The 72,089-nt window shown below is 35.4% G+C and overlaps 3 protein-coding genes and 2 pseudogenes across 7 annotated transcripts in view; 3 read left to right on the top strand and 2 right to left on the bottom strand.

The window, feature by feature from the left end:
- The window catches only part of LOC107626069 (PQ-loop repeat family protein / transmembrane family protein), a 13,475-nt gene extending 5,629 nt beyond the window's left edge, over positions 1 to 7,846 (top strand). The window contains exons 5-12 of the mRNA XM_016328851.3: positions 255 to 364; positions 1,005 to 1,182; positions 1,678 to 1,776; positions 5,441 to 5,533; positions 6,414 to 6,434; positions 6,549 to 6,607; positions 6,690 to 6,780; positions 7,444 to 7,846. Coding sequence (XP_016184337.1) covers positions 255 to 364; positions 1,005 to 1,182; positions 1,678 to 1,776; positions 5,441 to 5,533; positions 6,414 to 6,434; positions 6,549 to 6,607; positions 6,690 to 6,780; positions 7,444 to 7,533 — 741 coding nt within the window. The 3' untranslated portion in view covers positions 7,534 to 7,846. The remainder of the gene's footprint in view (positions 1 to 254; positions 365 to 1,004; positions 1,183 to 1,677; positions 1,777 to 5,440; positions 5,534 to 6,413; positions 6,435 to 6,548; positions 6,608 to 6,689; positions 6,781 to 7,443) is intronic.
- A 14,800-nt stretch (positions 7,847 to 22,646) lies between these two features.
- LOC107647064 (fatty acid elongase 3-like pseudogene) lies at positions 22,647 to 24,184 on the top strand (annotated as a pseudogene). Its single transcript, XR_015902667.1, has one exon. The product of XR_015902667.1 is annotated as a fatty acid elongase 3-like pseudogene (transcript).
- Positions 24,185 to 26,074: 1,890 nt separating this feature from the next.
- Positions 26,075 to 30,480, bottom strand: LOC107626061 (uncharacterized). The gene is made up of 3 exons (XM_016328843.3): positions 30,323 to 30,480; positions 29,922 to 30,189; positions 26,075 to 26,435 (listed from the first exon to the last, which is right to left on the bottom strand). Exons 1-3 carry the CDS (start codon positions 30,369 to 30,371, stop codon positions 26,378 to 26,380), a joined length of 375 nt encoding a protein of 124 aa, XP_016184329.1. The 5' UTR covers positions 30,372 to 30,480; the 3' UTR covers positions 26,075 to 26,377.
- A 5,803-nt stretch (positions 30,481 to 36,283) lies between these two features.
- Positions 36,284 to 38,434, top strand: LOC107626052 (lysM domain receptor-like kinase 4 pseudogene; annotated as a pseudogene). The gene has a single exon (XR_015902245.1). The product of XR_015902245.1 is annotated as a lysM domain receptor-like kinase 4 pseudogene (transcript).
- A 2,549-nt stretch (positions 38,435 to 40,983) lies between these two features.
- LOC107626023 (V-type proton ATPase subunit H) lies at positions 40,984 to 48,568 on the bottom strand. 3 transcript variants are annotated; one of them, XM_088501131.1, is made up of 12 exons: positions 48,304 to 48,522; positions 48,111 to 48,154; positions 47,810 to 47,935; positions 47,607 to 47,709; positions 47,419 to 47,489; positions 46,729 to 46,796; positions 46,504 to 46,615; positions 45,173 to 45,334; positions 44,393 to 44,518; positions 44,071 to 44,196; positions 42,718 to 42,897; positions 40,984 to 41,590 (listed from the first exon to the last, which is right to left on the bottom strand). In XM_088501131.1, the coding sequence occupies exons 2-12, from the start codon at positions 48,138 to 48,140 to the stop codon at positions 41,342 to 41,344; spliced, it is 1,353 nt and encodes a 450-aa protein (XP_088357257.1). In that variant the 5' UTR covers positions 48,141 to 48,154; positions 48,304 to 48,522; the 3' UTR covers positions 40,984 to 41,341. The 3 variants fall into 3 exon arrangements, with proteins under 3 accessions (XP_088357257.1, XP_088357256.1, XP_088357255.1); XM_088501130.1 differs by having other exon boundaries at positions 48,111 to 48,198; positions 48,304 to 48,500; XM_088501129.1 differs by having other exon boundaries at positions 48,111 to 48,568.
- Positions 48,569 to 72,089: the final 23,521 nt, after the last annotated feature.

Below are 72,089 nucleotides of genomic sequence, written 5' to 3'. Positions count from 1 at the left end.
CTCTGATTGGAATAAATGGTATAATTTAGTCTCTATAATATAATCTCAGTTTGATGGATTTATATCGCATCTATGATTTTAAATACATACATAACTTATGACTCGGACTTTGGGATGTCAGTATTCAAATATGCAATCAATAACACAAGAGAGGATTTGTTTGCATTGATGGGCGCCGCATAACATTATGCCCAATCCTGATAAGTTTGACTAAAGAGAAAATTTTCAACACTTGTATATCATGTTAATTACAGGATCACGAAGAAGACAAAAAACCATTGAAACCGAAACCAAGTCATGAATCTGGGATTCCAATACCAAATGGCACACCCAAAGCAGCACCTCGACGGGAATATTACTATACGTAAGCATATTTTTTTGTTTTTGAAGATTTTGAAAAATTTTAAGAATATTATTAATATTTAATTGAATTGAATTGAATTGAATTTAATTTTTGTTTATGTATATTCTGAGTTGTTTATGTAACATTCTTCTCAAATATTGTACCTTGAAAATCTATACTAATTAATAGAAGTGAGATTTAGAGATTACGTGGACCTAGAACATTAAATCAAATAAACTTTATTTGATACCAAGATTTGGATCCTCTAAATTTTAAATTTGTACTTTAGAGGATAAAGAATCATCTTTTACTTTTGAATGGTTTCTCTCTCGTATTTATTTTTAGTCTCATCTATAAAATAAATTGTGAGAAATCACACTTTACTTTTTTAAGTGAAATTCAAAATTTAAAGGATCCAAATTCCTGACACCATAATAGAATTCAGATTCTGTGAACTTGATTTAATCTAAAAATTAGCTCATAAAGTGAAGAATGTCTCACACTTATAAATTTTTTAGAGATCTTATCCTTGAAAAATATGTGACTTGTAATACTAATTGATTTCTAACAGTTTAGCGAATGTAAAGTTATGCTAGAAGAACTAAGAAATGAAGAGAATATGAAGAGTTTGATGGGAATGTAATCGAGTTGAGTTATGCAGGTCAGCAAGATCACTAGCTGGGAGTGGCACTCCACCCTTCCGTACATACATGAGAGCTGTTAAAAGTGGCCCTTCAGCAATGGAATTGAACTGTGATTCTTCTTCGGACGATGAGGCATCGTCGTCTCCGGCGATTCCCTCTTCCACACAACCTAGGCCCATCCCACGTTCCGCAGCTGTGAGTTTTCTCTTGTTTGCCTAATTAAATATCACAACTGCAATAAACAATATCTCAAATTTCTTATAACAAAGTAATAAGAATTTTTTTAGATTCATCAAGAGCATTAATTATATTTTTCAGTTTATCCAAAATGTTTAAATTACTAAGGAATATATTAACACAGTGTTAAAGGTCATGAAATAAACTATTTTTTATTTGACATCACATTGAATTTCACACATAATAATGCTCAAAATTATTTTATTTTACTATTTGACACGAATTGATTTTGGCCCAAATTGCACATCAGAACAATAATTGCCGTCTAAATAAACCGCATCTACACAATTAGGTATGATAATGTCACTGTCAACTTGAGCCTCAGCCACCTTTCCCGAAAGTCCTTTTCCCTACAGGGATGAAGATCATTGCTAGTTCTCTTTTCCTTTTTATTTATTTTATCTAATCTTCAAGTTATTTTCAACATCTTTGTCATGTTGTACACTGCTTTAGGGATATGGGACATTTCTCGCTGCATCTGTTAACTTGCCTCTGAAGGGTAATGCTCTGAGAGAAGGATACATAAGATTCAATGGACGAAAACTTCTGCAGGTAACACTATCTAGTGTAGGGTAATTTATTCCGCACATGACGCCTTTTATCCACTGTTTGATTTTTTTTTGCATAAAATTGATAATTGAAGACGGTCAACAAGAGCACCAATGTTAGAACCCCTCTTCATATGGGCCTAATTAATGAACCTATGTAACATTTTACTAAACTGAACTAACTTCAATATTAAATCATTAATTCCTTATTAAAACAATGATAATAGTTCCTTATTTATAATCCTAATTAACAAGTAATTTCAGTTAAGTCCTATTTTGGTTTTTGAGATTGACGAGTTGTACTAATTTAGTCATCCAGATTCCAATTACACTAAATTAGTTCCCTAGATTGAAAAAAATGCATTATGTTAGTCCTTGTCCTATTTTCTATCACCGGAGCACTGACGCCTTCAGTGACGTGGCTAATTGTTGCCACGCTGAAGATACTAACAGTTAGATGACATGGCATAAAATTTGATTAGTGCCAATTTGGTCCTTATCCCCTTTTATAACCTACATTGCTTCCGTGACTTCTTCCTCTTCTTCTTTCCATTTCTTTCTGGTTCTTCGTCTCTTACTCCCTTCTAAGTTTAGTATCATAATTGCAAGTGGGAGCCAGAGTTCTATGTCGTCCAACACAAATTTTCAGTTGAAGTAGAGCATCGAGTGTTCCATAGTGGTGTGGGTGTGGCTGCCGTCCTGTTCTTCGGTGGTCCACAACAGAGGTTAATACTAACAAGCCATTCTTTGGGTGTCCTAACTACAATGTTAATGGAAAGAGGTGGTGTGGTTTGTTTGTTTGGGCTGACATTGGAGAAGAAGACGTCGGTGGAAGGATAATTTCTACCGAGGATGGTAACCAAGTGAGGGTGAATTTGGTTTGGAGAATTGAGAAGTTAGAAGTTGAAGTTAGAACCCAAAAATTGTATATTTTATTGTTGGCTCTGTTTATAGTGTTTGTTGCTGGTTTCATGTTGGTAGTTAAAGTTTGAGGATGATTTTGTTTTACTGTGTTTAGGGTTAATATGTAGTAGAAAAAAGAAAAAGTGTCATTGTCAAATTTTCAAGTTGTTAGTCATGGTATAAACGTAAAGCAAGTTTTTTTCTGTCATCCAATAAAATTATTGAAAAAAAATTGCAAAAAAAAATCTGCAGTAACATTAATTAAAGATGGAACAAATTGTCATAATAATAATAATAATAATAATATATACTATATCAATGAGTTTTAAAAAAAGTAACAATATTCTTGCCATATCAATGACAGCTCTCCCACAAAAATAAAGACTAGTCCTAAATTCAAAATACACCCATAACAAGGACAGAGAGTACCAGCATTCTTATATTGTATCCAAATAGATGAATAGTCTACTGTCATAAATTTAAACGACAAAACAAAAATATGATTCACAAAAAGATTCACAGTATCATTCAAAATGGTCTACTATCAACTACATCTTCATTTTTTCTTCCTCGGTGGCTTGAAGCTGGGTGTTGGGACAAATTTCAAGAAGTTGGCCAGTCTAAAAGTTGTGGCTGATCTTGTTTCTTGTAGTGGATCCATAGTGACTGATCCTGATGGTGGTGGTGAAGACCTCCTTCTAGTTTGTAACTTAGATGGCCTCGCAAGTGGATCCTATTTCATGTAAATAGTACATAAATTTAGGCTGAATGTGCACAACAATGTTAAATGCGGTTTGTGAAACTAAATGCAACTACTTCTTGAGACTGTTATGCATTTGAGTAGTTTGGTTGAGAGAGATCGATCTCAACCACTTGGACATCAACCGGTGCAGTAACATGAGGAGTTGAGGAGGTGCATTTGGAGGAGCATGAGCAGTGCATTTGGAGGAGCTTGAACAGGTGCTTCTGGAGGAGTTTGGAAGATGTAGTATTGGATTTTGGCTTTGGGTTGGCCTTTGAATTGGGTTTAGTTTTGGGGTAATTGGAGGAGTCTTGCTAATAGACTTTGTAGTAGTAGCTTGGCTAGGATTAGAGTTGGATGTGGTAGTAAAATTATTTTTTTGGGGTATTGGGTTATTAGCACCAGAATTTGTTGGTTCTGTGTTCTTGGGTGATGAGGTATTATCAGTTGGTTCATTGTTATTGGAGAATCGAGTCTCATCAGCAGGGACAGTGGGTTTATTAGCTTGGCTTGAAATCTTGTTTGGTAGGGGTTCATTGTCGGGTTCATCACCAACCACTCTGAGCTTATCATAGTCATCATCAACATAAACAACAATCTCATTTCCCTCAAGAATTTCTGGTGATGAAACTGCATGCTCAAAGTAAACATCAACCAGTCCATCATTTTTCTCAGCCATGAAACACATCTCTCTTAATTCATCATCAGAATTCAGAGCTCTTAAACCACGGTCTAAACTCCTCCTGGGAGCATGCCACTAACATTCTTCTATCTTATCATATCATAGTTCTTTATAATAATTTCTCACCCAAAATACATCTAAAGTATCTACATCAATATCACCAACACATGCTTTCTTATCAAGAAAATAAATAGCTATCCATTTTTCATCTTTCTGATACTTTCTCCCATGGTGGAACATAATATCTAATTGCACATCCATCTGATGATTCAAAAAAATTTATTTTCATCACCAGTTTCACACAATGATCACTTTAAAATAGTTTTAATCAACTACATTCATACATAATACAGAAAAATATCAAAATAAAACACAGTTATCAACCATGAAAAGATACTGATTGTTCCACCAATGGAATAGAACATGAAGAGAAACCCCTAAAAATAGTCCTACAAAACATCAAAATAAAACCCTAACACAAAATTCACTTCAAAACTTGGGGACTAACAATATACAAAACAATAAACCATGATCAACAAACATCAAAGCATTCCCTAAAATTTGAAAAAATAAAATTTTACAGAAGATCCTTGTAGTGGCAAACGAACTCTTCAGACAACCGTATAGTATTTCTCGTGTTCCAATATTCTCCAAAAATCCTATTGCAGCTACCAATTCCTATTTTGCGTCACTCATGGAAGAGAAACTTTTTTTTCACTGCGTCGCTCATGGAAAAGTTGAAGACGAAAAGTGGAGACAAAAGAGGGATGCTAACTTTTTATTTTCCATCACATACAGACGACGTCGTTCAAAAGGATGTTTAGCGCCAAATTAGAAACGACGCCATTTCATTGTGTCCAGCGTGGCAACATCACTGACGGCGTCAGTAATCCGGTGACGAAAAATAGGAAAAGGACTAACGTGGTGTATTTTTTCTAATCTGGGAGACTAATTTAGTGCAATTGAGATCTGGAGGACTAAATCAGTGTAACTCGCCAATTTTAAAAACTAAAATAGGACTTAACTCCAAAAAATTTATATAGGCTTAATTAATGGGCCTATGGTAACATTTTACTAAACTGAATTAAGTTCAATATCAATTTATTAATTCCTTGTTAATACAATAATAATAGTTCCTTATTTATAATCCTAATTAGCAAGTAATTCATATCGACCTAATTAATGAGCCTATTGTAATATTTTACTAAATTGTTATGTAAGACTGTAACGATTTTTAATTATCAACTCTATACGAAGACAGCTATACGGCATTTTCTCCTTATTAATTTTGCTTTCCTCAATTGAATTCGCACGTTATTGATAAATAAAGAATATGCACAGGAGCAACAGGTACACAGTGCACTTGGTCAATGGTTGGGATGGCTCATGGCTGCTATATATATGGGGGGTCGCCTACCACAAATATGGTTGAACGTAAGTATCCAAACATTTTATTATTTAGTGCTCTTCTACGAGTTGCCGACGGCAATGCCAGCCGGTAACTATTGATGACAGGTCCTGGTGCCCTGGGCAGTTAGTATCAAAACACTTGTTCAAGTGAATGAGTACGTGAGTTCCCTATTCGGCTAACTCAAGTTGATTAAATATTATAGAAGTTTGTCACAACGATATTTAGTATATAAGAATGCTATTTGAATATAAATAAGACACTAAAATCATACACAGATATTATGTTTGTGCACTATGGAATTAGAATTGATGTATTCATTTAAAAAATAGTACATAGATACTAAAATTTAGCCATCATATTAATTATTATATATTTGTGTATATTTACATATATATTCTAATTAAAAATGTTATTTGTATACCAAAATTAGTTACTAAAATAAGCCATCAATGTATTTGTGTATAAATATATATATGGTTTAATTTATTTTTAATGTATATTTATATCTCAATATGTATTTTATATTGGTGACGGACTTTAGTGACTAATTTTGGTGTACACATAACATAACTATATTTTAATATATATTTTATACAAATGTGAAGTGACTAGTTAATTAGTAGTGAATTTTTAGTTTAGACAACATGATTGATTCATTTAATAGAATCCTATTTGGTATTTTATTGTTAAACAGCTCATGCGAAATGATCAACCCATCACGATGTTAAAGAATTTGTCATTAAATCATCGATAACAAACTTGCCCCTCATATTTTAAGCAGGAACTATACTGCTGTTATACTGTTTATTATTTAGCTTTGCACTATTTATTTTCTGTTTGTTTATGATTTCATTACTTCATGAATTTCATATTAATACTCTGTACTTAATTATTGATGACCAGATTAAACGAGGCAGCGTAGAGGTAATATATTATAGATCAATTTTGCGCATTATTTCTTCTCTTCTAATTAAGATTTAAATCTTATAGCTAATGTATCTGTTTATTCATTTATGCTTTCTCGTTTTATGAAATCAGGGCTTAAATCCTTTCATGTTCGTATTTGCACTAATTGCTAATGCTACTTATGTTGGAAGGTAGTAATCTTTCTCCCTTACAATTCTTAAAAGAAAAATTATATCTATAGTTTAATCTAACTTAAGTATGTATTTGATGCAGTATTCTTGTACGAACTACAGAATGGGATAGCATCAAACCTAATATGCCATGGTTGCTGGATGCTGTAGTTTGCGTGGCACTGGACCTTTTTGTATCCTATATACTCGTCTTTAATTCATATATATATCCCCCAAATTAGTCTCTAAGAAATTTTTGTCAAACACTTTAGTCTTCAACTAATTTTAATCACCAAATCAATCCCTAATTTTTAATTTTAAGCAAATTAGATCTCACGACAAATTTTAGTAAAAAGTTAGACAAATTAGTTATTATTGTTATATAATAATGACATAATAGTTCTTAAAAACATTTAAATTTTTCATACCAGTCCCTTTATATAAACAAATAATATGATATGAGCATTGATTTGTCTATCGAAACAAAAGTTTGGAGATTGATTTGGTGATTAAAATTTGTCTAGAATTAAAGGATTCGACAAAAAATTTCTTAAGAACTAATTTGGGTATCACTCTGTATATTCAATTTTTAATCAAATATTAAAAGACCAAAGTGGCAGATTTACTTCCAAAAGATAATTTCAGAAATACAAGTATTCATAAAAGGTCATATATGGAGAAACTTACCAATGATAGAATATGATTTGATCAGTATCCTAAACTATGTTTTTTAAAGGACAAACTTACCTATAAAAATCTCAAAAACACATTATTTAAAGTTTTTGAGATGTGAAATACAATTAAATACATTTAGCTTACATTATGATTATATCAAAATCCTTAACAATTTATGACAGATAATACTGCAATACATCTACTATAAATACTTCAGGAGGAGAGCACCAAGTTGTGATGGAGACTACTACGAAGACGCCAGAAAAAGCTGATCCAGCTTGATCCCAAAGATTTAACTGATCATTGCCAATTTGAAAAATGGCTATACATTCCCAAAGTTGAGTTTTGGGTAGTGACATTTAGCATTTTTTTTTTGGCTTGGGGCTGAGTAGCTTTATCTGAATCTAACTAGAGATGGGTGAGGATTAAGTATGCAAGTGTCTAAATCATTCCTGCTAAAGAAAATGGCATGCCACTTTGCCACTAGCTTTTCAAGTGTATCAATTATGATTTCTCCACGATTCATCCTATCGTATGGTTGTTATATTTTTAAGTGATAATATAGCTCTTTGTTTCGCTGTCAAATTGAAATGCTTACCAAGTTAAACAAACATATTTTTCAAACAGAAATTTTTGCATTTGATTGAACAAACAAACTTCTTAAATTTGTTTTTGAGAGACCAAAGAATTTAGAAATGTTGGGTTTTGGGCTCCCTTCCTATATGAAAAAAAAGGCTCAATTTTAGTATCCAAATCCATGATTTCTCGTAGCTGAGAGTGAAGTGGCCGAGGTGAATTAGGGTTGTGTGAGAGAGGTTTTATTTGTGAGAAACACCAAACACTAGAGAGAAGAGAAGAGAGAAAGATATTTTCGCACATATACAAAGTTGTCTTTGTATATTGGTCACTGTAGATTCATTAACCGTTTGAATCTTCAATACAAGATCTGTAGTTGGAGATATTGGCCATGCATTAGTAGTTCTGTTTTTGTAGTATTTTCATTTTTTTGTTCTTGCTTTGTAAGCTTTGATGCTTTAGTTGTTTGCTTATTGTATGCATATTTTGTACAGTAAATTGTGATTATTTTGTACCCTATTTTGATCATAGTAAAGTTATTTCCCTAATTTTGATGACTCGTGGTTTTTACTTCGCACATTGAGGAGGTTTTTCATGTTAAAAATTTTGGTGTATTCTTTCTCTATTTCTGAATTTTTTTGTGCATTTTTAGCTGCTATTGGTGTGTTCTTACTGCTGCCATTTATTTGTGACTAGGTGTTGTTGCTCCTCTAATTATTGTAAGTAGAGAATTGGTTGTTTTTATTCCTATCATTTGGTATCAAAGCTCAAATTTGGGCATTTGGTTGTTATTTGCTTGAAAGATGGAGGCAAATAATTATACTAGGATGATAAGTTTGAATGACACAAATTACCATCTATGAAAGGACAAAATGAAGGATTTGTTGTTTGTAAAAAATCTATATTTATCCGTATTTTCTACACAAAAATCAGAATCTAAAACAGATGAAGAATGAGAGTTTCACCAACAAATTTGTGGTTTTATTAGGTAATAGGTGGATGATAATGCTTATAATTATATTGCTAATGAGATTCGTGATAGGACTTTGTAGAATTAAATTAAATCCTTGTATGCTTCTAAATCTAACAATGATAAATTGTATTTGTTGAATATGTTGATGAATTTGATATATAAGGAGGGAATCAAGCATGGGAGAAATGAAGTTTGAAGATGAGGTTCAAGAATTGTAGTTGCTAAATACTTTACCGAACTTTTGGGAGACATTTCGTATCCCTCTTATTAATTTTGCTGCGAATGGTAAACTGAGCATGCAACTTTTTAAAGGTGGCATTTTAAATAAAGAGATGAGAAGGAAATCACAGTCAGAAATGTTAGTTACTGAAAATAGAAGAAATTAGAGCAGAAGTCAAAAGGGTAGAGGTGAAAAGCAGGAACAAATCCAAGTCAAGATGCAAAAATATTGAGTGTCATTACTGTCTTAAAATGGGGCACGTCCAAAAATATTGCTTTCTTTGAAAAAATAAAAATAAAGGTAAGCAAGAAAAGAAGGAAGATGCTTTCTTTGTAAACACTTTCGCCTTTGGACAATGAAAGCTCACTAAAGGAAACTTGATAGTGGCTCGAGAAAAAGGTACTTGAAATTTGTATGTGATGCATGCCATGATTGCAAAAGGTAGTGTGAATGCAGTTGAAAATAAAGAAGCTTGTAACTTGTGGCACAAGAAGATTTGGTCATATTAAAAAGACTTAATTGTTTGGCTCAAAAGGATGTTCTTTCCACTTTAAGGAATACAGAATTGGAAAAATGTTCTCATTGCTTGGCTGGCAAACAAAGAAAATTATGTTTTAAGAAGCATCAACCTTTAAGAAAATCAGAATTCTTGAAATTAGTGCACTCTGATATTTGTATTCTTTTGAAGGTACAGTCTTTTAGTGGATCTATTTATTTTATTATGTTTATTGGTGATCACTCAAGAAAACTTTGGACTTATGTTTTGAAGATAAAGAACCAAGTTTTGAAAAAATTCAAACAATTTCAAACTTTGGTTGAAAGATAGACAGATAAAAAGTTTAAAATGTATTCACACTAATAATGGTGGTGAGTATCGTGTACCATTTGATGAGTATTGCAAGTAGTAAGACATTAGGCATGAAAAGACACCTCCTAAAACACCTCAGTTAAACGGTTTGGCAGAAAGAATGAATAGAACTCTGATTGAAAGAGTTAGGTGTATGCTTATTGAAACTAAGCTACCTAAATGATGTAGTTGAAAAAAGATGTCTCGTATGATCATTTAAGAGTCTTTGGATGCAAAATATTTGTTCATATTCCAAAGGATGAGAAGTCCAAATTGGATGTGAAGATAAGACAGTGCATTTTTATTGGGTATGGTCAGGATGAGTTTGATTACAAGTTTTATGATCAGTTGAAAAGAAGCTTGTAAGAAGCCATAATATAGAGTATATTGAAGACTAGACCATTGAAGACATTAATAAGGTAGAGAAGAGTCAATCACAAGAGAGTAGTGACTTACCTAATATAGATCTAGTTCAGCCGCTTCCTTCACTAGAACTATCAGAGAATAAGATCAGGATCATATATAGCAAAATGAGCCTTTGATTTCCGATGATCAAGAGATGGGAGATCCGAGTGATGCTCCAGTTGATGATGATGTTGAAAATCAACTTGAGCTACCTAAAGATTCACTAGGTTTCCATCCTAGGAGGTCTACTAGAGAGTGACGACCTTCAATAAGGTATCCTCTTAATGACTATGTGACATTTATTGATGAGTATGTGACCTTGACTGATGGGAGAGAACTTGAATGTTATGAGAAAGTTATGGAAGGTGACCATAATAAGAAATGGTTTGATGCAATGCAAGATGAAATGAAATCTTTGCATGATAATCAAACATTTGAACTTGTGAAGTTGTTAAAAGAGAAGAAAGCTTTGCAGAATAGGTGGGTTTATAGGTTGAAGCATGAAGAAAGTTCTCAATCTCCAAGGTACAAGGTTAGATTGGTGGTTAAGGGGTATAGGCAGAAAAAGAGAGTTGATTATAATGAAATCTTTTCACCGATTGTGGAAAGATGTTCTATTAGAACTATTTTGAGTTTAATTGCAAGTCTTGATTTAGAGATAGAGTAAATGAATGTGAAAACTATTGTTCTTCACAGTAATCTTAAGGATGAAATTTATATGGAACAATCTGAAGGTTCATGGTAAAAAACAAAAAGTATCATGTTTGCAACCTGAATAAGAGCTTGTATGACTTGAAGCAAGCTTCGAGACAATGATACAAGAAGTTTGAGCCTATTATGGTAGAACAAGGCTACAAGAGAATACTTCTAATGATTGTGTATTTGTTAAATTGTTTGCTAGTAATGATTTTATTATCCTTTTGATATATGTTGATGATATGCTTATTATTGGTAAGAATACTTTTAGGATTGACATGTTGAAGAAAAAACTTGCGATGTCATTTGCAATAAAGAATCTTGGACCATCAAATGAGATTCTTGGTATAAGAATCGAGTGTGATAGAAAAAGAAAGGTTTAATTACTCTGTCAGTCCTTATAGTTTTACCGAATTTTAAATTAGGTCCCTATACTTTTTTCTTGTCAATTGGATCCCTATAATAGATCAGATTTTGTAACTAAGTCCCTACCGTGACAAAAAGTTAGAATTAATGGAATATTCTGTTTAACTATACAGAATATTCAGTTTTATATTCGTTTTGTTTAACGGAATATTCTATTAATTCTAATGTTTTTGTCACGGCAGGGACTTAATTACAAAATCTAATACGATATAGGGACTCAATCAAATAAAAAAAAGTATAGGGACATAAATTGAAAATTCAGTGAAAATATAGGGACCGACAAAGTAATTAAACCTAACTTTGGCTCTCACAGGAGAAGTACATTAAGACAATGTTGCACAGATTCCAAATGGAGAAAGCAAAGGTCGTTACTCGTTAGTACTCCTCTTACTACAACTTCAAATTGAGTTGAAATCAAAGTCCATCAAGTGAAGAAGAGAAGAAAGACATGGAAAAAGTTCCACATGCAATAGTCGTGGGTTGTTTAATGTATTCTATGGTGTGCACAATGTAACGACCCAACTTTCAATACGTCATGATCGTACCAAAAGTAAGACGTTGCTAACCTAATTCCTTTATTATCTATTTAATATTGAATCTTTACGCGTTAATCTGTCGACAGTTTTACTAAAAAGTTAAAACTTTTCCATTAAAAACAAATAACACATAATCACATACTTAATATTAATAATACATTATAGTAATACATACAAAACCAATTACATAACCTACCCTTGTGAATAAAACTCCAACTAATAAGACGAGGGAAAAATAAATCCTAACAACCACTCGACTCTTGAACAAACTCTCTATATGCTTCCATAACTTCACAATAAGCCTTCACACCTGTAAGTGAAAGAGTTAGAAAGAGGGAGTAAGAACTGGGCAGTCCTTAGTAGGATCGGAGTAGTTAGTGAAATTCATTTTATTATATATTCAGCCAGCAACAACAATCAACAAAATACATTCAACTTAATAAATAAAGAATAAAGAAGTCAAACAATCATAAAGTACATACAAAGCACCTACACATATATACAGAAAATACATCACAGAGAAATATGCACAAACAAGTATAATACATGTCTAGTCCTACATAGGCCATGAGCTCATGTGTCGATTGCCTACCCACTCCCGATATTACCCAGGCACAAGTCCCAGATATAGCTTTCCAGATGCATACAGTGTGCATATAAGTCTTACCATGCCGCATACAATGTGATTTTTAAATGTATTGTAATATGCTTACATTTGAAAAATAATTCACAATCTGTGGGCGTCTCCACTATACATTTGGCACTAAGGCCCAAACAACAATCATATTTCATTTGCTCTCATGTAACAGACAGTCTTTTAGGTAGTGTTTGGTGAAGAGATAGGGACAGAAAGACTGAGACTGAAAGACAGAGACTAAGAGACAGAGATTAAAATAAATTTCAGTATTCTATTTGGTGCGAAATGAGAGACATGAATTGAAACAAGAATGTAACTCTAATTTAATTTGCACAAAGGGTAAAATTGGAATTAATGAATTAAAATGAGAGTATTTTAGGTATAAAATGTTATTAAAGTTTCAGTCTCCATCTCTAGAAATTTTAGTCCCCTGTGTCCCTACTTTTTGAAGGTACTGAAATACTGAAATTTTGAAGACAGAGATAGAAATTTTAGTACCAGCCTCTGAACCAACAAACACGATACTGAGTCTCAGTCTCTCAGTCTCTGTCTCAGTACCTCAAAACAAACGCTACCTTAAAGTTTTTTTTTCTTTGGCCTCTCCTCTCTTGTGGTAGATATCCCTTTAGTTAATACATTCTTTTTTTTTTTTGCTCTACTCTCCTATGGCAGAGGTACGTTAGATTCTTTTAATCTTTACTCTCTACTCTCCTATGGCAGAGATCCCTTTAATCATTTGCTTTTCTTTATCCATTCTTTTACTTTCTTACTTTCAATATCTCAAATTATTTTCACACAGTTTTCTTGACTTTCCCTAAATGTCTTATAAAAGAAGAATCATAAGATTTTTAATTTAACTTTGTCTTTCTAAAACTTTTAGAAATTATAACTGTTTTACCTCTCTTTCGTTATAAAATAATATCTTTAATAAAATGAATAATAATTAAATTAGTATGAGTATAATAATAATAATAATAATAATAATAATAATAATAATAATAATAATAATAAAAGAGTATTAATATTAATATATTTATTTTGATATTAAAAATTAGTTTGTAAGACTTTATTCTTAATTTTTAGAAAAAATCATTTTAGTTCTCAAGCTTTTTAAATATTTTACTTTTTAACCCAATATTTTATAAAATTACTAATTTAGCTTCATATTTATAAAAATAATCCTAAACCTTTATAAAATATTTAGTTCACTCTAAAACTTTTACTTTTTTCTTAAAATACAACAAACTTATATAATTACTATTTTTAACCCCGATCTTTTATCAAATTACATTTTTCTATTCAAAAATAATATTTTTGGATGGTGGTAACAAACATTCTTTTTAGGACTGAAATCTTTTTTGGTGATCTTTTAAAATATTATCTTTATTAAAAAGTGTTGTCATATTGTTGAAATAATTATTTTGACTCTAATATCAACTTTTTTTAATTTGTTTAAAATTTAAATTTTAACAAAATTTTTATTAGAGAATTATTTTATTTTTTATAAACTTTATAGTATTATTTTTCTTCTTTCATTTTATTATTATTTTGATATTTTTTCTCAATTTACGAATTTAATAAATTTTTACGAGTTAAGTTTTTATTTGTAATTTTTATAATTTTTAATAATTTTTTTTTTCTTATTTTTGAAGATCTATATTTTAATCTATCGATTTTTATTGTCAATTATTTTATTTTTAATCTAAAAATTCTTATTTATTTTTAAATTCCTTGAATAAAACTTATTGCAAAATCAGGATTTTGAAAAAAATATTTTGTATTATTTAATAAATTTAGTGTTGTTTGAATTAATATTAATTATTATCGGAGGATGAGAGCAGTTATGCCATGACTAGTAGGTGAGACGCAAAGTGCATTCGTCAAGGGTCGAAAGATTCATGATGGGGCCCTTATTGCGTGTGAAACGGTTCAGTGGATCAAGTCGAGAAAGAAGGAAGCGGCAATAATAAAGCTAGACTTCCAGAAGGCTTATGACAGAGTAAAGTGGAGTTTCGTAGACCTAGTGCTGCAGAAGATGGGGTTTAGATGAAGATGGAGGGGTTGGATTATGGAATGTGTCAGTTCGTGTACCATGTCAATTTTGATAAACGGCTCGCCTTCCAAGCCATTCAAATTGGAAAGGAGATTGCGACAAGGTGATCCTTTGTCTCCGTTCTTGTTTGTGCTTGTTGTTGATGTCCTGCATAAAATGCTGGGAGAGGCTATTAGGAACGGTCGCATATCGCCGTTGTTGGTGGGGAGAGACCATATTGAGTTGTCGCACCTCCAGTTTGCTGACGATACTATCTTATTCTGCCCTCTTGAGGAAGAGACCATCAAGAATTATAAGAGGCTGCTTCGTTGCTTTGAGTTAATGTCGGGCTTAAGCATAAATTTTGATAAATCGAGTTTGATTCCCATCAACTGTGATGAGCAGTGGGTTCAATGTATGTGTAGTGTGCTAGGCTGCAAGCAAGACACTCTACCGGTTAAATATCTGGGCATCTCATTGGGTGCGAACCCGAGGTTGGTTAAGACGTGGAAGCCAATAATAGACAAAATGGAGGAAAAGCTGAGCATCTGGAAAGCGAAGGTGCTAAATAAGTCTGGTAAGTTGGTGCTTATCAAATCTGTGCTGAATAGCCTTCCGGTGTATTATTTGAGCCTATACAAGATGCCGAAAGCGGTTGCAGAAAAACTAATTGCCTTGCAAAGAAGATTTCTCTGGAGTAAGGAGGACGGGAGGAATGGTATGGCAATGGTTAAGTGGGAAGTGGTGCAGACTCCTAAGCGACTAGGCGGGCTAGGAGTTGGGGATGCTACGGTTCGCAACACAGTCCTTCTGTTTAAGTGGTGGTGGAGGTTCTCAAAAGAGGAGTGTCCGTTGTGGAAGAGGGTAGTTTGCTCTTGTAATAACTTGAATCCAAATGAGTTTCTATCCTCTCAGAAATTGCCTGATCGGGGAGGCCCGTGGAAGGATATTTGCAAGCTACAATTCAAGAATCAAGAAGTTAGACAGAAGATGATTACTGGATTGTCTATGGAGGTGGGTGATGGGAGATGTACTCGGTTCTAGGAGGATGTCTGGATTAGTGGAGGGTCCCTCAAATTTCGTTTTCCAAGGCTCTTCTCTGTTTCAAACCAAAAAGGTTCTGTGATAGGGGATTGTGGATTCTGGGATGGGTTAGACTGGATATGGAACTTCCAATAGAGGCGGGAACTATTTCAATGGGAATTGGAACTAGTGAACCAGCTTCACCATACTCTGAGACTAGTCAAACTTGTATATGGCAGAGAGGATAGAGTCGTGTGAAAATATGATAAACAAGGTGTTTTTACTACTAACTCATTTGTGCAGGTGTTGCAGGTGGAAATGGCGCCAGAGGATATATCCAGTTACAGCTTTACTAAGACTATTTGGAAAGGGCTTCTACCACCTAGAGTGGAGTTGTTTGTTTGGTTTGTCTTGACTGATAGGGTCAATACGAAGGAGAGACTAATTCGATTCGGAGTTATCAACCAAGCAGATACTTTATGTGTTTTATGTAATAGAGGTGATGAAAATGGCAACCACTTGTTTCTTGGATGCAGTTTCTCTTGGCAGGTATGATGTGCTTGGATATCATATGTTGGTGTATTATGGGCTTATCCGGGTACGATCAAAGAGCATTTTCAAAGTTGGACTGAGATATCATACAGGAAGGAGGAGTGCAAGAGATGGATGTTGAGTTTCTGTGCCATTCTATGGAACATCTGGTTGGAGCAGAACAGGAGGATCTTTTAGAATAAAGAAAAACGAGTGGAGGAGATTATGAACATGTCTTTTCAGAGTTACACTGAGTGGTTAGGTGCAGACCCTTTTTGTTGTTGATGGCAATGCCAGAGATGACATAGAGGTGTTTCGGCCATAATTGGTGTCTCAGCTAATTTTCCTTTTATTTATCTTTTGTCATTGTTGCTTGCTCCACTATTTGTGTCGAGCTCCTTTTTCAAAAAAAAAATAATAATTATTTCTTCTGTCAAATTTTTTAATTTACTTGTTAATTTAATTTTATTCAAAATGTATGCTTTTATTATTAATTTATATTTTTCAGAGAAACTTTTAACTGTCACTAAATAAATAATTTATAAAAAAAATATTTTTGTCATTTTCATATGAGTAGTGTCTTTATAGAAAGGCTGATGTAAAATAGAAGAGAATTCACTGAACCAAAATAAAATTCACTAGTGATATCTCTATTTCTTTATCACTTTTATATTGAATTTACATTTTTAAGTGATATTAAAAATAGACTTTTATTTCTTATTGAAATTATGTCGTTAGAAATCGAAATGTCAATAAACTTATCAATCATATACATACAATTGAATTGTTGTAATATAGAGTGTGGTCTTTTTCATTGCAGGGTTTTGCACTAATTGAATGTATAACAAATGAAATTAAGATGCCTAAAGGGTAGTTATAATTATAAATTTGTTTGGAGGAGTGCTACACATACAAGTCTTTTTGACTTACAAGTCTTACAAGTTACTAGGTCTTTTAATGCGTTATTCAACGTTTTCTATTTTCAAAGCGCTACACTCAAAACGGTTCTTCTTCTTCTTCCTTTTCTTCATCTTCTTCTTCTTTCTCTTCCTCTTCCTCTTCCTTTTCTTCTCTTCCTCTTCCTCTTCCTCTTCCTCTTCTTCTTCTTCTTCGTTTTTTTTTTCGATTTTCATAGTTTCTGAAATCAAGCTTTGAAATCCTTTTGAAGAAGAAGAAGCAGCAGAAGATGAGGAGAAAGAGAAAGAGTAGTTCTGAATTATGCAACGAATTTTGGGTGTATTTCTTAAATACTTTGGGTGTATTTTTCGTAATCCTTTGGGTGTATTTCTGTAATTCTTTTGAAGATAATGGAACTTTAGAAATATACCCAAACGATTACAGAAGTACACTCAAAATGATTACAGAAATACACCCAAACGGTTACAGGAATTTACCCAAACGATTATAGAAATACACCCAAAGGATTACAGAAAATACACCCAAAGGATTTAAAGAAATACACCAAAAATTTGTTAAAATACATCTTATGCATAATTCAGAACTCTTTCTCTTTCTCCTCCTCATCTTCTACTGCTTCTTCTTCTTCAAAAACGATTTCACCATGAAAAATCGAAAAAAAAAAGATAAAACAGAGAGAAAGAACGTAAATGAAGAAAAAGAGGAAGACGATGAAGAAGAACGTGCAGAAACGAAAGAAAAGCAGAAGAAGAAGAGTAAGAGGAAGAAGAACGTGCAGCAAGAAGAAGAAGAAGAAGGAGAAAGAGAAGGCAAGAAACGAAAGAAAAGAAGAAGGAGAAGACGAAGAGGAAGAAGAATGGTTCGAAGCGTGTTTTGAGCGTTAGTTTTAATTGAACTTGTAAACCTTACAAGCCTTAATCGCTTGTATGCCAAGAATTACTCATTTGTTTGTATTTTATTTTTTTTTTTAATGGTAACATTGATTCTCATAACATATGAGAATTTGAAATTCGTTCTCACTAACCACCCTCTATGGTGGTAATAAAAATTCATTGAAGATGGGTATTTTAAAATACCTACGAATAAATTAAAGTTTTAAAACTTGAAATACAACAGAAAATAAGTTTTTCCCACGTTACAGTTCTATTCTATCAACTATTTCTTTATAAAATTTTCTCATTTTAGATCCAAGTTAATCATTTTCTGTCTCAATCACGATTCTCATTTAGTTGCTGTTAATTTAGTAAGCTTACGGACACAAGCATTTAATTTGGCAATTGCACGCCGTCAACGTAACGTATCATACAATCAAGCCAGTTTCCAAAGTTGATTTGACCGCTCCTCAGTCCTCAGCATCAAAATGAATTTAAGACGAATATGCCTCCCATGATGATAACCCAACCCATATAAAAGGGAATAGAATAATAATAATAATGTTACATTATTAATAAAATTTATTATTTTTAATTAATATTTTATATATTGTATATTGAATTTTAAATATTAAACTTTAAATTTAAATAATATAAAAATAAATTATTAATTAAAAATATTAGATTAATATTAACAAAAAAATATTAACTTCTTAAAATTTTTTAATAAAATATATAGAGAAAGTGAGAAGGAGGGACCGCAAGAGGAATAGTGTAAAAAATGTGCAAATTGTTTTTTATATGGTAATAGATCTGGTATTTTGAGAAACGGGATGAAAAATAACCAAATATTTGAAAATTATGTTACGAAGAAGAAGTCAAAATTGAGATTTAAAGAGAAACCAACAATAAAATTCAAACGAAGCTTCCCAGGAGTAATTATCATGCTTGTTGTCCTTTTGAAGCAAACTATGACTTATGTTTTTTATTAGTGGTTTTGGCAAATGAAATATAAATTAAACTTAGAGATTTGAAATTAAATTGATAATAAATTTAAAGTTTTTTTTTACATAAATAAATTATTAGAAAATCGATTTTATATGATTTTTCGAAAATAAAATACACAAAAGTCTTTTTTTAATTATTTATATAAACTGTGTTAGAGTATTCAATTTACCTCAAAGATATATTGTGGTAGGGAGGGACAATTTATGAATTAATTTTAAACTGAAATTGTACATAAATCATGATAGAGTAATATACTTTACAAAAATACATAAATTGTAGAATCCTGTCACTATTTACTAACAAATCTAGTATTGTCTATTAATATATAAATAGTGGCAGGGTAGTACGTTTTTATAATTTGTGATTTTTTTATTTTAATTATTTAAATATAATATTTACAAAAAAGGTGTAATCTGTAACACTACGTTTATCTAATAACAATTATATTTCGAATATATTACCCAAAAGCATGTTAAACAAACATCCTGAGTACACTAAATATGAAACACAACAGCAAAGCATAACCCAAGTGGTAAAGGGATTCGTTCAGAAATCAGAAGGCAGAGATCGGGTGTACCCGAGATACATCCGTAATGGAAAAAAGGGCATAGTACCTAAGATGTCATCTACCACCATATAAGGGGTGTGTAAGTGAAAACTATTGCTTCATTTCTTATATTCTAGAGTCTTGGATAGTTTTAAAAGCATAGTTAGATGAGGAGATTACGTCTAATGAAAAAATATTAATAGACTGAATGCAATCTAATATGTGGCTGGAGCACTAAATTTTGAGGTCAGTTTATGTATCTATTATTTTTAATAAGAAATTAATTAATATATTTTGATTTATTTAGTTTTAGTTAATTAGATGTTTAGTATTTATTTGAATGAGATTTGTTAAAAGGGTAGACGATTAAAATTTGATTAAGTATATATGAAATAATTTTTATTTGTCATGTTAGTTTATTATAAAATAATTATAAATTTTTATTTGTTATTTTTAATTAAATAATATTTTTTTGTGTGTATTAAATTAGTTAATAATATGAAATAATGTTTATTTGTCGTGTTAATTTATTATAAAATAATTATAATTTTTATTTGTTAATCTATTATTAAATAATATATTTTTTATGGATTAAATTAGTTAATGATATGAAATTATTTTTATTTGTCATGTTAGTTTATTATAAAATAATTATATTTTTTATTTATTATTTTTAGTTAAATAATATATTTTATTGTGCATTAAATTAGTTAATGATATGAAAAGCTTCACCCAAAAACACAATAAATTTCTATAGGAAAAAACGCATAAATTATTTAGCAAAACACAAAAGAAAAACCTAAATCGATGATAGAGGTGTTTGTGTTAACAGATTTGTGTGTTTTAAGAAAATTAATAAATTATTTAGCAAAACACACAAATTGTTTTTAAGAAAACTAACAGTCAAACAAAAACGAAAAAAAAAACCCCGAATACGATCAGCGCCTCAGATCAGAGGGGAATGAATTTAAAATTTTAGAATTCTATTTTAAAGAAAATATAATATAATGAGTATCAAATATTTGAAGTTTTGGGCTAAGCATCTTCAAAGTGTTGCTCCTTCTTGTCATAAAGATATTCTTAACTTCACATAACTAGCTAGGAAACCGTTTTTTTCATGTTATCTTTTGATGGGGAGGGAACAACATATAAATTTTGTACACCATATAAAAAAATAATTATTATAGTCTTAGAAAAGGCTAATTGTATTACATTTTACTTGAAAATAAAGTGATGCATTTCTTACTAATTTTAGATGAAACGTATGTTAGCGTGAGACTAATTTCAAAAGAGTAATACTTTGCGTTAGTTTTGTCTTAAAAAAATATTGATTAGGCACTTAACTCCTCAACAATATTAAAAGGGTTATGTTAGGTAACTAATTATTTTTTTAATAACATATTACACTTTAAATTATTTATCTAAATTTTAATATTAGAATAATCATCTGCACACCTATTGAATTGAATATTTGATATATTCATTGTTCATATTATTTAATATTTTTATTGTCTACCTATATTTTTCTATATTAAAATTGTGGATATTAACAAAGTTAACAGAAATTTATTGTTACCAATATAATTTTTAAAACTTTTATACAACAAATATATAGTAGAATCAAAGTTGTTAAACTCGCGAGTCTAGGTAAATTCGTGGAGTTGACCTAGACTCGACTCACATACTCGACTCGTAGACTCGTATGAGTTTACCTGTTATAGTTTTTTTTGTAAAAAATATATATCGTATATAAGATATATGTCTACTCAAATATAGGCATTAAAACTCAATAATTTCAACATAAAAAAACATAATAAATTAACATAATACTACAATTATAACAAGTACCTTAGAACACACGTTCAAATCCTTTAGTTATTACATAGTTATCCACTAACAGTTGTAAAGTTATCCACTATCAAAGTTGGTAAATTCAGATTTGAGATTTGAGATTTCAGAGTTTCAAACATTCAGATTTAGTAACAAGTAACAATTAACTAACACTAATAAGTAATAACTACAAATTACAAGAAGTAGCAATTAAGAATAGACTAAACTAATACTAACAAGTAACAACTACAACATGCAGCAATTCAGTAACTATTTTTTTTTAAACATACCTGAATCTGAATGGCTGAATGGAGTAGGCTCAGTTGAGGAACCAGGAATTCCTATGCTGTGCAAGCAGACAAGAACGAATGACGAAAGACTACACGACTAACTGGCAAAGTACACGACGAACCGGCAGAGGACATGACGATCGAAAGAGGATGTGACGAACGATGGTAGCGTGGCGACGACAGAGACTCCACGAGTTCACGAGCTTTGATGCATAATAGAGTTAATATAGAGAGAGAGAGAGAGAGAGAGAGAGAGAGAGAGAGAGAGAGAGAGAGAGAGAGAGAGAGAGAGAGAGAGAGAGAGAGAGAGAGAGAGAGAGAGAGAGAGAGAGAGAGAGAGAGAGAGAGAGAGGGCAGTGACGAGCTATTTGGAGAACGGCAAATGGCGAACGGCGGCGAGAGACAGACGAAACGCTAAGAGGGCTTGGAAAAGAGAGTGACTGAGTGAGTGCGACGAAAAAAGTGAGAAATTTAGCTATTTAGGGTTACGTTCATACGTTGCTGCCTTTTTCCCTCTTTTTTTGGACCCAAAACGGCTCCGTTTTTGCAAAAAAATCCAAACAAAGCAAATTTGCCGACTCGCCCGTAAACTCATGAGTTTGACTGAGTTTATGCGAGTTTACTCGAGTCTACCCGAGTTTATCCAAAAACAAGTTTGTGTCCGAATTAATTCGCTTTCACTACCTAAACTCGTAAACTCGAGAGTCTGACAACAATGACTAAAATATTTTCACACTTCAAATTTGTTAGATACTTAGATAACAATTTAAATAACTATTCTGTTTGCTATTGTAATTATTTTTATATATCTATATTATATATAACGAAGATATTAGAAGAGTTGGTCTCTTTTTTTAAATATTTTTTATGATATATAATTCAAAAAATGATATTTTAAAAATTTAAATTCAAAATATTTTAATTAAAGTTATAAATTATTTACTATCTCAATTAATTTAATTTTTATTATTTTGTTACACATTTAATAAATAAATAAAAATAATGAATAGGTGCGGTACTATATATGATCTTTTTCTCTCACAAATGGAGTAATTGTTTAATCATCGCGCTGCTTGGCAGTTGGCACTGGCAGCCTCGCTATATCCCAGTGTCTCTCAGACGCAGTTTCCGAACAAATGAAAAAGCCCAAGTGACTATACCACGACCGCCACCGCACTCCATGGGCAACCGACCGCCGCCGTCGCCTCCACCGTCGATCCACGCCCTGATCACCTTCTACCTCTCGGAGCACCCTTCAATTGTCGGCTTCCGTTGGAGCCACACCCAATCGTGGGGCTCCACGTGGTCCTTCCTCTTCTCTTCCATATCCCTCTACCTCCTTGTCTCCCTCTCCCTATCCCTCCTCCTCCGCCCCCTCCGCCGTCCTCTTCCCCTCGGCCCCCTCCCCGCCCTCCACAGCCTCGCCTTGTCCCTCCTCTCCGCCACAATCTTCGCCGGCATATTCCTCTCCGCCGCGGCAGAGATCCGCGACACCCGGTGGTTCTGGCGCCGCACGAAGACTCCCTTGGAGTGGCTACTCTGTTTCCCACTGGGCACTCGCCCCTCCGGCCGGGTGTTCTTCTGGTCCTACCTCTACTATCTCTCCCGCTTCCTCCATATGCTCACCACCATTCTCGCAATCTTAAGACGTCGCAGGTTGTTGTTTTTTCAAGTCTTTAACCACTCCATCTCCGCCTTCACGTCATTTTTGTGGCTCGAATTCTCTCAGTCCTTTCAGGTCCTCGCAATCCTCTTCGCCACTCTTGTCTACTCCCTCGTCTACGGTTACAAGTTCTGGACAGCTATTGGCTTCCGCGGCGCCTGTTTTCCGTTCGTCCTCAACTGCCAGATCGCCCTCCTCGGTTGCAACGTTGCGTGCCACGTTGGGGTTTTCTTGCTCCACTTCTTCTTCAAGGGTGGGTGCAATGGGATTGGCGCGTGGGTCTTCAACTCTGTCCTCAACGGCGCTGTGTTGTTGCTGTTCCTCAACTTCTATGTGAGGGTTTATGTTTTTGGCAAGAGGGAGAGAAAGATTATTCATGGTGACTGTGATCGTGATCCTCGTGAGGCTGAGTCCAAGGCTCGCTCATCGTGCCCTGTTTTGATCTCTGGAAATTGAAAATCAGTTATTCCCTTCCGTCCCTCATAGTTTGTCCATTCAAAAATCCAATGTACTAATTTATGAAAGGGTGAAGACTCCCTTATAATTATCTCTACGTAAAGTTAATAGACGAAAAATATTAGATAATTTAATATATTTAATTAAATTATTATCGATCTAATAGCTTCACGTAAAAATAACTTGTGATGAATCCTCATCTTATCGAGTAGACAGTTATTTCAAAGCGGTGAGGAGTAGATAATGATAATTGTAAGCTGAGGATCAGAAAATGAGTGGCACTCTCTATGGTCTATGCTGCTGTTTGGGTCCAAAATTTCCAGGTTAATGGTTGGTCACTTTTTGTACAAAAGTATAGCTAAGACAAAAACAGTAGAAAGTGGAAAGTACCACTTTTTTAAGTATAGAAATAATTGAAACTACAATAATGTAGAAAATTAAAGTTTTGTCAATTACGTGTAATGAATATGATTGAGAATTTGTTGTGTTTGGTTATCACTTTATTTGAGGATGCATATCGCGTAGAATATTCATCTCACGTTAGGTTGAAACTTGAAATAATGAAGTCACTGCATAGCAGCAAGATACGAAGCACATGCCAGATATTCCATGATGCTTCGAATAAATTTCAGTTGGAGTTGGGTGCTATATATCTGTGTACTGGTTGGAAATTTTAGTGCTTTTTTGTACATAGAATTGTAAAAGAAATATGTATGTAACCAAATTCAGTTTAGGATATTGGTGTAATTTTGAGTTAAGTTTATTTTATAGGTGTGAATTATCCCAAAAAAATAAAATAAAATTACCGTGTAATCCGCAAACCGTGTAAACTAATTGATGAAAAAAAAAATTCAGTCTAGAATAAAATTACAAAGTTAAGGAGTGGAAAGATTCAGATATCTTCAATTAGGAATTATTGATTTAAGGTTACTCAAAATCTAGCTATTACAAAAACATTTACAATTTAAAATGTCAATTTTAATAAAAACAGACTCAATTTGTTAACTTAATCATTTTATCAGTAGTTATCAACTTATCATCTTTTAGGGAGATAAATTCTATTATGAAGAGATATTTGTGTGAAGAGAATGAAAAGAAGTGTGTATAATCTATTTCAACAACTTAATACAAATAAAATAGCACATTCTCCTAAAAAATATTTAATTATCTATAAATAAATTTTCATCTCTTTTTTAGATATTATTTTAAGAATTTAATTTTGACACACTGTTAACAAAAATTAATTTTACACATGTATCAAATGCAAAAATAATATTTTTTTTATTGACTACATGAATAATTGTCTAAAAAAACATATAAAATTTAACTTTATAAAATATTTTACACTATCAGTATATAAAAAAATAATTCTCTACATACAATCATTTTTCTATACAAGTTATTTATATTCACGCGCTTCGAGCCGTTATTGCACGTTCTTCTTCTTCTTGCTGCACGTTCTTCTTCCTCCTCTTATTCTTCTTCTCCTCCTCCTCTTCTTCTTCTTCTCCTCTTTTGTTATCGTCGTCACTAAAACCACCACTTCCTTCTCCTCCTCTTCCTCCTTTTTCATTGGAATTTCTTCAAGCTAATTTTTTCATTAGTAGTTTATGATTCTATAGGTGAATAATGTTTTATCGTTGATGGTTTGAATTGAATATAATGTAAAAGTTCTACATTGAAAAAAAATATTTTTTTTGTATTTGCAGTAAATTTGGGTGTAACACAAAAATATTTGGGTGTAACATGAAGATATTTGAGTGTATTTTAAGAATTTTTTGATGTATTTTTATTCTGATAAGTTCTGCATAATTCAAAACTCTTTCTCTTCCTCTTTTTCATCTTCTACTGTTTCTTCTTTTTTTTTTCATTATCATCATTATCTCCTTTTTTTTCTTATTCATCTTTTTCTTTTTATTTTACCTTATCAAGTTTCTTCTTGTTTTACTCTTACAAAAAATAAAAACAAAAAAAAATCAAACAAAGAAGAAGAAAAAATACATAATGCTGCAAAATTACTTAGAAGAGGATGAACTTACATTCATTTAACTAAAAGAAAGAAAGAAATAAGAAAAAAAGAAGAAAAAAATGCAGCATTAAAGAAAATATTTTTCTGTATTTGTAACAAATTTGGATGTAACACGAAGATATCTGAATATATTTTTAAAAATTTTGAATGTATTTTTATTCTGATAGATTTTGCATAATTCAAAACTCTTCCTCTTCCTCCTCTACTCATATAAAAATTAAACTCTTATTTGATATGTTCGCTCTTTTTAACATTTGTGCTTTCTAATAAAGTGATAAATTAAAGAGAACGGATAAAGTAGTTCAAAGCTATGGTGTGATTTTCTATAATATATATCATCTTTTACAACTGCGATGGAGAATTATCTTACACAAATGCAGTGCACATAATATTGTTTGCATTCGTTGTAGATAATGCTAATGCGTCTCAGAAGTTATACACAAATACTTTGTGAAATAATTGATAACTTCGTATGGACATACACTGATACACATGATATAGAGTCTATGAACGTTCGGGGCTTTTATTGCATATATTCCATAGATATCCAAGTTCTATAACCAAGTTGATTATGAGCCAACTTCAGTTTTCAGCCACATAATCAAAAGCAGCAGCGACAACACTCCTCTAGCAGACAACAGCAACACAGCGCTGCAACGCTGTACAGGGAAACAAAGGCCTCTCAGTAACTCAGTTAGCAGCATGGCACCATAAAAATAAACAATGCATGAAGTGGAAAAACCAAGTTAAGGAAACATATCATGGATTCTGTAATTTGAGAAAATGACAAGTCGATTTTTCAAGCTGAAATAAAACAATTACATAGATTACGACTAATGAAGAGTAAAAAGCCTAAATAGTATACAAGAAGATAGAGATAATGATCAATTTGATCCTCTCCAAGGTCTTTTTCCGTACAACCAAGGTCATTTAAAAAAAAAAAAAAAACAATATTTTAGTCCTTGGGTTTTCAACCATGAATCAAGTCCCTCGTACAAATTCTGTTTTGACACTATTAGAGGGGTGCTAATGTGGGCCGCTAAATGCCACATGGCATAGTAGCATGGCCTATCAATGCCAGAAATCATTGTGGCCTGTAATACTTAAGAGACCTCATCAATACTTCACTAACGGCAGCCCAGTGCATAAGCATGCCGCGTTAATACAAGGTCCAAGGAAAGGCCGCACCCAAAAGGTGTAATGTACGCAACCTAACATGATAACTACATCAGTGATTGTTTCCACAGCTTGAACCAATGACCTTGAGATCACACAGAGACAACTCAACCATTGTTCGAACGCTCCATTTCCAATACTTCACTAACATCAAAATAATATATGTTCGAGGGACTAACTTGATTTATTATTAAAACTCGGACAAATTGATTATCGGTGAAAATTCTAGAACCAAATTGATATTATATCCAAGAAGATATAGTCCACCATTGAGTCCAACAATCCTCCTAGATAGACAAAGATTCTATGATCCTAAACCGATCTTATCTAAGGATTGCAAATTCCAAATTCTTATATGAAGTGGAGATTTAATTATCTTAGGTAGCGTTTGTTTTGAGGTACTGGAATGGAGACCGAAAGACTAGGACTCAGTATCATGTTTGTTGGCCCAGAGATTGATACTAAAATATCAGTATCCGTCTCCAAAATTTCAATATTTCAGTACCTCTAAAAAGTGAGAACACAGAAAACTGAAATTTTTCGGGACGGAGACTAAAACTTTAACCTATAATTTCTTCCCAAAATACCCTTATCCCAAATTATTAATTCCAAGTTTACCCTCGTTCAGTTCTTCAACCACCACCTCTGCCCTATCGCCGCTGCAAGGACCACCATCTCTCACATCCCAACTCCACCCCATCTCTCATTCCTACTACTTCAGCCATCATCCCTCCTTGCATCCATCATTACCAACAACAATAATATCAACACTATCAAAATCAAAACAATAATACCAACAACAATAATATCAAATATATCTCAAAATCAGAACAGCGGGAGAAGAGAAGAAAGGAGAGGAAGGAAGGAGGAGACAGCGGCGCAGAAAGAGGAGCCGCCGACGGGTGCTGGGTGACAGTGACGGAGTGCGAGAGAGAGCGTGAGGGTGCGAGAAGACGTGGGTGCTAGGCGACGGCGACAGAGCGCGAGAACGACGTGGGTGCTGGGCGACGGCGATGGGAGTGCGAGAAAGAGCATTGGAATAAGGGGTGTGATTGTTATTGACGGAGGCAGAAGCCATTGGAATCGGCGATGAAGAGTGGAATATGTAGCGAAGCAAAGAAGAGAGCGGAATAAGGGGTGTGATTGTTGAGATTCAGTGAAGAGAGGAGAAAGACTAGGGGGTAAGTAAGGTTCTTTTTAATTTTTTTAATTAATGAGGATATTTTAGTAATTTTACTTATTTAAGTCTCTGTATTTATTTTAAACTGAATAGGATACTAGTCACAAAAAAAAAAAAAACAAATAGAATACTAAGACATAACTCAGTCCTGTACACTTTTACACCAAACACAATACAGAGACTTATTTCAGTCTCTGTCTCTTCCAAATGCTACCATAGTGTCTTCAATAGATTTCTTTTGAATAATACAAGACGCCTCATGGTAAGTGCTACAAGATTGCACAAGTCTATCCATCCTAAAATTTGGACCTGAGAGATCAAGGAATGACACATAGTATAGAGAAGGAAACCTGTTGGAAGTGTTTGGTACATTAGACAAGGGACAAAAATATACAAATAGAGAGACGCATAATGTGTTTGGTTAGCGAGACAGATAGAAAAGTTCCAATAAGATAGACTACTCAAGAATTACATATTTCTTTCCCGTAAATGAGGAGGAATTCATCAATGAAATGTTAAGTCTTGGTTCAGACCTTGAACAAAAAGTAATCATTTTAATTTAGATTAGTAGATTATCCTTTTAATATATTTTGAAAGCAGAAATGCATTGTGCATGTTACATATGATTGAATCTCTCTATGCAATGTGGATATCACACACAAAATCAAAATTTTATCAACCAAATAATCGATTGAGATAATGATTAGATGTGTAATGCTTATGGGGCGTATGGGTACCATTCATTGGTTTTCATACCAAAACTGAATATGTACCAAGTATAAGTAGTTCTTGGGAGCACATGAACGTTTTCTCTTATCATCCAGATTCCGCGATAAAATTTAAGGTTTGAAACTTCGAGCATAGCAACTGATTCTGTGATGGAACATTCTGATGGTCGCAGGTAACTAACTCCCTCAACCTAACAGCCTAATCCTGTGGAAGAAAGAGGGTAAAAGCTAGAAAGATAACATGCTTGCGGCTATGGTGTAATCCAATAAAATCAAAACCTAGTAGTTTGGAAAGTTCAATAATGCCCCTTACGAGAAAGGAGCTACAACCATGAGAATTTTCAAGACCCACGGCGACAAAGGAAGCGTACAGCTAGTGTCAGATTTTCTTTTTCCTTCCCTCACTTACTCTCCTCTATATGGAAATATAATTAGATAAAAGAAATGAATGTTGTCTAGATTTCTGCTTTCTTCCATGGACCAATATATTTAGTTATGAAAGGGTTGAGTAAATGCTCAAATGGATCCTTCAAGATTAACATGTTCAGGTAGCCACCCAGGAGAAGAGAAGCAAGCTACCTTCCATATCTATAGGAGGCAACAGTAAAAAGCTGGTAAGCGACCAGGAACGTGTTCCACATTCTATCTAGTCTTTGCTCTTACCTACGCTCCACCTCACATAGAAGAAGGGAACACCTTTACATAGAAGAATGAGTAACAAATTAACTATGATCATCACATTAGTCCCTAACCCAACTTAGTCCTTAATCCATTTTCTCTATCTTGACGCAGTTTGACCCATGCTGATGTGCAATACTAAGTTCTAGCAACAGGCTATTGAATATTTTGACTGAATGGAAATTTGGGAAACCAATTTGACTCTTGTCTGAACTTTAACCAGCCTCACTTATAACTACAAGAAGAAATACCATCTAAGCTACAGTCCACAGGCTAAGAATTTCACTTTAAATTAACTAAGAATTTTAATAATCCATTATTAATTATCCAAGCAGTAAATTGGAAAAATAAAATGAAAAAAAAAAAGAAAAGAAAAATCATACCAGCCTCTCAAGACTGAAAAACAGCCATCATCATCATGATGGTGATGTCCGACGACATGAGAGTGCGGCGGAGGTGGCGGTGGATACCCGCTATTGAAATAACCCTGGTATCCTTGATAGCGTGGTGGGTGTGGAGACTGCGGCGGCCGTGGCGGCGGGTACCCAGTATGTGGCTGCGGTGGTGGCGGCGCCGGAGGGTATAGTTCGTGTGGCGCTGTCGATGGGAACCCCGGTTGTGGTGGTGGGGGTGGATAAGGAGATCCGTAACCTAGGTAGAAAAAAAATCCACTGATTTCATAAGAAAAGTTTCCAGTGCCTTCGAAAATTACAGAAACGATTTGTATATATAGAAACAAGAATACAAGGAAACAAAGAAGAAAATGTTCATTGATCGTGAGCACCTGGTGGTTGTGGCGGTGGAGGGTATGGTTCATGGGGTCCTCTGGTCATTTTGGTCTTGTGGGTACTACTAACTTACCAAGTGGCTAAATCTTTTCAGTGAAGAAATTGTGAAGAAAGGGTTTGAGAGATTAGAGAAAAAACCAAAGACGATGTAGATGCATAGTTGGTGGGACCGGTTATTTAATTGTTTTGTTGGCCTCCCTCAATAATATGCTAACACGTGTTTGAATGAGGATTTTTAATTTTTAATGTATATCTCGGAATATTTTCTATTTAAAATTTTAAATTAATAAAATATAATAGAATTAACCAACAAAAACGCGCTTTTTAATTTGTACATCGAAGCCTAGCTGGTGTTGCACTCGGTTGTGGAAAGGAGGAAACTTTACATTGGTGTGGTGTCAGAATCGAATGGAAATCAGACCTGCGATTTTATAACTCATTTCATAAAAAAATTATACACTATTAACAACACGGAGTTCTAGGATCTGACACTAACAAAAAATTTGCCCCACAGATCTATATCTGGGGAAGACACACACACGCTTTCCATATCGAAAAAATTGAACCACAAAAACGTCCCTTAATTATTCAAATGCTAACAAAAATGTACCTGAATTTTACTATCGAACAAAAATGCTTTCAAATAATTTTAAAACGCGACAAAAATGTTCAACAATAAATATATATTTTCAAAAAATACCTTAGAGATTAAATTTTGATGCGATTTTTTGCAAGCATGATTATAAAAATGAGATATTATTATCCTTAAAATTTGGTGATTTTTCGTTAAGAATATATTTTTTTAATTTTTTTGTTAACGACCAATAATATTTTTAAAAAATCACAAAAAAAGATATACTTAGCAAAAAATTATCAAACTTTAAGAATAATAATACTAATTTTTTTAATCATATTTGCAAAAAATTGCATCAAAATTCAACCTCTAATGTATTTTTTGAGGAATACATATTTAATGTTAAATTTTTTGCAAGATTATCTAACATTAAATATGTATTTATCAAAAAATACATTAGAGATTAAATTTTGATGCAATTTTTTGCAAGCATGATTAGAAAAATGAGATATTATTATTCTTAAAATTTGATAATTTTTTGTTAAGTATATATTGTTTTTATAATTTTTTTGTTAACAACCAATAATAATATGTGAAATTGTTAAGTATCCATGTAAATAAATAATGTAAAGAACTTATTGTTAAGTTTTATTTTCTATGTATTTAAGTTTCAAATGTGATGTATATAAATAATGAAATATTAATGTTTATGAATTTTGAAATCATTAAATGTGCCAAGTTTTAAAATAAAATTTTAGTATATGACATTATTTTTATGTACAGTATTTCTTAGAAAAATAATTTCGATCAAGTTTTCAATTTAACTGTGCATACTACTCATTTTATTATTATTTGTCTTTGAAGAGAATGGCAAGAATATATAATGAAGATGTATGCCTTGCGGATAGTGCAAGTTTGCACACCATTCTCAAAAGTGATATATATTTTAACCATCTGGTGACAAAAGAAGAATGTGTTAATACTATTATTGGCTCAGGCAATGTGATAGAAGGCTCCGGAAGAGCTATAATTTTGTTTCCTGGAGGAACAAATTTATAATAAATAATGCACTATTATCTACCAAGTCTCTGAGGAACTTGTTGAGTTTCAAAAATATTCGCCGAAATGGATATCATATTGAGACAATGAATGAGGGAAATCATGAGTATTTATATATAACAACTCATGATTCAAATAAGAAAGTTATATTAGAAAAATTACCCTTCACTCTCATCTGGGTTATATTACACCAAGATTAGTGCAATTGAATCACATGCCATTGTAAACCAGAAGTTTACTAGCCCAAATGAATTCATAATTTGGCACGACCGATTGGGTCATCCGGGAACAACCATGATGAGGAGAATTATTGAAAACTCACATGGACATTCACTAAAGAATCAGAAGATTCTTAAAACTAGTGAATTTTGTTGTGCTGCATGTTCTCAAGGAAAGTTAATTTTAAGGCCATCACCAGTAAAGATTGGATTTGAGTCCCCTAAATTCCTAGAAAGGATTCAAGGTGATATATGTGGACCTATTCATCCACCATGTGAATCTTTTATATATTTTATGGTCCTAATAGACGCATCTTCGAGATGGTCACATGTGTGCTTATTATCTTCTCGCAACCTGGCGTTTGCGAGATTACTGGCTCAAATTATTCGATTAAAAGCACAATTTCCAGAAAATCCAATCAAAGCAATTCGTCTTTATAATGTTGGTGAATTTACTTCCCAAGCTTTTGATGCTTATTGTATGGCTAATGGAATAAGTGTTGAACATCCAGTAGCTTATATTCACACACGAAATGGGTTAGCAGAATCACTTATTAAACGCCTCCAATTAATTGCTAGACCCTTACTTATGAGAACAAATCTCCCAACCTTGGTTTGGGGCATGCTATTTTACATGCCGCAGCACTTATTCATTTGAGGCCAACGAGTTACCATCAGTTTTCTCCTATGCAATTAGCTTTTGGCCAGCAGCCAAATATTTTCCATTTAAGATTATTTGGGTGTGCAATATATGTTCCCATTGCACCACCTAATCGCACCAAAATGGGATCCCAAAGAAAATTGGGAATATATGTTGGATATGATTCTCCTTCTATAGTGAGGTATCTTGAAATACAAACTGGAGATGTATTTAAAGCCCGGTTTGTATATTGTCATTTTGATGAATCAAAATTTCCAACATTAGGGGGAGAGAATAAGCTTCCTGAAAAGAAACTTAATTGGAATGCATCATCCTTGATGCATTTAGATCTTCGATCAGGGCAATGTGAACTAGAAGTTTAAAAAATTATACATTTGCAAAGAATAGCAAATGAATTGCCTGATGTATTTTCTGATACAAAGAGGATAACCAAGTCGTATATACCAGCGCAAAATACTCCAATTCGAATTGATGTCTCAGTTGGACAAATTGCCACCGAAGCAAATACACGTCAGAAGCGTGGCAGGCCTGTCGGTTCCAAAGACAAAAATCCTCGAAAGAGAAAAGAGGTAAATACTATTCTTGTTGAAAAATACATAGTAAAGACACCTGCAGTTGTCCAAAATTCTGATATAATTTTAACGCCAGAAGACGTTCAGGTACCTGAAAATTGTGAAAATGACGAGATCTCGATAAATTATGTCTTTACAGGAGAGAAATGGGACCGAAATAAGACAATTGTCAATGAAATATTTGCATATAATGTAGCATTAAATATCATGCATGAAAGTAAGGATCTTGAGCCAAGATTAGTCGAAGAATGTCGACAAAGAAATGATTGGCCAAAATGGAAAGAAGCCATGAAGGCTGAGTTAGACTCACTTGCAAAACGTGAAGTCTTTGGACCTGTAGTCCGTACACCTGAAGATGTAAAACCTGTTGGATACCGATGAGTATTTGTGAGAAAATGAAATGAGAAAAATAAAGTTGTGCGCTACAAAGCTCGACTTGTAGCACAAGATTTTTCACAAAGGCCCGATATAGATTATGAAGAAATGTATTCCCCTATAGTGGATGCGATAACATTGCGTTATTTGGTCAGTTTATCTGCATATCATAAACTACATATGCATTTAATGGATGTGGTAACAACCTACTTATACGGCTCATTAGATCGGGATATCTATATGAAAGTCCCTGAATGACTAAAGATATCTAAACCATCCAATGAATATTCGCAAGGGTTATACTCAGTCAAATTGCAAAGATCTTTATATGGTCTAAAGCAATATAGAGGAATGTGGTATAATCGTCTTACTGAGTATCTGGCCAAAAATGGATTCAAGAATGATAATATCTGTCCATGTGTTTTCATAAAAAAATCTGCATCTGGATTCATTATAATTGCTGTGTACGTTGATGATTTAAATATCATTGGGACTCCGGAAGAGATTCCAACAATTATAAAAACTCTAAAAGAAGAGTTTGAGATGAAAGATCTTGGAAGGACTAAATTTTGTCTCGGCCTGCAGATCGAGCATATAAAAAATTGGATATTTATTCATCAAATAACATACACAGAGAAGATCTTGAAAAGATTTTATATGGATAAGTCACATCCCTTGAGTACCCCAATGATCGTAAGATCTTTGGATGTGGAGAAGGATCAATTCCGTCCTAAAGAAAAGAATGAAGATATCCTTGGTCCTGAAGTACCATATCTTAGTGCCATTGGAGTGCTAATGTATTTTGCTAATAATACACTACCTGATATATCATTTGCTGTAAATTTACTAGCAAGGTATAGTTCCTCTCCTACCAGAGACATTGGAGTGGAATCAAGCAAATCTTTCGATATCTTCATGGGACAGTTGATATGGAATTGTTTTATCCCTATGGATCCAAGTCACAATTAGTTGGTTATGCAGATGCTGGATACTTGTCTGATCCACATAAAGGGAGATCTCAAACAGGATATCTGTTCACATATGGGGTACAACTATATCATGGAGGTCCACGAAACAGACGATTGCTGCAACATCCTCTAATCATGCCGAAATACTAGCGATTCATGAAGCTAGTCGCGAGTGTTTTTGGCTCAAAAGTCTGATTCAATATATTCTGTCATCATGTGGACTGGTTGATTATAAGATAGCTCCAACTGTCCTGTTTGAAGATAATACAGCATGCATTGCTCAACTTAAAGTCAGATACATCAAGGGTGATAGAACAAAGCATATTTCTCCCAAATTCTTCTTCACTCATGATCTTCAAAATCAAGGGACAATTGATATCCAACAGATCTGCTCAAGTGATAATTTGACAGATTTATTCACAAAGTCACTCCCAAAATCCTCCTTTGAAAGATTGGTACATGAGATTGGGATGCGCCGGTTTCAAGACATTAAATGATGTCGACAAAAAGGGGAGACTGTACTCTTTTTTCCTTGATCAGGTTTTTTCCCATTGAGTTTTTCTTGACAAGGTTTTTAATGAGGCAGTCCCCATCACTAAAGGATATTGTACTCTTTTTCCTTCACTAAGGTTTTTTCCCACTGGGTTTTTCTTTAGTAAGGTTTTAACGAGGCATATTCATAAATGAGCATCTAAGAAGGAGTGTTGTGATAAAAACAAATTAAATGCCCATTTATGAGATTGGGGGCTAACTTTTCCTATACTGAAGGAATAATTTTTCAAGGCAAATTGAAAGTTAATGAAAGGTTGAATGATTGAATATTTGTATGTATAAATAGAGGACGAATCCTCACGTAACATACACACAACAATAAAATCTTCTTCCTCTCTTTATATTAAACTTTTCTCCTCCCTCTTTCATATGCTACTAATATATAAGAATAGTAAATATATAAGTTTCTATTATTATAATGAGATAATTATATTGGTGAATATCAAAGTTAGAGTCTTCTATTTATACTTATTTACTTTATATTTATTATATCTTCATCAGTTATTTATTTTACAACACAAGGATATTATTAAGAAAAAAAACATTGACTTTAATGATAATGATAATAACTATTATTATTATTATTATTATTATTATTATTATTATTATTATTATTATTATACAAGTGTTGTTAAAACTAAAATTATACTTTATTTAACAATAATTTTAAAAAATATTGCTAAATAATATAAAACCGTTACTTTAATTTTAACATTTTTTAAAATATCATAACTACTCTAATCATTATAACATAAATATACTAAAATGACTATATTATATATATATAAGTTGATTGAATTGCACACAAACTATCATAAGAGAGACTTGTTCAAAAGCCCGGTCTAAAATGCCCAATCCAGCCTGTTGTGCAAGAGCAAGAGAATATTTCTAACAACCAATTCTGACCAGCAATTTGAAGACACTGCGCGTTTGCAATATTAAATTCAGACCAAATCAATAAAATAAAGGACCACATTTAAACGAAAAATAATGCAACCTATAATTATTCTCTATAACACTTCTTTATTCGTCACCTTGTTCCTCCATATCCTTCCCTCTTCCTCACTCAGAATGCAATCCTTTACCATCATTATCCATGTCCTCACCTTGTCCTTATTGTATCATTTCTATGTGATTCTAGCTCAGCAACCTTACATTGGTGTGGCCACAACTGCATGTTCCCAAACTCTTAACTCAAATTCAATCCTCGGTTACACTTGCAATGGCTTGAAACCTAGTTGCCAATCTTACCTTACCTTCGAGTCTCAAATCAACTACAACTCTGTTCCTACAATTTCTTCTTTGTTGAACATTGATCCCACCCAGCTTTCCAAAGCGAATTCCGTTTCCCAGAACGCAACCTTTGAAATAAACAAGCTGGTGATTGTTCCTGTAAACTGTTCCTGTTTTGCTAATCAGTATTATCAGTATAACACTTCTTATAAGGTCCAAAGTGGCGACAACTATTTCATCATTGCTAACAACACTTTTGAAGGCCTTTCAACATGTCAAGCTATGAAGGATCAAAACAAAATCGATGAGTTAAAGCTTTCACCCGGTGATAAACTTAGAGTTCCTCTTAGATGTGCTTGTCCTACAAAGAATCAAACAGAGAAAGGTTTCAAGTACCTATTGAGTTACTTAGTTTCCTTTGGGGATGATGTTTCTCACATTAGTGAAAGATTTGGTGTTACCATTGAAACAATTCTTGAAGCTAATAGCCTTTCTTCCCAGAAACCAACCATCAATCCTTTTACCACACTTCTGGTTCCCCTTCAAGAAAAGCCATCAAGTTCACAAACGGTTATGACTCCACCGCCTCCGTCTCTGTCGCCATCGCAGCCGCCTCCGTCTTCTTCTGGTGGAAGTTCAAGCAAGACTTGGGTCTATGTGGTTGTCGGAGTTGTCGGAGGTGTAGTCTTAGTTTTAGTCCTCTTCTCCATCATTTTCAGGAAGCATTTTCACAAAATCAGAAAGAAGAAGAAGAAAGGCAATTCTGTGATTGTGTCTAAGAGCTTTGAAGCAATTGAGAAACAACAGGGGAAGAAGTTGGAGGAAGATTCAGAAACATTGTCAGAGATCATATCCGACATAGCACAATCATTCAAGGTTTACAAATTCAAGGAACTGCAGAGTGCAACAAATGATTTCAGTTCCGAATTATTGATCAAAGGGTCCGTTTATCGCGGCCTTATAAATGGAGATTTAGCTGCAATCAAGAAGATAAACAGAGATGTGTCCAAAGAGGTACAATTGCTGAACAAAGTGAATCATTCTAACGTGATTCGCCTCTCCGGCGTTAGCTTCAACGAGGGACATTGGTATCTTGTTTATGAGTATGCTGCTAATGGACCATTGAGTGATTGTATTTTTATGGAAAATGGCCAGTTCTTGAGTTGGAAACAGAGAATAAAAATTGCATTGGATGTGGCCACAGGACTTGACTATCTTCACAGTTTCACTTCTCCACCTTTTATCCACAAGGATTTAAAATGTGACAACATTCTTCTAGACGCTGATTTCAGGGCGAAGATTGCCAACTTTGGCCTCGCCCGGTCGATACAAGGCGAGGAAGACGAATTTTCGATGACAAGGCACATAGTGGGGACAAGAAATTACATGGCTCCTGAGTATTTGCAAAATGGTATAGTGTCTACAAAGCTTGATGTCTACGCATTTGGGGTTATGGTGGTGGAAATACTCACTGGAAGAGATGTTGCTGCTATCTACGCGGAATATGACAAGAAGAATTTAGAAGAAATTTTAAGCAGCATAGTTAAAGAGGAAGGAGATCATGAAAGACTAAAGGAATTTATGGATCCGTCATTGAAAGGAAATTATGCAACGGAGCATGCTGTGTTTATTATTGGAATGATTGAAAAATGTATAAAGAAAGATCCAGCTAGTCGACCTTCAATGCAAGACATTGTGTCATCTTTGTCCAAAGCCTTGGACTCATTGAACTGGGAATCCTTGGTTAATATCTCAGGATAGCAGACCTTTAGCTAAAAGGAATTGATGTTGTGACTTTTGACAAATCTGTAGCTTCTTTATTTCTTTCTTTCTCTTTCTCTTTCTTTCTTTTTTTCCTTTCTAAAATACTAAAAACATCATCTCCTACTTTATTTATAATCTTCCATGTTCTTCACGTACAAATGAAATAAAAAAAAAAAAATTAGGAAACGTTCCTTTGATTTTAAATGGCAATATCAAATCACTATTAAGAGTTTGACCAATACTCTGCAGCATGTAAACACTCTGTTCATCTATGTATCTTTTAAAAGTTGTACAATATTCAGTCTTTTATTACAATAATTTAAAAAAAATAAAATAAACACATCTAAAAATTCTAAATAGATTTAGTGTCTTTTTAAAATTAAGAGTAAAGTATCGTTTTTGTCCCCAACGTTTGAGGTAAATCCTATTTGTGTCCCTAACGTATTAAATCGTCCTATTTGTATCCCTAACGTTTGTAAAAGTGATTCAATGTTATCGTGCCGTCAATTACACATCATGAGCGCTTTAGTTTGAGTTTTAAAAATCTCTTCTTGAAAATAGAATCGATGATCTACTTCGAAAAATAGCTCATCAAATATTGAAACTAATTCCTACAACATTTACATAATTCACCTTTCTAAGGACATTATTGAATCTAAACACAAATAGTGGGTATAATATTAAAATCGAACACATCCAGGTGAGATCTAATTGAGAATGAATACATCTAAGTGAGAATAATTGAAAAATATAATCTGATTTGTTAGTATAATTGATAGTAGGATAACATTAAATCACTTTTATAAACGTTAAGGATACAAATAGGACGATTTAAACGTTAGGGACACAAATATGACTTACCCCAAATGTTGGGACAAAAACGATACTTTACTCTAAAATTAAATACACATTCAAAATACAAATTAAATAAAACTAAAATTTAAAATTTTAATTTTAATTTTAAATTTCTGTTTCAAATTTAATATATTTAATTATTAATATATTACATTACAATTTAAATACACATCCAAAAATCAAATTAGTTAGAATTCAAAATTTTGAATTTAAAATTCTAAAATAAATCTTAAACCATCTTAAATCACTAGTAAAATCTTCGCTCCGTAAAGATCCAGAGCTGCAACGCCTCCCCCTCCTCATCTGTGGCCCGCTTTCGTCTTCTCCCGCGTTGCGCACTCCTCTGCGACGATCTCCTCCTTCGCTGACGCGCTCTTTCCCGCGACGCGCTCTTCCCCACGACGCGCACTTTCCCACGACACGCACTTCCTCTGCGCACACCCCGCGCCTCCTCAATCAATGGGCTCCTCCCCGTCCCTGGTCTCCTCCCTCGCGCCACGCACAACCGCCCCCTTCTCCCACGCCTCCCCCTATCTCCTCCCCCACGTCGCACTCCTTCTGTCTCTGGTAATTCTGCTTGCAAAATTCTAAAAAAATTCGGTTGAGTTCATTCATGAAAATATGTTATCCTTCTTTTTCCGCTTAATAAAAAGTTCTATTTTTTTAAATTTATGTATAATATTGAAAATGTCTGTGTTTTTTTCTTTTTTTTTTTAAATGTATTTGTGATTATAATTTTTTTTTGCACTCATATGTTTGATTTGAGAGTTGTAATGTTAACCTAATTTGGATGTGTCAATACTTAATTTTGGATGTGTTTATGTTGTTCATTATATTCTTATGTACATATATAAGTTTTTTTACATGAGTTTTGGATGTGTTGATAAAATATTTAGAGTGCATTCTTATAATTTTGAATTTGTATTTGAGTTTAATTTGTTCTGTATTCAATATGTAATTTAGAACTACAATGACAATAATTTAGATGTGTTAATATATAATTTCGAATGTATTTATGTTGTTTATTTAATTTTAGATGTATTTTTGACATGAATTTTGAATGTTTTGAATAAAAAAAATAATTGAAGTGAGTTTAATTGATTTTGAAAACTTCACTAATTTTTAAAAAATTAGTACACGAAAAATTGTTACGATTATTATGGTTTGGTTTGCAAAATCCTTTTTTTTATTGCAAGTAGTTACAAATTTTAGGGTGACAAGTATTTAAAATAAAAGTGGTTCCTTAAAAATAGGAAATATGATTAATTAAAAAATTAAAATAATAAAATATTAAATTTAAAGGTTGAATAAAGACTGAATTTTGTTGTACAAGTAGCATTTTCCATAAACACTGAACAAGAAATGCTCAAAATTATTGTAAGAAATTTGACAATAATTTAATCAACAACTCAAAAGATAATTCGCTTATTAAACGAGCTTGCTCCTTTAACCCACAAATTAAACGGACAAATTTTAAAGGCAACTACTCCAATAAAGATGTCAAAAACATCTTTTCGTGATCATCTTAGTTTAAAAAGTATAACTTATTTATTTTGCCACACTTTAAACAAAGATAATATTTTTATAGCATATAAAAATTAAATCCTAAAATCTATTATCTAATGATCAAAATAAAATATCTTTATATGATGATAATTATAAAATCTTCATTGGAGTACCCACCAATTTTAAATGGTTAACATTTTACAATCTGCACTTATTTTAACGGATAAATCAGTTAACCTCACAAATTTGGCTCATTTTGATATTTCTACTTGAGCCCTCAAGGAAGCAAAATTGCAGGAACTTCATATACAAACCAAGGCGAGAAAAAGATGTGCTCACTTAAATCAAATAGGTTGGTTTTCCTAAAAAATTACATATCCATATTATTAACTCCTAGTTTTAGATACTCAACATACCTACACGCACAACCTTGAGTATTTAGTTACAAAACTTGATTTATTATTCAAATAGCAGAATATCAAGGAAACTTATTTCTCACTTCAAATTTCTTGCACTGCTTGAAATCGAAATCTTAATGGCCATAGACAATAAATTACTCACTAAAACAAACAATGATCCTGTGCACAAGACAGCCGATCCCAACTTGTGACAACTTCTAAGAGGATGGAATGTGCCATATATACTAGGCCACCATGGATAAGCAACAGAAGCACAGAACTAGGCTTGCAAAAAGCTTGCATACTTTGCCCCTAAGAAAAGCCGTTGGATGCAGAGCAGTGCATTTTTAGTAACCTCGGTATTCTCATGATTCATTAGTTTCATTACTCGTTCCTTGGCTTTAAGGTCCGCCACAATGATCCGACCAGAAGGATGGTGCTGGATGAACTGTGAAATGTCAAAGCAAGCAACAGCCAGAGTTCTTGGATCACTGGACGTATCAAGAATTGTAACTAGGACCCTTAGAATCTGAAACGAATGAAAACTGTTAGTGAAATCATATAGAAGGCACTTCATATGGCAAAATTAATATAGCGAAATCATCTGACCTTGCTTTACATTTCTTTCTCTCCATAGAAATTGAGCGGAAAGAAACATTCAAGATTTTACAAACGAACCTAATCATGGAATCCATGGTGCAATACAGACAACCTACTTCAACAACTAAGTGGGTTTTCTACCTTCAAAGGAACAGATCTTTTGAAACCTTTGATCATAATTAGTACCTTCTCACACGATTTTACTTCATTTAAATGAATAACCACAGTCGACAGTTTCTTATTCCTGTCCACAAATGCTCTTCAAAAGCATTTTTCAATAGATTTGGCCAACATCACCCTCTTATTACTCACCACAAAACAGATTGTAAAGAAAGCTACAAAATTTATTTTATCTTTCAATAGTGGGGCGAAGACAGAGACTAAGATCCTGTAATCATTAATGATTCCATAATATATTGCATCCTAAATTCCTAATTATGTATTGTATACTATACCTTGAACAAAATTGTCATAGATGACACCACTATAGGTTGAACAATCAGATTTTCCTAATGAAATTACATTATCTCTTATGCATAAGAAAATACATCTTAGCACGATTATTAAGACACCCTGCCACCTCCTGGAGTGGCCAGGCCAAATCAACCAATGTAATGATCACAAATGGAAGGAAACCGTCACAAAACTAAACACATTCAATGGAATACTTCAACTAGTTCCGCATCATCTAGCCTAAGACACACAGAAAATCAGAAACACAAGCTTGCTATCTGGCCAGTAAGTATCTTCAACCAGCACTAATTTTAAATATGAAAGGAGGACAAAAATTTTGTAGCAAACAATGCAAACCATTTATGTTTCTGTTAGGGACTTGGTTAATATGGGGTGCCAAAGGTCCCATGTCAAGTGGAATGAGATACTTGAGTTGTATTTAGGGAGAGTGGCTTTTCCCCTCTTAACACCTTGCTTTAAAGGTGTGGTTTCACTCTTTCATTAGGCACTTAACAGTTTCTCAGTCAACAATTTCGGGCATGCTCAAAATAATAAAATTTGAGGCACACAAAACAGAGAGATAATGCGCATATATATATATACCTGGAAGTCATTTTCTTCAAAGTGATTAATATTTTCTCGCCAAAACAATGGATCTTTGTGCATCGGGGACCAATCCAGATGACCAAGCAGGACTTCTTGCTTGTACTTATCAAAAGAACTAAGTTTCTTAATGTTATCTTTTAGCCCTTCTTCAAGAGAATTCAATGCCTCCAGCAAGTCCTGTGGCAATCAACATAAGTGTTGGGTAGGCACCATGAGTTAGATCAAAAACAGGTAAGTGGTGAAAAAGGTTGCAATTAGTTTGTAATATAATATAAACTTCAAGAATGTGGAATGTCAATATTGGGACAGCTACAAAGTATAGAGATATATAATATTCAACCATTAATAAAGTCAATTCACACAAAAATAAGCTAACTGTAGTTTGCAAATAAACTAAATGAACTTTGGTGAGCCTCCCCCAATATGTAGTTGAGTTAGTAACATAATGCAAGGATGTTCATGAATGGTAGTGAAAGAAAATGATGTGAAGGAAAACAAGGTAGTCATGAGCCAGCCTTCAAGACAATGATCCTAACTGCATCATAATTAAGCGATCCTCAACGATTTCCAAAATAATGGTTCCTCAGAATTTCATTTTTTTCAATTATAATGAATAGCAAAAAGTTGTATGCTGTTCCGTAACCTGAGAAGGTTGGGAGCAAAGAAGGTTCAATTGAGGTAGGTTCTAGGGGCAAGAGAATTCCACCTTGACCCTTTATTTATAGTAGAAAGAATAGGAGAGGGAAAGGGGAAAATGGGGGGAATCATCTGCTGTATAGTTAATGAGGCCATGTGGCAGAGTTATTGGGGAGGTGTGATCTTAGACTGATTCTGTTAGGAGAAAGGAAAGAGTCTATTATATAGAGAATGAAAGGAGAGAAAGTGGACCTTTTTTTGTTTTTTTTGGGGGGGGGGGGGGGGGGGTAGGTGGGTGGTTCTGCGCAAGAATTGGAGATAGAATTTGAGGTTCTGCATTTTTCAGTAATTCCATAATTGGAGATAGTACCACTTGTCACATATGCCTTCCAAAATGTTGATACATAATGGAGAAAGAGTGCATGTAATGAAGGTACCACTTAATCTGTAAAATGCTAAATATGAGCTGAATGGAAACACATCCAACTAAGGGCAAGATTTATTTTCTTTGTGGTTGTTGATAAGTAGAGAAGCTTTACAATGATGACAAGTACAAATAGATAGGAGGACTACATGTTCTCTTTACAAGATCATGAAAGTAAGGTAACCTGTATACTTACTGTGATTGACCACTACATGGAACCACTTAAAATTTTTATTGCACAAATAGAATTCATCAGCAAAAGAAATTTTAGGTCCTTCTAATTCTCTCACCTCATCACTCCAAGCTTGAGCTTTTAAACTCTGAACAACTTGTGGCAGCTGAAAGTCAACCATCTGAGCACCCAAACTCCCTTTTGACAGCAAGTTTCTAAGAGTCAAGACCACTACTCTAACAACCTAAAAAATTGGCAAGATAAGTGTGCTAAGATTAGACCTTTATGCCACATAAAGTTATAATACCAATACTTGTTATCATAGCATGGATGAAAATATGTATGATGGAAAGATAACACAAATTCAGGGAATAAAGAAAAACTGAACTACATTATTTGAAGTGAAAAAATTCAAACAGTTAAACTCAACAACTCAATACCTTTTCTTTTGTAGAAGTCTTAACAACGTCAATAAGTCGTGGAAGGGCCCTCGAAGTAGCCAAATATTCAATTGCCGGCTCATAATAGGATAGCAGCCATATGCAGAGACATGCTTCATACAGAATCTGTTACAGAAGAATTTCTCAATTAACTCCTTTGATTCCTGAATATTAGGCAAGTACTCTCACAATTTTAATTAATAATATTTCTATTTATAACCTAATCTGGATGTCAAGAAATCAGGAAAATCCAGAAATACCACCATACCATTGTCATTGAAAGAAAAGAATTTTATCAGTATTTGCCTATTAGGGTACATACACCTAAGCAAGCATGTTTAATATAGCCAGCCATCCATAACCAGATGCAACATATAGACCATTTATTTTTGGGCAAGCATAAAGGGACTATAACTACACTAGTGGATAATCCACCCTTCTTTTTATTAAATGTGTGTAAAAATAACAAATATAATATTAGTCAAAATGGTAAGTACCGTATACTCTAATGTCTTGGGCTCAAGTCTTAGAAATAGCAAAACATATTTTTTATGAATTATGTATGATGAAAGGTACTTTAGGAATAAAAATTTGTTCACCAAACCTCTCATATTCCCACTATATATAGAGATATAGGATGATGGGTACTTTAGGATTTAGGAATAAAAAAGTTGTGTACCAAACCTCTCCCATATTCCCATCATATATAGTAACAGATATCCCACGCTTACAAAAGCAATCAAGTTATTCAGGTTCTCAGAGACGACTCCACAAACTTACCTGAATAGATTGTTGGGTGGATGCTGGTGAAATCAATGGCACAAGCAACTTCACTCCATCTGCTTGAACAAAGGAAGACCTAACCAGATGTTCCTTAAGCAGAGTTGCTAAGCAATTGACAGCAGTTGGGACTCCACGATTGGGATGAGATGGCTTCTTGAGCTACAGAGATATTAATTATAATCAGATATTTGCTAGAATCCATATAAAGATCCTAGTCACTTCACCATCTTTGCAATTTCAGTAGGAATCCACCTACACAGAACTTAGTCTCTTTACCATCCTAGCATCACAATTTGGCATTTTATTCTGAAGTTCCTTTTCAGAATCTATAATTTTTAGAACATGTTTATCTCTAGACTTTATTCTCTCAAATTGATTATTAATGCCAACATTCATTTAACAAAGATTATCCATTAATGAACTGCTCTGAGGCAAGAGTATGCAACTTTTGGGAAAGTACTGGTAACAGTAATGTATTGGGCACGCCGCACGCATGAGTCCTTACTTGACAAACAAATATTTTCAATAGAAAGATAAAAAATAAAAAATTGGGTATGACATAAGCGCCACTGGGTACAGCAGGGTACTCTCACTTAACTAAAACTGTCACTTGGTTTTGTCTTTCTCTCCCTCGTGCTGTAAGTTTCTACTGAAACCCCAACCCATCTCTTTCATTTTCATTATGTTTGCCTCACAATTCACAAATCATTCTTCCTCTTCTCATCTCTATTGCAACAAGCCACTGCCACTACGTCAATCATTGGCCAGCACTCCACTGCTGGCAAGCAATACCAGCAGCAGCAACTGAAACCCAACTAGCTAAGAACACGACAAGATTGTGGAATCACACCAGTGGCAAGGTGGCAATCAAGAGTACAATGGCAACAACCATACCTCTACCTCCAACCCTGCTTTTGCCTTCTTCGTTCTGCCTTAGTGCCCACAAAGTTACAATTGTCTAAGAACTGATACAATAAGACTGATTTTGTTTTCCTGCATTGTTTTCACAATGTGGTTGCTATATTGCTATGTAATTTTTTCAGCAGAAATTTTGCTGAGAAGTATTTTCATATGACTCAGTCAATGCTGAATGAAAGTGTTGAGAAATATTGCTATGCATAATACATACTTGTTTAGAACGAAATTTTATTCAGATGTAATGCTGATAATAGACTTGTTTAATGATGAATTCGATATGTTTTCTATTTATTATGTGAAGTACCAGTATCTATCTATACTGGATATGGGTATAGTACCAGTATCCATGCAATATAGAAATTTATTCCAGGGACAAGAAAAAGAAAGGAGAACATTTCAGTATCAGATACCTGTTCACAAAGCCATTTTACCAATGCTCTCAAAACATCATCAATAGTGGTGAAGGGTTTCTTTGATGTATCTCCATTTGAAACAACACCATTCTGATTTTTAGGCCTGGCACTGCAGGCAGAAAAGGATTAATAGTTGAAAATATAAATATTACTTGTAAAAACAACCTACTGTTAGAATTAAGTCTAATAATTAAATGTGGGCATGCCTCAAGGTGGTATTACCTAACTATCAAAGCAAGGATCTTACAACTTTTCTCTTGTATGAACCAGTTTCCTTTCCAAAGCAACCTGAAAGATGAACAATGTTTGTTATTTATTTTTGTTTGCAACCATAATTACGAAATACTGAGAAAATAATTAAAATACTTAAAAATTATACAATATCATCTTCACAAGTGGTATATATAACTTTTCCTCTTCAAGTTGTAGAAATCGGTTGAAAAGATACATGTACTTGTTAAGAACTCAGATTTGTTACATGTTAAGGGTTTGTTTCATGAACCTTTACAAAAAACAATAATCTTCCCAGAAAGCATGTATACCACATAAGCATAAATGTGATAATGAATTAATGGATCAACGTGCAAACTGGCTGTAGTAGAAAATTCTGAAGCAAGTTTGCTAATATTTGGAAGGGAAGCCTTGGAGAAATGGTTGACTTGTCTCCTAGTGACTTCAAGGTCACGGGTTCAAACTGTGGAAACAGCCACCGATGAAATTATCAGGTTAGACTACGTACATGACACCTTTTGAATGCGACCTTTTCCCGGACTCTACGTTAATGCGGGATGCTTGTGCACCGGGCTGCCTTTTTTATTTAAGTTTGCTAATATTTGCCATCATTTTCAAAGCAGACTAAGTTAACATTTAAAATGCAGAACAAAAACACATGATTTGACTAAATACTTAACTTAAGAAAGGCTCATAGGTATCTTCATCTGAAAGGGAGCTATCATGAAACAATCTTGCTCTTTTCGGGTTCGCTGGAAAGGAGAACAATTTGAAGTTTACTTCACTATTAATGCACAGGAATATAATGAATAAATAATGTATGAATAATTTTTTATGAATCAACGAAAGGGCCAGTTTCGACAAATTACCAGCCAGCATCTCATCAATTAGAGCCAAAACATATTCTACAGTATCTTCTTTGAAAATATCACGCAAGACATGAACAAACACGCGAACATAAGCCGGACCATCCTGCCACCAAATTCAGTATTCAATATCATCCAGAACTTAATAGTTCTTCAAAAACCAAGCTCAACTTCAAAAGACACAAAACTAATAATAAAAAGATTACATCATCGAGCAACTGTGCTCTGTGACTCTCTGATCGGTGATCATAACGCCTTAAGAGCTGAAGGCTTGTGCCAGAGATGAGCTTGGTAGACATGTACGTCTCCCATGGAATGTCCCTCCTCAGAACCTTCCAGAAAACATTACAACAGAGAATAAATGTCACTTGAAACATTACTACAAGACTACAGTTACAATCTACGAGAACTGACAAACTAAAAACTAACAGAGACTCGAGGACAATAAGGATTTTGCAATCAGATCGAAGAACAGGAACATAGAGAGATAATGGATCGGGGTAAAACCTGGTCGGTGGTTAATTCGGCATGGTCCATTGCAGTTTGAAAACCTAGAAAACACAAGGTTTGGTTCACTGCAGCAGAATTCGGTACTCTAAAAATGAAATGAAAGTGGGGTGAAGCAGACGTGAAATTGAAATTGATGAATGAACAGCGAAAAAGAGAGAGAGAGGAATGAGCAACCGCCTTAATTTCTTACACGCGCACCCAGTGGAATCTGATGGTTTCAGGAATTCAGGCAGAGATAAGAAGAGACAATGAAGTCGGGAATTGGGAGAGACAGGAAATAGATCAGTTTAGGAAGAAAATAAAATGAGATTGATCATGGATCGGGGATCCTTCCCTCCACGTCCATTTCTACACCCTACTGTACAGATTCAATCATTTTTTTTTCCTGCCTTGTGCCACGTGGGCTCTCACCTCATATTAGCAACGTTTGGAAATTTAGTAGGAATTCTCATTTCGGTCCTTGTTTATTTTTTTGAAAACGAAGACAACTAGAGTTCAAAATGGGTAAGATAGAGTAAGATTTGGACTTTATCTTACCCCTAATTGTAAGGTTAAAAATTTTATTAAAATTCTATCTTTTTTTATTCGCAGGTTGAAAATCTCTCAACTCTAATCATACTCGCATCCTAAAGTTCGAAATCCTATTATACTCTACCCTATATACAAAAATATCAAATTTTTGTTTTATTTTTATTTTATGTTAAGTTTATAAATATACAAATGTTCTAAATTACTAAATTAACTAATTAGTTTAGTAGTTGTTCACTTATTGTGTAAAACTCGGTTAATTAATAAATAATTAATTCATAAATTAGAATTTATTCTAGAAAATAAGAAATGTGATCTTTATGGTTTAATATGATAGAGAAAATTAAAATAAGAATTTTGACTCTAATTTTAAAGAATTTAGCCCAAAATTAAGTCAAACGGACTGAACCGATCGAACCAGATCTAAAATGGACCCAAAGGCCCAACTCGCTCCACTCAAACTTAATGATTCAGCACACTCTCTCTCCCTAGCATTTCTCGCTGGAAACTTGAGGAGAAGGGGGAGAGCTTCCGAAACACAAACCCTCACCTTCCAAATTTCAATCCTTGATAACTTTTGATCTGGAGTTCCGATCGCCGCACCATTTGCGCCCACGCGACCGCGGCATCGAGCTCTACAAAGCCCACAAGGTTATTCAAGAGGTAAGCCACGTTTTCTCTCCTGTCCTTTCAGCCTTGGTTTTCAAAATTAATGGGTAATGGTGTTGAAATTTTGTGTGATTTCAGTGTTTAGGTTTGAAATAACTTGCAAGACTTGTTGGGCTTGGTCCGTTTGGTCCTTGGGTATGGTAAGAATCATCAACCCATAGTGAATTTATTGAGTATATGTGATTAGTATTGAGTTTGTATATGTGGGTGTCTATGATGTGTGTTAGGTAATATGTATGTAAGTGGTTTGGAGCTTGATTGAGTTTTTGAAATTTTGAAAGTGGACTTTTGGTAATAAAAAATCTGTTTGGGAGGTATTGAGCCTTGGAAGCTTGAGAAAATGTTGAATTGGAGGTGTTCCGGGTTGAGTGAAAAATCGGCCAAGATATGGTTTTGGTTTCTCGTATTTAATATATAATGTCTTGTGAAAACTTAGGCTAGATGACCATAAGATATGAATGCATGAGTATGATAATTGCCTAGCACCATTGATGATGATTGTTAATATAGATTGAGTATTTATTGATGATTATTGTTCATGATGAGAGTAGGGTGATAAATGATGGATTAATGATGCTTGATATGTTGATAATGATGAATATGATTAGATGATGGATTCTTGATGATTTGTTGATAAAATTGTGAAGTCCATGTATGAGAATCATATAAAATTAAGGTATGGTTGATTATGGTAGGATGTGGAGGCAGTGTGGCTGTGATAAGGTGTGTTGGTAGGTTGTTTGTAAGCATAAAATGTTGACTGAGTTTGATTTTTGATGAAAATAAAGGTTTGAGGAATTTGTAAAAAAATATGATTTTTGGTCGAACTTTGGCGAGCCATAACTCGGCTTCCGGACTCCCAAATTGTTTCAAACTTATTTCATATGAAAATTGGGTTTGTGAAGTTTACGCCGTTTGAAGAACGGATGAAAAATAATTTAAAACGAAAAAAGTTATGCGCATCGGAAGTTGGGGTTCGAAACTAAAATTCTGCAGATTTTCAGACTTAGCCATTTTCTGATCAGAACGCAGTGTATGTGTACGCATACCCTTCATTCGCGGAGGATCGTTTCTGTCCAGCGTACATGCGTAAGCGGACAAGCCTATGCGTACGTAAAATGGGCCAAACTGCATGCCCACGCGTACGCTTGACCTGGAGTTCCTGCATACGCTGACCTCATCATACGTGGCCATTTGTTTCTGTCTGGCTCGCGTGCGTACGCAAGAAGGTGGTTGTATATGCGGCATGAGCCAAGATGCACGCCCACGCATACGCGTGTCCCTTGTTTCAGCAAAAATATATTTTGTGATTTAAAGCTTAGATTTCAAACCTCTAAACCTTTGTTTTCATTCTTTTAACTCTAGACCTTAGTAGTATGCCTAGTGATAAGGTGAAGCTAGGAAGGGATGATAACTTGAGGGTAAAGTAAGCTTGGGAAATGACAAATTAAGAATGAAAAGTGCAAAGATGTGACTGAATTGAGGGTGAATGTTGAGACTGGCAATGATTGGGTATGGTCGAAATGGTCGAGATGGCAATGTTTGGGTGCAAACCCGCTTGCACGTTAACGTGAAAATATATTCGGATGGCAAGTTGAGGATGGAATATTCCCTCTCTTGTCGTGATGGGGATGTGGGGAAGGTGGAAAGGCACTCTCCTTCATATCGTTTTCCCCATAGATTCTTCTCTGGTTGCAAGGTGGAAAGGCACACTCCTTCGATGTGGAAAGGCACTCTCCTTCGTGAAACCTCCAGGAGAAGGTGGAAAGGCACTCTCTTCGTTAAAGTTCCTCTTGGGAATGCGCAACCTAGAGACAAATGTCTGGGTTAGCTACTAGATGTGCCGGGTTCTGGCAAAGTAACTGGCACGTGAGCTCACGGCCAGTAGGATAGACATTCATCATATGCATATGTGTGCTTTGTTTGATTGTGCATTAATTGGGATTGCCTAAGTGATTATAATATGCTATTTGTTGTATTTGCTATCTGTATTACTTGTATTCTACCTGTGTTTTGCCATTGTCTGCTTGTTTGTCTTTGTAACTTCACCGGAGATGGAGGAACGGAAGAAATGCGGAGAGATTTAGGGTTCTAATTAAGTTTTAGTTAGATTTAAGGAATTTGTTAAGTTTAGAAAGCCTTAAAGAACCACCCTGATTCATGGTTTCTGTTTTTATTCTTTAAGTTTATAATCTGAGTGTCGGCATTCTAGGATTGCCTCTGGCATTCCCAAAACCTTATATCTTATGTACGTGGCACCTTTACCATGCTGAAAACCCCCGGTTCTCATTCCATACGAATATTTGTGGTTTTCAGATGTAGGTCAGGTGACACCTCGCTGATACATGCTGGAGGCTTCTGATAGCGGAGATCCTTGTCTTTGGGGTTTTATTTTGGATGTATGTATATATGTAGATACTTAATATCTCCACTGCTTATGTATTTGATGTATTAACTTCCTCTTAGAGGTTATTTTGGAGAAATAGGTTTGTAACTCTGTATTTTGGGTTCTTATATATATATATATGTATATATACTTATGTGCTCAGGCCGGTTTACCTTTGCAAGCCGAGTCTTGAGCCTTGATATTTGTACCTTGGAACTCTCTTTCATGTATATCTATGTTAGCTTCTCCTATCTTCTCCGTTTATTGTTTACGTGTCGTGAGTGTTGCGCTTTTCATTTTATCATTTTTGATTTTATCTTTTCTTCAAAGGCTCCTAGAATAAACCTCCTTCAACTAAATTATATATGTGTATGTGTGTGTGTGTGTGTGTGTGTGTGTGTGCGTGCGTGCGTGCGTGCGTGCGTGCGTGCGTGCGTGCGTGCGTGTGTGTGTGTGTGTGTGTATTAGTTTTTATTTTTAGAAGTATGTGTGGTAGGATGTTATATTATGGTATCACAGCAGTTCGTTTCTATAGAGCCTGAGGAATGGACTGACTATACTTCTGAGCATACTCTATATACGTGTCTATGTGCTATTAGGATATCTAATTGATATATATGGCATAAACGTTCATGAGTATGCATTTGGGACTTTCAAGCACTAGACTCGCGATATTGAGACTGATCACCTTGATATCGGTGGTTTGGTGTGTATAGGAACCATATGTTGACTCATGGACGCGGTCGAGGGAGAGGTAGGATTCGAAATGAGGAACCTAAGACAAATGCAAACAACCTTACAAACTTCATGGCTGCACTGGAGAACATGGCTGCGGCTATGCAGGCCACGGCTGCGGCCCTAGGGAACCAAGGTAACAATGGAAATGGCGGGAACGGGGGTGACGGGCCGATGACACTTGCTACTTTTCTGAAGGTGCATCCTCCGAACTTCAGAGGAGCTATGAACCCCATTGAGGTCGAAAATTAGTTTTAGGCAATGGAGAGAGCTTTGCAAGCATAACATGTACCTGAAGGACAATAGGTGGAGTTTGGGACATATCAATTACAGGGTAAGGCACAGTACTGGTGGCAAGGAACACGACGTATTATACAACCAGATGGTGCTGTGATACCTTGGGAAGTTTTTTGAACGGAATTTTATAGGAAGTAATTTTCCAGTTCAGTTAGGAACGCTAAGGAGCTTGAGCTGCTGCAGTTAAAGCAGGGTCAGATGACAGTTGCGGAGTACACCAATAAGTTCGAAGAGTTGTGCAGGTTTTCTCGAATCTGCCAAGATGCTCCGAAAGACTTTGCTGAATGAAAGTGCATTAAGTACGAAGGAGGACTCCGAAGCGACATTCTGAGCTCCGTTGCACCGATGGAAATCAGAGTCTTTTCCGAGCTTGTGAATAAGAGCAGAGTGGCTGAGGAATGTGTGAGAAAGGCTGCTGTGGCAGAGAATGATAACTGAGAGTTCCACTGGAGAGGCCACAATCACAATTTGGCACTAAGAGGTCAATAATTCAAAAGAACTGGGAACTACCATCCGGATAGGCAGCGTAACAACGGACCAGAACCATGTTACCATTGTGGAGAAGTAGGGCATATCTCCTGATATTGTCCACATGGAAGGACTCAGGATGCCGGTCAGTTGCAACGAGGTGGAGGTAACTGTGAACCTGATAACTAAAATTTTTAATTACGCTATAGGACATAGAGACCTCGCATCTGTTCATGCATAAGACAGAAAGAACAAATTGAGACAGGGGGTGTCGAACATAGAACTAGACCTAATTGCGCTGCGTAGGATATTAATCATGCCTAATTTAATTTTGCTTAAACAAGGGGCGAATAGTCAATCTTTTAGAGATAAGTGAATCAAAATACGGCAGCGGAAGCGGGTTGAGTTACGAAGGAGGATTACTTTCATAAACTTGCGTGGCAAATGATATTTTCGAGGGCAAAAATTTCTGTTACGGGGTAGAATGTAAAACCCGGTTAATTAATAAATAATTAACTCATAAATTAGAATTTATTCTAGAAAATTAAATAAGAAATGTAATTTTTTTGGTTTAATATGATAGAAAAAATTAAAACAAGAATTTTGACACTAATTTTAAAGAATTTGATCTAAGATTGGGCCAAACGGACCAAACCGGTCGAACCGGATCCAAAATGGGTCCAAAGGCCCAACCCATTCCATTCACACTTAATGATTTAGCACACTCTCTCTCCCTCCATTAGCATTTCACGCTGGAAACTTGAGGAGAAGGGGGAGAGCTTCCAAAACACAAACCCTCACCTTCCAAATTTCAATCCTTGATAACTTTTGATTTGGAGCTCCGATCGCCGCACCGTTTGTGGCCACGCGACCGCAGCATCAAGCTCTACAAATCCCACAAGGTTATTGAAAAGGTAAGCCACGTTTTTTTTTCCTGTCCTCCCAGCCTTGATTTTCGAAATTAATGGGTAATGGTGTTGATATTTTGTGTGATTTCGGTATTTAGGTTCAAAATAACTTGCGAGACTTGTTGGGTTTGGTCCATTTGGTCCGTGGGTACGGTCAGAATCCTCAACCCATAGTGAATTTATTGAGTATATGTGATTATTATTGAGTTTGTATATGTGGGTGTCTATGATGTATGTTAGGTAATATGTATGTAAGTGGTTTGGAGCTTGATTGAGTTTTTGGAAGCTTGAAAGTGGACTTTTGGTGTTGAAAAATCTGTTTGGGAGGTGTTGAGCCTTGAAAGCTTGAGGAAAAGTTGAATTGGAGGTGTTCCGGGTTGAGCAGGGAATCGGCCAGGGTATGGTTTTGGTTTCTCGTATTTAATATATAATGTCTTTTGAAAACTTATGTTTGATGACCATAGGATAGGTATAAATGCATGAGTATGATAATTGCCTAGCACCTTTGATGATGATTGTTGATATAGATTGAGTATTTATTGATGATTATTGTTCATGATGAGTGATAAACCACTATTTTATGGTTTATCTTGTGCTCATTTGAGTGGTTTTTGTCAAGTCTTTACCCACTTATTCATATGAATTGCATGATTTTATAATTCCTTCCTAGTGTTATTCTATGGTTGAAATCTTGCTTCCTAGAGTCTTTAATTTGTGTATTTTAATTCCCCCTTTATGCCATTCGATGCCGTGATCTGTGTGTTCAGTGTTTCAGGTATTATAGAGCAGGAATGGCTTAGAGGATGGAGAGGAAGATTGCAAAAAATGGAAGGAGCACAAGAAATAAAGGAGACAACCAGCGAGCATCGACGCGCACGCATGGCTCATGCGTACGCGCAATCTGGAGATTTTACAGCGACGCGTGTGCGTACCTGACGCGTACGCGTGAAACGCGAAGATGACCAGCGACGTGTGCGCGTGACTGACGCGTACGCGTGACATGCGCGATCTGCAGAAATAACAGAAAACGCTTGGGGCGATTTCGGGCTGAGTTTTGACCCAGTTTTCGGCCTAGAAACACAGACTAGAGCCAGGGAACGGGCAGAGACTCAAGACAACTTCTCATAATTTACAATTTTAGGTTTTAGATGTAGTTTCTAGAGAGAGAGGCTCTCTCCTCTCTCTAGGTTTTAGAATTTAGGATTTCTCTTAGGTTAGGTTTACTTCTTCTCCATTCCAGGATCAATGTTCCTTTAATTTAGTTTCTCTTCTACTTTTATTTATTCTATTACTTTAGTTTGTTTATTTTCCTAATTTAGTTTATGAACTCCATGTTAGATTTGATTTCTTCATTTAATGCAATTTGAGGTATTTCAGATTTATGGTTGCTTTCTTCAATTTATATGATTGATGCTTTCAATATTTAGATTTCTCTCCTTTTGGGTTTGGTTGAGTAGTTGGTGACACTTGAGTTATCAAACTCATTTGTTGATTGATAATTAGAATTTGCTGGTTGATTTGGATCCCTCTAAAGCTAGTCTTTCCTTAGGAGTTGACTAGGACTTGAGAAATCAAATTGATTAGTCCACTTGACTTTCCTTTATTTAGTAAGGGTTAACTAAGTGGGAGTAATGAACAATTCTCGTCACAATTGATAAGGATAACTAGGATAGGATTTCCAGTTCTCATACCTTGCTAAGAGCTTTATTAGTTATTACTTTAATTCTTGCAATTTACTTTTCTTGTTCCTTATTTAAAAACCCCAAAAAGATAATCTTCCATAACCAATAATAAATACACATCCCTGCAATTCCTTGAGAGACGACCTGAGGTTTAAATACTTCGGTTATTATTTTTATTGGGTTTGCTTTAGTGACAAACAATTTTTTGTACGAAAGGATTCTTTTTTGGTTTAGAAACTATACTTACAACACGATCACTTTTGTGAATTCTTTACTAGCAAAAAAATCGATCGTCAAAATGGCGCCGTTGCCGGGGAATTGCAAACATGTGCCTTATTATTGGTTATTGTAAATATTTGCTTTTTCGTTTCTTTGTTAGTGTTTCTAGTTTTAGGAGTTTATTTTCATTAATTTCTATTAGTTTTTATTTCTTTTGCTACTATGAATTCTCACCCCTCTGGCTTTAAGTTGGGTTCTAATGTTGTTGTAAGGAATGGAAGCTATAATGAGAACAGGCATCAACATAGGAAGAATCAAAGATGGGAGGAGCCACGAGGATTTGATCAACCTTCTTGGCAACAACCCCCTCCAATGCGCTATAACCAACAACCATTCTATGATGCATACCAAGACAATAATTATGGTGGACCTCTTCGTGACAACCAACCTCCACCAAATTACTATGGTCAAAAGCCATTCCAGGGAGCGTACAAAGATGATGAATATGGTGGACCCCCTTGTAGTTACCAACAAGCCCCACCATATGCTTATGAACCCCCTTCTCAACATAACTCTGAACCACCATACTCACAATCCCCTTTCCACCATTCACCTCCATATGACCCTAATCCTTATCCACCACACCAACCACCATATGAACCGCACCCAGAACCACCACCTCAATATTCACCATCTCCATATCCTTATCAAGAAGAACCACCTTGATAAACCATTATTTTATAATTTATATTGTGTTTAATTGAGTCGTTTTATCAAGTCTTCGCCCATTTATTCATATGATTAGCATGATATTACAATTCCTTCCCAAAATTATTCCATGGTTGAAAACTTGCTTCCTAGAGATCTTTTAATTATATATTTTAATTCTCCTTTATACCATTCGATGCCGTGATCCGTGTGTTAAGTGTTTCGGGCTTCATAGGGCGAAATGGCTTAGAGAATGGAGAGGAAGCTTGCAAAAATGGAAGGAACACAAGAAACTAAAGAGATGACCAGCGAACACTGACACGAGCGCGCAAAATGAAGAAATCACAGTGACGCAAACGCGTGCCTGACGCAAACGCGTGGATTGAAGTTTGTACGAATGACGCAAACGCGTGGACGACGCGAACGCGTGACAAGGAAAATCGCTGAATGACGCGAACGCATAGACGACGCGTACGCATGACCTGTGTGATATGCAAAAATAACAGAATACACTGGGGGCGATTTCGGGCCGCATTTTGACCCAGTTTTTGGCCCAGAAACACAGACTAAAGCTAGGGAACATGCAGAGACTCAACAGGCATCCACACAGATTCAGATAGATCGATATTATGATTACTTTTAGTTTTAGATCTGAATCTAGATCAGCTTTACATTAGTAGTTTATGCTTTTGCTTTGGATTTTGGATGCTGAAGAGTCATTACCTCCGTGAAGACACTACTTTAGTTTATTTCCTTATTCCTTTACTCTTTTTAGTTGATCATTGACCCCATTCAAATAAGTATGTTGCATTTTAAATTTATTAATAGAGTTACTTTTACTTTTAATTAATTTTAAATCTTTATTTTATTTTATTTTATTTTATTTAATTATGTCCTCTTATATTTTTATGAATATTAATTCCATGTCAATGGAGTGATTTTCTACTTGACATGGGGGTTGATTAAGAGGAGACACTTGAGTTTGAATGCTCAAATGCTTAGTTAAATTGAACATTGTTGGTTGATTCTATATCTACTAACGCTAGACCTTTCCAAGGGAAAGGACTAGGATCTGCGGATAAGAATCAGTTCAATCACTTGACTTTTCTTTACTCAGTAAGGGTTAACTAAGTGAAAACAACAACCGCTTTACCTTACACTTGAGAAGATTCCAACAAGGACAGAACTTCCAATTAATCAACTCCCCAGTCAAGGCTTTTTATATTAATAATAATTCTTAGTTTTATTGCTTTAATTTACAATTATTTTAATTACTCATTATCCAACTCAAACCTTATGGAAAATCTCTAATTAATAAATTAGCACTCTTTCTTGCAACTCGTTGGGAGACGACCTGGGACTCATACTCCCAGTATTTTTTTATTCTAATTTTTTGTGACAGCCCCTTTTAAATTGAGAAGGCGGATCTTAGCTGGTTGAGAACTGTACTTGCAACGCATTTTGTTTATTAATTTCTTAACTGGTCAATTTCTGCCACCATCAATTTTTGGCGCCGTTGTCGTGGAGTCGCAATAGTGTGCTAGATTATTAATTAGTATAGATATTTTTATTTTATTTGCATATTTTATTTTTATTTTGTTACCATGAGCTATATGTCTTTCTCATTGAATGACGCGTTCATTGCCTAATCCGAGCTTAGCCGCTTTTGATCCTAAAATTGAAAGAACTCTTTCACGTATTAGGCGAGCTCGACATCGGTTAGCCTCTGAGGGTGGTGAAGTGATTGTTATCGATTCACCAGTCTCATCTGAAGGCGAATCTGAACCACCATCTGAGAGCGAGACAAGCTCTTTTACTACTGATTCAATTGATTCACGTACAGGTAACATGGCAGCACCTAGGAGGATTACTCTCCAAGAAGCTGGAGCCCCAGACTTCACCCTGCAACCGTATCAAGTGCGTCATCCAAATCTGGCTGCAGACTTTGAACTGAAGACTGCACTAATCAACTTGATGCCCAAATTTCATGGCTTACCTGCTCAAGAGCCTATTAAGCACCTTAGGGATTTCCAGACATCCTGTTCTACTGTTAGGCGTCATGGTGCAGATGAAACCTTTATTCTGTTAACCGCTTTCTCGTTTTCTCTTGAGGGAAAAGCGAGGGAATGGTACTACACCCAACCTGAAGCGACTGTTACTAACTGGGATACGCTTAGAAGAGAATTTTTGGAAAAATACTTTCCAGCTGAAGTTACTGATAGATTGAGGAAAGAGATTTCAATGATTATTCAGGGCGAATTTGAGACTCTCTTTGAATATTGGGAGTGCTTTAACAATCTCCTAGACGCATAGCCCCATCATATGATTGATAGACTGGTATTGATCAGCTACTTCACTCAAGGCATGAACCCCCAGGATAAGACTATACTAGATGGTGCTAGTAATGGTTCCTTGAAAAAGTACAGGACTGCAGATGAAGCATGGCAACTGATCAGCGACTTAGCTGAATCCACTAGGAATCACAGGCTGAGGCGCAGCCACTCAAAAGCTGTTGCAGAGATCTCCTCTAGAGTTAAAACTACTGCTCTTACACAGAGTATATGTGAAATGACCAACCTACTGAAACAGATGCAGTTAAATCAACAACAAGCACATAAAGCTCAGCCTCCCCCACCACAGCAAAGCCAACAGTTGGTTCCACAAAGAGTATGCGGGATCTGTGCTGATTATAGTCATTATACTGATGAATGTCCACAGCTCCAACAGAAAGACAACACTGTGGCAGCCACTCATAACTTCTATGACCGCCCAAATCAAGGATACAATCAATAAGGTGGCAACTACAACTAAGGTGGAAACTATAACCAAGGATGGCAAGACAACTCCAACCAAGGTTGGAGGGACAACTATAACAGAGGAGGCAGAGACAACAATGGAAACCAGAGGTGGAATAACAATAATAACAATAGACAGCAGAATCAGAACCAACCTTACAGAGCACCTCACCTAAGACAACCCCAAGGACCCCAGCACAACTAACAATAAGTTCCTCAGATCACTTATTTCAATTCCTCATCAAATGACGAGATGCTCCGTTCTCTTGCACAAGGGCAACAAGACATGCAAACGCAGCTGAACTCTACTTTAAATGGTCTGACTGCCACTTTACAAGCTCTCGTCTCCCGATTAGATTCATCACCTAATTCCACCAATCAACCTTCAAGCTTTAGTGGAATTTCTTCCAACCCCTACCTAATCCCAAGGGTGGCATCAATGCCATCACTTTGAGGTCCAGAACCATACTGCAGGAGAGGAACCATGAGGAGCCAAGCTCACTAGAACACGTCCCAGCTGAGGATGTAGTGGAAGTGGAAGATGTTAAAGAGGAAGAGGACGTACAAAACATAGTTGAAGAAGAAGCAGCTCAACCACAGAATGAAGCACTAAGGGATGCAGAGGCTGCAAGTAACGCCATCCCTATCCCATTTCCACACCTTGCAAGGAAATCCAGAAAGCAGATGGAACTTGATCCCAAAATGGTAGAAATATTAAAAAAGGTTGAGGTAATTGTTCCCCTTTTTGATGTTATTCAGTAGGTACCTAAATATGCAAAGTTTCTAAAAGATTTATGCATACATAAAGACAAAATTAATGAATTAGAAACTATTCCTTTAGGTAGTTCTAAATCTGCTTTAATGGGAGGTATACCTAAAAAATGTAGTGATCCAGGTCCATGTATGGTCAACTGTACCATTGGAGGTGTAATATTTTCTGACTGCATGTGTGATTTAGGAGCGTGTGTTAGTATAATGCCATTGTCTATATATGATACTTTGAGGCTCTCTCCCTTAAAAAGGTCGGCAGCTCATTTTGTATTAGCAGATAAAAGCATTATTACAGTAGTTGGAATTGCTAAAGATGTATTAGTGAGCATTAAGGGGCCCACATTTTTCATTGACTTCTATATCCTGCAAATGCCCCCTAATGACTTAGGAAAACCATCATCAATCATGCTTGGAAGACCATTCCTGAAGACTTCAAAGTTCAAGCTTGACGCATTCTCAGGAACTTACTCCTTTGAGATAGATGGCAGAACAGTGAGTTTCAGTTTAAATGAATCTATGAAGCACCCTCCGGAAGATCATTCTATCTTCTAGTGTGACATTATTAATGAAATTGTAGCTGAAGTTCACCAAGAAGAAATGGAAGAGAAGCACATGGAGCAAGGCCCAATTGTGGGGACACTTTCTGAAAACAATGAGAACCCCTTGCCATTATCACCAGCCCCGAATGATCCAGAACCTAGCTATGAGCAGAAATCGGAATTAAAGCCCCTCCCTCCACACCTCAAGTATGCTTACCTTGAGGGTAATCAGAAATTCCCAGTTATCATTGCAAAGGAACTTACCTCTCAACAAGAGGAGCAACTGCTCAGTGTGCTGAGAAAACATAAGAAAGAAATCGGATGGAGCTTGGCAGATATAGTAGGCATCAGTCCCCAAGTTTATGAGCACAGAATATTCTTAGAAGAAGGAGCAAAGCCTATCTGTCAACCTCAAAGAAGATTGAATCCTACCATCTTAGAAGTTGTCAAGAAGGAAGTGACCAGGCTACTTGAAGAAGATATCATTTACCCCATCTCAGACAGTGAATGGGTCAGCCCAGTACAAGTAGTGCCCAAGAAGTCTGGAGTCACAATAATAAAGAATGAGCACGGAGAGCTCCTGACAACTAGAGTGCAGAATTCATGGAGAGTTTGCATTAACTATAGGCGTCTCAACCAAGCTACTCGCAAGGATCATTATCCCTTGCCATTTATTGATCAGATGCTTGATCGCCTGTCAGGTAAATCTCATTATTGTTTTTTAGATGGTTATACAGGATACTTTCAAATTCATATAGCTCCTGAAGATCAGGAGAAGACCACTTTTACATGTCCCTTTGGAACGTATGCTTATAAAAGAATGCCTTTTGGCTTGTGTAATGCACCTGCTACTTTCCAAAGATGCATGATGAGTCTTTTCTCTGATCTCATTGAGAACTGTATGGAAGTTTTTATGGATGATTTTAGCATATATGGTGATTCATTTAGCCTTTGCTTGGATAGTTTATCTAGAGTATTAGACAGGTATGTTAGTACAAACCTTGTGTTAAATTTTGAAAAATGTCACTTTATGGTAAAACAAGGAATTGTACCAGGACATGTTGTGTCTAATACTGGTATTTTTGTAGATCCAGCAAAGGTGGATGTCATTTCTAGTTTACCTTACCCCTCTTCCGTGAGTGAAGTCCGTTCGTTCCTTGGCCACGCAGGTTTTTACAGGAGATTCATTAAGGACTTCAGTAAGGTAGCATTGCCTTTATCCATATTACTGCAGAAAGATATTGAGTTCGAGTTCAGTGAGGACTGTATGCAGGCATTTGATAAGCTGAAGATCGCTCTGACTCAAGCTCCAATTGTGAGAGGACCAGACTGGAGCCAGCCATTTGAAATTATGTGTGATGCTTCCAACCATGCAGTAGGAGCGGCACTGGCTCAGCACGAAGGTAAGGACCCTTTTGTAATTGCTTATGCATCTAAGACTTTAGATGCTGCTCAATCTAACTATACTACTACTGAAAAAGAGCTTCTAGCTATTGTTTTTGCTCTGGATAAATTCCGAGCCTATTTACTTGGTACTAAGGTAGTAGTGTACTTAGACCATGCAGCTCTAAAATATTTATTAGCTAAAAAGGAGTCCAAACCAAGGCTAATACATCGAATACTGCTGCTGCAAGAATTTAATTTAGAAATTAAGGATAGGAGTGGTAACCAGAATTTAGTGGCAGACCACTTGAGTCGCCTTGAGCACATTAAGGATGATTCCACTCTTATAAATGATAATTTCTCATTTGACAGCTTACATGCAGTATCTGAAGTAGTTCCTTGGTATGCACCTGTAGCTAATTATCTAGTTAGCCACACTTTTCCTCCAAATTTTACTAAGCATCAAAGAGACAAGCTGAAAAGCGAGTCTAAATATTTTATATGAGATGATCCATATTTGTGGAGGTGTGGTGCTGACCAGGTAATTAGACGGTGTGTGCCTCAATCAAAATTCCAGTCCATTTTAGAGGCCTGCCACTCATCTGAGAGTGGAGGACATTTTGGCCCTCAAAGAACAGCTAGAAAAATTCTAGACTGTGGATTCTGGTGGCCTACTCTTTTTAAAGACGTTGCTGAATTTTGTAAATCTTGTTTCCCTTGCCAAAGGTTTGGTAATATCTCTAAGAGGGATGAGATGCCTCAACAGATTATGCTTTTCTGTGAAATTTTTTATGTTTGGGGCATTGACTTCATGGGTCCATTTCCAAATTCTAATGGTTACTTTTATATACTGTTAGCTGTAAATTATGTTTTTAAATAGGTGGAAGCAATTCCTACCCGTATTGATGATGCTAACACTGTTGTTTCCTTTGTTAGAAACCATATTATTTGCCATTTTGGATCACCACGAGCAATCGTGAGTGATCAAGGCACTCACTTTTGTAACAGGAGACTAACATGATTACTGAAGAGGCATGGGATAATTCACAAAGTAGCAACAGCTTACCATCCCCAGACCAATGGACAAGCAGAAGTCTCTAATAGAGATATTAAATGCATTTTAGAGAAGATAGTAAAACCTCATAGCAAGGACTGGAGTGCCAGGCTACAAGATGTACTCTGGGCATATAGAACAACTTACAAGACACCCATTGGGATGAGCCCCTTCCGCTTAGTATATGGAAAGGCTTGCCACCTTCCAGTGGAGGTGGAACACAAGGCTTTCTGGGCTGTGAGGGAGTGCAACATGAATCTTGAGAAAGCTGGTGCTGAAAGAAAGCTGCAATTAGCAGAACTGGAGAATCTTCGCCTAGAAGCATATGAGAACTCCAGGAGATACAAAGAAAAGATGAAGGCTGTCCATGACAAGCACATAAAAAGGAGAGAATTCAGACCAGGGGAGATAGTTCTTCTTTATAACTCTAGACTGAGGCTTATGCCAGTCAAACTGAGATCAAGATGGGAAGGTCCATACAGAGTAGAAAAGGCAGAGCCATACGGAGTTTTCCACCTACGTCATCCTTCTAGCTCCAAATTCTTAAAGGTCAATGGACATCGCCTGAAGCTTTATCATGGTGAGAAGATGAAGAATAACAAAGAACTAGAGGTTTTCCTCTTGGAAAACCCACCAACAGAAGCAAAATGAGCCTAATGAGCGTCCAACTTAAGGACGTAAAAGCAAAGTGCTAGGTGGGAGACAACCCACCATGGTATGATCGTTCTTTTTCAGTCTTAGTTTTATTTTTACTTTATTCTATTTTCATTTATAATGATGACTCTTCTCATTATCTCAGCATATAGCTACATATAGTTTACAGTTGCATTTGCATTCTGCAAAAAAAAAAAAAAACGCACGCGACCGCGTCATAGGTGCATCAAGAAGAAAAGAGAATTGAATAGAAAGTCACGCGAAAGCGTGGCTGGAGGCGTGCCTTAGGCACAACCATGCCCACGCGACCGCGTCGCTGACGCGGCCGCGTCATTTTGGAAAAAGCGCCTCCCACGCATCCGCGTCACCCACGCGACCGCGTGCCCCTAAAAAATTGACGTAAAAGAGGTGTATGGCAGCAAGTTATGATGGAGTTGGGCTGGAATGATGCTGGAAGCACCAGCCCCACCACGCGACCGCATGCTCCACGCGGCCGCGTTGTCCTCAAAATATGGCCATTCACGCGATCGCGTCACCCTAAATTTTGGCAAAATGAGTTTGAAACAGAGAGTTGCGCGAATGCGTGGCTGCCCTCACGCCATTCGCACAAATTAAGTCACGCGACCGCGTGACCCACGCGTCCGCGTCACTTGACAAACATCACATACCACGTGACCGCGTAACTCACGCGTCCGCGTCACATGCGGCGCACAGATTATCCAGATCAGCCAAAATATCTTATCTTATCTTTCCCAAATCCTAATTTTTCTTTTCCCTTATTATTTCTTTCTTTCCCCTTCTTCCTTCTCTATTCTTACTCACTTTTTACTTTCTCCCCTCCTTATTTTTCACATCTATTATCCAGGTTCTTTTCTTTCTTTCTTTACTTTTTACTTTTTACTTTTCCTTTATTATTTTTATTTATGTTTCCTTCTTCTCTTTCTTTTCACTTTATTTTCTTTCTATTCCTTTAATTGGTGTTAGATATTTAACTAGGTGATTGTTTTCTTCTATATTTTGCTTGTGAATTATTGTGGAATTGTTTGACAATTAATATTACTTCTTAAAGGGTTGCTTGCATGTTCAAATTAATACTTTCAATAACATCTTTACCATGCATGCTAAGTGTTTGTGAAAAAGCCCGTATCGCATTGTGCATTATTTTAAATTATTCTATTCTACTACTTTAATGCCTTTTTTTCACAAAACCCCTTTTATATTTTATTAATTAAATATAATTGTCAATACAAACAGATTATTAGTTTGAAAGGCTTGGTAATCTAACTTGGACATTGAATGCTTGATCTATGCTACTCATGCCTTTGCCAGCATGCCAATAAACATCTTGCATTTAATTGCCGTCACATGCACTTACTTTATCACCTTTGATGAACTTTTCACATGTAGTCTAGACCATGTGTTAACGACATCCTTCTTTACCGTGCATTAATTATCACCCATAATGTTCGCTCCCTTGCTCGAACCCTTAGCTTTACATACTACTTTATTTTTCCTTTTTCAGGATGGCCACCAAGAAAGGTAAAGAGAAAGCTACTCCCAAACCACCAGTAAGGAGAGGAACAAAAAGAGCATTAGTGGAAGAGCCATCTTCAACAACGGTGAAATCCTCAACAAAACGAATCAAGAGGATCATCAAGGTCGATGAAAAAGAGAAAGCCTTTCCAGCAAAGGACACTGCGCGGTTCCCTAACCGCTACTGTGAGCAGATGTTCCCCATCTTGGCTGAAAGGAATTATAACAATGAGTATATTCTTATCCTCCCAACCAACATTGCTAAAATTGTTGAGCCCCGCATTGAGCGAAAAAAATGGAAATTCCTACAGAGGCAGCCACAGCAGGTTAATCTATCATGGGTAGTTGAATTCTACTCCAATTTTCACACGCCAACTATGCAGTCTGTCTATGTACGTCAGAAGCAAGTCCCTATAACTGAAGAAGCCATTCAACAAGCTTTAGATCTTCCCCCTGCTCCAGAAGGATTGGACGCATTCCAAAAAGCCTCACTCAAGCGCCAGACATACCAATTTGACTGGGACGCCGTCCTCAGAGTTATTGCACAACCTGGCAGCATATGGATCTATGGATACCATCGTTCCCGACCTAAGGGCATATTGGCTTCAGCACTCACCTTGGAGGCTCGTGTATGGGCACAAATCATGTCCCATTACGTCTTTCCGAGCACTCATGAGTCCTCCTTCACTGCAGACATGGCTGTTTTATTCTGGTGTATCCTTACAGACCAGCACCTCAATTTACCAAGACACATTCGGCATGCTATGGGACGCGTACAAATTATGGGCAACTTACCTTTTCCCGCCTTGGTTTCAGATCTTGTCTCAGTAGCCGGAGTCTCCTACAGGGCTGGGGATACCAAAGCCATGATTCCACGAGATGATCAATACGTCCCTAAAGGGAAGTATATCAGACCTCCAGCAGCCACTGTCAACCGGAGCACAGAACCAGCAGAAGACATTCCTTCTTCTGCCACACCACAAGCACCTTCAACAAACCAACTGCTCAATCAGATACTTGAGAGGTGATGAGCGGATAATTTATACGCTTTTTGGCATTGTTTTTAGGTAGTTTTTAGTAGGATCTAGCTACTTTCTAGTATATTTTTATTAGTTTTTAAGCAAAATTCACATTTCTGGACTTTACTATGAGTTTGTGTATTTTTCTGTAATTTCAGGTATTTTTTGGCTGAAATTGAGAGATCTGAGCAAAAATTTGATTTAGAGGCTGAAAAAGGACTGCAGATGTTGTTGGATTCTGACCTCTATGCACTCGAAATGGATTTTTTGGAGCTACAGAAGCCCAATTGGCATGCTCTCAATTGCGTTGGAAAGTAGACATCATGGGCTTTCCAGCAATATATAATAGTCCATACTTTGGCTGAGTTGAGATCACGCAAACTGGCATTTAACGCCAAGTTTCTACCCTATTCTGGCGTTAAACACCAGAAACAAGCAGCAACCTGGTGTTTAACTCCAAGAAAAGTCTCTATACATGAAAGCTTCAATGCTCAGCCCAAGCACACACCAAGTGGGCCCCAGAAGTGGATTTCTGCACTATCTATCTTAGTTTACTCATTTTTTGCAAACCTAGGTCACTAGTTTAGTATAAAAACTACTTTTAGAGATTTATTTTGTACCTCATGACATTTCACATCTGAATTTTGTATCTTCTATGGCATGAGTCTCTAAACTCCATGGTTGGAGGTGAGGAGCTCTGCTGTGTTTCGATGGATTAATGCAATTACTACTGTTTCTCATTCAATCACGCTTGTTTCTATTCTAAGATATTCATTCGCACTTCAACATGATGAATGTGATGATTCGTGACACTCATCACCATTCTCAACCTATGAACGCGTGCCTAACAACCACTTTCGTTCTACCTTAGATTGAATGTATATCTCTTAGGTACCTGGTTCACGGGTTTGACTGCCTCTCCTGACAACAGAGCATTCAAGTCCGTGAGATCAGAGTCTTCGTAGTATAAGCTAGAATCAATTGGCAGCGTTCCTGAGATCCAGAAAGTTTAAACCTTGTCTGTGGTATTCTGAGTAGGATCCGGAAAGGGATGACTGTGACGAGCTTCAAACTCATGAATGCTAGGCGCAGTGACAGTGTGCAAAAGGATCAATGGATCCTATTCCAACATTAGTGAGAACCGACAGATGATTAGCCATGTACATGGACCCTTTTCACTGAGAGGATGGCTGGTAACTATTGACAACGGTGATCCACCAACATACAGCTTGCCATGGAAGGAGACCTGCGTGCGTGAAGAAGAAGACAGTAAGAAAGCAGAAATTCAGAAGACAGAGCATCTCCAGAACCTCAACCTGTTCTCCATTACTGCATAACAAGTATTATTTATTTTATGTTATTTACTCTTCATAAATCCAATCATTTTTATTACTAATTTCCTGACTAAGAGTTACAGAATAACCATAGCTTGCTTCAAGCCGACAATCTCCGTGGAATCGATCCTTACTCACGTAAGGTATTACTTGGACGACCCAGTGCACTTGCTGGTTAGTGGTACGAGTTGTGAAAAGTGTGATTTACAATTTCGTGCACCAAGAGGCTAGAACAGCATGACCGGAAAGGAAAGCAAAGAGAGCGTCGTAACAAGCGCAGATTTACATATCTCAAGGATCTACTTGTTGGTACCCAACCACCTAGAGAAGACCCAGACACTCTGAACTCCACTTTATTTACCAGCACAGGGAGCCATGACGGTCCCGATGATGGAGATACTGCTACCAGACCCCCTTTGTTCCTGACAGATGGCACCGAGGACGGTGCAAAGCCTTAAGTGTGGGGAGGTCGGTCAGTACCTGACTTCCAGAGGTAATCTCTTTTCCTTAAACACCAATAAATTAGGATAATTAGTTAATTTTTCTTTTGTGTAGAATAGGATAGATTTCATAGTAATAATTAATTGCATGCATATTCTATTTGGTTAAAAAATAATAAGTTTCTTTTAAGACCCTATTTTTTGAAAAATTTCACTAATTTAAATAAAAAAATCTTTTGTGTTAAATTTGTTTGAAGTTGTAATTGAAACATAGTTTAAAAATCTAAGAACACACAACCCGTGAGATTTTAAGTCTAATGACATGGTTACACTATTTAATCATAAATATTTTACTCTTGTGTGTTTACTTCTCTATGATTGTAATCTTTATTTTGTTTCATCCTATATATCTAATATTTAATTTATTTATATGCATGCATATGATTGAGGCCATTAATTGTTTTAACTCACTTATCCCAAATAAGCCTACCCTTTAAATCACCCTTGTCAGTCACTTTGAGCCTTTTAAATCCCATTTGTTCTATATTTTACCACATCACTAGCCTTAAGCAGAAAAATAATTAATTATCCCAAATTGAATCTTTGGTTAGCTTAAGATAGAGATTGTGTGTTAATTAAGTATGGGAAAATTATGGGAACATGGGTTAATAAGGGAATGTGTCATGATAAAATAATGGGAATTTGGGTACCTACTCATGTGAAACTAGAGAAATTGAAAATCTATGTGCATTGATAATGTTATGTTTATGTTTATACTTTTACTTTTAAAAAAAATCCAAAAATAATAGTAATAATTAAGTAAATAAATAAGGGGACAAAATTACCACAATGCTAAGTTAAGTTAATAAAGAAATCAATGCATATGTGATACAAGTTAAAAGGAAAAGTTAATACATGAGTATGTAACGCGAAAGTGAGAATTCGGGGTAGCTAGGCATGAATTAGAACTAAATAGAGTATGTGTATGTTAGGTGAAAGCTTAGGTTAGTCAAAGATTCAATTTATAGCTCACTTAGCCATACGTATACCCTTACCCTTACCTTAGCCCCATTACAACCTTAAAAAGACCTCATGATGTTTTGCATTAATACATTAAATATTGTTGATTGGTTAGGTGAAGAACAAGGCTTAGAAAGCATGATTAGAGAAGGAAAGAGTGATTACCCTATACATTTGAGAGACTAGAGTGCACATACACCATCAGTGAGGGTTCAGTGCTTAATTCTATGTTTCTTACTTTAATAAGCTGACTTCCTACAATGTTACTTGTTTTTACTATATAATATGAATTAGTAGAATCTGATCTATGTTTGTCTTGAAGAGCTTATTTACTTTTAACCAAGTAGACAAGAATCATATAGTTGCATTCATATATATATAGGTTGCATTGCATTGCATGAGTTTTGCATTTCCCTACTCATTTACTTTATCTCCTTAAGCTAAGCAAGAGGACATGCTAATGTTTAAGTGTGGGGAGGTTGATAAACCATTATTTTATGATTTATATTGTGTTTAATTGAGTAGTTTTATCAAGTCTTCACCCACTTATTCATATGATTAGCATGATATTACAATTCCTTCCCAAAATTGTTCCATGGTTGAAAACTTGCTTCCTAGAGATCTTTTAATTATGTATTTTAATTCTCCTTTATACCATTCGATGCCGTGATCCATGTGTTAAGTGTTTCAGGCTTCATAGGGCAGAAATGGCTTAGAGAATAGAGAGGAAGCTTGCAAAAATGGAAAGAACACAAGAAACTAAGGAGATGACCAGCGAACACTGACGCGAGCGCATGGCTCACGCGAGCGCGCAAAATGAAGAAATCACAGCGACGCGAATGCGTGCCTGACACAAACGCGTGGATTGAAGTCTGTACGAATGATGCGAATGCGTGGACGACGTGAACGCGTGACAAGGAAAATCGCTGAATGACGCGAATGCGTGGACGATGCGTACGTGTGACCTGCGCGATCTGCAAAAATAACAGAATACGCTGGGACGATTTTGGGCCGCATTTTGACCCAGTTTTTGGCCCAGAAACACAAACTAAAGCTAGGGAACATGCAGAGACTCAACTGGCATCCACACACATTCAGATAGATTAATATTAGGATTACTTTTAGTTTTAGATCTGAATCTAGATCAGCTTTACATTAGTAGTTTATGCTTTCGCTTTAGATTTTGGATGCTGAAGAGTCATTACCTCCGTGAAGACACTACTTTAGTTTGTTTCCTTATTCCTTTACTCTTTTTAGTTAATCATTGACCCCATTCAAATAAGTATGTTGCATTTTGAATTTATTAATAGAGTTACTTTTACTTTTAATTAATTTTAAATCTCTATTTTATTTTATTTTATTTTATTTAATTATGTCCTCTTATATTTTTATGAATATTAATTCCATGTCAATGGAGTAGATTTTCTACTTGACATGGGGTTGATTAAGAGGATACACTTGAGTTGGAATGCTCAAATGCTTAGTTAAATTGAACATTGTTGGCTGATTCTATATCTACTAACGCTAGACCTTCCCAAGGGAAAGGACTAGAATCTGCGGATAAGAATCAGTTCAATCACTTGACTTTCCTTTACTCAGTAAGGGTTAACTAAGTGAAACAACAACCGCTTTACCTTACACTTGAGAATATTCCAACAAGGACAGAACTTCCAATTAATCAACTCCCCAGTCAAGGCTTTTTATATTAATAACAATTCTTAGTTTTATTGCTTTAATTTACAATTATTTTAATTACTCATTATCCAACTCAAACCTTATGGAAAATCTCTAATTAATAAATTAGCACTCTTTCCTGCAACTCGTTGGGAGACGACCTGGGACTCATACTCCCAGTATTTTTTTATTCTAATTTTTTGTGACAACCCCTTTTAAATTGAAAAGGCGGATCTTAGCTGGTTGAGAACTGTACTTGCAACACATTTCGTTTATTAATTTCTTAACTGGTCAATTTCTGCCACCATCACACCTCCATATTATGAACCTTTTCTCCCAACAATTGAACCCTCCTATCCACCCCAACCCCCATTGGATAACAACACACTCATCTCTAACATCATTGGTCTCACCTCTACACTCCAAAATCTTATATCCCACATGAACCAACCCTCCACCTCCAATATTCAACCCTCAAACTCTAGTGCGCTTCCTTTTCAACCACATAATGATCTTCCCATTCCATCACCACCCTCCATGAAAGAGCACCCACATCCATCAATCCAAGAGCAAGATGATCCCAGTTATGCTATTGACATGGAATAAGAGAGAAAGGATCGTCTTCGCGAATTCATACTTCATAAGAAGCTAGAAGAGGCCCTACAAGTGGAGGTAGTAAGGACCCTTGAAGTCGAAGGAGTGGTTGAAGAATTAGTGAAGGAAGATATCAAGGAAGAGTCTGATTTTGTCTTAGAGCAAGAGGAGGCCCAAAATGTGGAGATAGGAGAGACCCTTGAAAATGAAGGAGTAGTTGAAGGGAGTTGTCACGGAAAGAAAATCATCAAGGAGGAGTACGATTTCATACTAAAACAACTGGACAAAGCAGAAATTATTGAAGAGGAAGAAGCGGTTGCAGACTTTGGAGATGCAGAATCTCCATGGGAAAGTCCAGTCATAGAGCCTTCTTCCAAGGTGTTTGATGTTGATGTTGAGGAGGGTGTACAACCTCCAAGACATATCAAGGTTGAAGACTTTACAAAGGTTGATCAAGAGATGGAGATTAAAGAAGAAGAAGCACAATTTCTCATGCCCTTGGTAAGCCATGAAGAAGAGTTTGAATTGGAAGAAAGCTACCAAGAGGAAGAGGTTGAAACTGAAGA

Source organism: Arachis ipaensis, chromosome B1 (assembly GCF_059453495.1).
Source record: "Arachis ipaensis isolate K30076 ecotype BB chromosome B1, ASM5945349v1, whole genome shotgun sequence".
Lineage (NCBI taxonomy): Eukaryota > Viridiplantae > Streptophyta > Magnoliopsida > Fabales > Fabaceae > Arachis > Arachis ipaensis.
This window is presented reverse-complemented; position numbering and strand designations above follow the sequence as displayed.

Excerpts from the sequence above, each read along its gene's own strand:
- LOC107626061 (XM_016328843.3), bottom strand. The coding sequence starts at position 30,371 with ATGACCAGAGGACCCCATGAACCATACCCTCCACCGCCACAACCACCA. Across the intron at positions 30,190-30,322 it reads TCCACCGCCACAACCACCAG|GTTACGGATCTCCTTATCCA; the intron begins GTGCTCACGATC and ends TTTTCTACCTAG. Across the intron at positions 26,436-29,921 it reads TTTTCAGTCTTGAGAGGCTG|CGTTGCAGCGCTGTGTTGCT; the intron begins GTATGATTTTTC and ends TTCCCTGTACAG.
- LOC107626023 (XM_088501129.1), bottom strand. The coding sequence starts at position 48,140 with ATGGACCATGCCGAATTAACCACCGACCAG. Across the intron at positions 44,519-45,172 it reads CCACCCAACAATCTATTCAG|ATTCTGTATGAAGCATGTCT; the intron begins GTAAGTTTGTGG and ends CTTCTGTAACAG. Across the intron at positions 41,591-42,717 it reads TTGAAGAAAATGACTTCCAG|ATTCTAAGGGTCCTAGTTAC; the intron begins GTATATATATAT and ends CATTCGTTTCAG.